At 42.3% G+C, this 60,948-nt stretch overlaps 2 protein-coding genes across 7 annotated transcripts in view; both read right to left on the bottom strand.

Annotated features, from left to right (window-relative positions):
• Positions 1–243: 243 nt before the first annotated feature.
• TEAD4 (TEA domain transcription factor 4) lies at positions 244–51,891 on the bottom strand. 2 transcript variants are annotated; one of them, XM_026079984.1, is made up of 12 exons: positions 51,819–51,891; positions 40,867–41,121; positions 22,272–22,336; positions 21,263–21,325; positions 17,296–17,430; positions 16,413–16,456; positions 13,713–13,768; positions 12,855–12,985; positions 11,367–11,540; positions 4,883–5,023; positions 3,238–3,390; positions 244–484 (listed from the first exon to the last, which is right to left on the bottom strand). In XM_026079984.1, exons 1-12 carry the CDS (start codon positions 51,856–51,858, stop codon positions 371–373), a joined length of 1,371 nt encoding a protein of 456 aa, XP_025935769.1. In that variant the 5' UTR covers positions 51,859–51,891; the 3' UTR covers positions 244–370. The 2 variants fall into 2 exon arrangements, with proteins under 2 accessions (XP_025935769.1, XP_025935770.1); XM_026079985.1 differs by lacking the exons at positions 21,263–21,325; positions 22,272–22,336; positions 40,867–41,121; positions 51,819–51,891 and adding an exon at positions 20,282–20,434.
• Positions 51,892–60,435: 8,544 nt separating this feature from the next.
• TULP3 (tubby like protein 3) overlaps positions 60,436–60,948 on the bottom strand; it is a 35,272-nt gene continuing 34,759 nt past the window's right edge. For all 5 annotated transcript variants that reach the window (XR_003255808.1, XM_026079982.1, XM_026079979.1 and 2 more), the window contains one exon: positions 60,436–60,948. This exon is cut by the window's right edge. The gene's annotated coding sequence lies outside the window, so the exon portion shown is untranslated.

Raw genomic sequence — 60,948 nt, 5'->3', positions numbered from 1 at the left:
ACCACTGCCATAGCTGCATGCTCAGGTGCATACCAGTCTTTTTATCTGCATGATCACACCCAGTGCCTGCTCTGAGGCCTGGTTTCCCAGTGTGGGGGATACATCCCAGAGAATGCTGTTTGTAGTTAAACTCCTTTGCAATTATTTGCCTGTTTCTTCGACTCCAAGTCTTTTCCCCACTTGCACAAACCTGGAGATACAAACTTATTATTTGGCCCTCTCAACTATAAAACAGCTCAGAGGTGCTTTTCTGAAAATACACAATATCTGCAGTTTATTTTTCGAGTTGACAGTGGGGTATGGGGGGGTGCTCAAGCATGGGCATTTTCTTCAGACATATATCCCATGGATGACTTGGGGTAGAGAGTCTCTAGTCCTTCACCAGCCGGTAGATGTGATGCTGGGCACCGTGGTCACTAGTTGACACCTCAAAAACATATGCTATGCACAGCAAGATCTCCTGTGTGTCCCTGTTTGTCACAACCTAGACAGAAATGGAGAGGAAGCTGAGATGGCAACTGCTATTGTGCTGCTTACAAATTGCAATACATTTAACATAGAGCAAAAAGTCAATAATAGGCAAAGAACAGAGAATCACAGGAATGGTACACAGTTCAGCCGCCATAACTCTCAATTCACGTGCCCACACAACCAGCAAAGGAAACCCTTTAAGCCCTTTCCAAGCATCAAGACTACAGTGCAGTGAAAAGACAGGGAGGTGAGCAGAGTCCACTGTGGAGGAAAGAAAATTGAAATCAAGCAGTGACAGGGAAGTGGGTTTATTGGGCCCAGGAGCAAGCATGTGGTTCCCTTGCTTGAAGAGACAGCAAGTTACCCTGCTCCCCACCCCTTTGTGTTGCAGATTTCAGGAGAGAGAAGGTGCTTTGTGGAAAACCTCTCTTTGCTCTGTTCTTTGGGTTTTGAGACGTCATTTGCTGTGGCACATCTGCTCCTGCTCATGTGATGATATACCACAGCCATGAACAGTTCCTTCCCTCCATCTGTTCCTGCTTGTCAGTGGTAGACATAGACTGTGAGGATCACAGAGTATTTCTCATTATACAGGAGACATAGAAGTCTGACTTCTTTACACCTCCCATTCCATACGCTGTAGATGTCAGGAGAATAATGACTATTATACTCATGTATTCTTACAGAAGCTTGCTTCTCTTTTTGTGCTTCTTTCTCTGTGGTACCTTTGGAACCTCTGCAACCTAGTCCAGTGTCACTGAACTGCAATGCAGTCTGGTGATGGAGCAGTGCTGTCTAAGCTTCAGAAGCACTCACTGCCTACACTACATAGCAGGGACAGGTGAAATGTTGCACTCAGAGCTTCTAGCTCAGCTTTCCGTTCTCCCGTATGTCTGACACCACAGGCCTTTGCACACTCTCATAATTCAGGTTTGTGCCACAGCTTAAGATTCAAGCAGTTCTTTCCTGCTGGAGGAGCAACATTTTGATCAGGAGTAGCACTGACTCATCTGCAGAAGAAAAGGATACCAGCTGGAGGCTTGTACTGTACCAAAGCCCAGCCACCCTTGTGAAAACAGAAAGAAAACAGATGCTTTCAGACTTGCTTATTAATTTTAGCAGCTTGATTTTAGTCTATTTTTTTTTCTTTCCTTACTTTATGATTGGTTTTGCAGCTGAACTAACACTTCTCCTTCCCTCTGTAGAGTTGTGAATTATCTGCATCTGGGAATGGTAAGGCACCAGAGCCCCTTTGGAAGATCTACACCAAAATGGGCTCTGAAATCTCAGTGCTAGATACAGAGCAATGTACAAAGCAAGATAAACTATGATTGTGAAAGTAGGGGTATCTAAACTCATAAAAGGGTCTAGAAAAAGTATAATTAGACTTGCCTCAGAACTTGGCAGTGGGAACTGAGGTCTAGCAGCATGCCTTGCATTAAGAATGACCATTTTTCACCTCTCTGTTGGGGGGGTGGAAAATTCTCAGCCTGCCACTCAGAGAGCAGGACTGCAAAATTACAACGGAAATATGTGAAAGGCCATGCCAGCACCCACATGAAATATGCTTCTCTGTGACTGCAGGTGAGAGAAGGCCATGAGATTATTCAGAACATAAAGTCCCAGAGGACATATATCTATATGACAGCTTCGTTCATAAATCTAGAGCAAGCCCAGGGCTGGCTGAGGAATGATGCGTGCAGAAAGCAGTTACAGCATTCCTCCATATGAATTGCAGCACACAGGCCTTTCATCTCTCTGGCTCTGCCCATTTCATACCTTTGCTCACCTGAAAAAAAACCCATAGCATTTACATTCATCTTTTCTTCCAGGCACTAAGAGCTTGGTACAAACATGAAAGAGCAAAGCCTTCTAAAGCCCTGTGGGGTATACGGATGCTATCAGCCTTGTTTTATAGTTGAAGTACCTGAGCCACAGGGCAGTGAAATGAATTGCCTGAAGTCCCACAGGATCTTCAGCAGATGGAATGAAGACCACTTGATTTCCATTCTTTCATATAGCTTCTACCGTTTCTTCCACTTACCCAACCTCAGGTTCTCTGGGGGAAGATCTGTGGCACACCTTGTGGAGGTGAGGACAGAACTCACAGCCCGTTAAGAAAATATACCTTTTAAGCTATCTTTGCCTTCTTCCCCCAATTTAGGCTTTTCAGAGCCTGGAAAGGCTACACAGACAATAATGGAAATCTAGTTACTGTAGCCTTATAGTACTGCCCTACCTAGAGGCTGCAGCACTTCATGAAGGTGTCACAGTGCTTCCCACAACATGCTCCTTCCTCTACATTCTTTCCAGGTTCAGGATGGACCTGAGGAAGCAACCTTTTTCTTCTGCCTGCTCAGGATGGAAAATTCTCTCCATGCCAAAACAGTATGGCCACTTGATAGTATTCTTGCTTTTTTACCTTGCAAAAGGGGCCTCAATGTCTGTCTAATAATGGAACAAGCATTTTTATTATTGCAACTTTTGCATCCTCGTTCTTCCTGTATCTCTCTGTCTCAGCAGTTCTCCTTTCATCTTTCCTTTTTCTTGCTCTTACTCAGGGCTCTCATTTTTTTCTGCTGCTTCTCTGTATGAGCTATGCTCTCTAGAGATCCATAAATTGTCCTGAGGTGCAATCTGCATGATATAACTAACTGCAGTTAGATACTGAGCTGTAAAAGGAAATCTGCTTTGACTCATAACTGTGAACCCCTACATGGGGCTTTTATGTTTCTAAACTTCAGCAAAAACAGTTCAATGTCCCACCTGTAAAATAGTAAAGTTCTCCAGCACACTGTTCATCATATACTTCTCAGGGAGGTGCTTGAGTTTATGGATGAAGTTAATCATATATTCACAGAGAGGGGAGCGGTGGATGCGATAGGAATAGTGTCCATTTTCATAGTGTGCATACTCTGTCTGCAACGTAAAACAGAAGAGGGGCATGTGGGGTGCGGGGTTAACGTTATCACATTAATCACATAAAGGGACTCTGAACAGGAAAAATTACCACAACATTTTCAAGTCATTTTGCTAATGTTAATGAGCTGATTAATCATTCCTCTACAGTACTCCACAGCAAGGCCAGTCTGCTTGAGTCCTCTGATTTCTTCAACTTTTTTTTTTGTTTGTTTTGTTTTGTTTTTTTTTTAAGAACAATGGGTTCCAGCTTACAAGTGTAAAACTGCCAAGGAGCTGTGAAAGGTAACTAAGAGGAGCAAACCAATTGTCAGCTATATTAGGGTCTGCATTTCTACTGGAAAAGCATTAGGTGTCAGTAAACTAAAAAAGTTAAAAATGACTGCTCTTAGCAAGAATAGGAAGCTCCTAGTAATGATGGTAATCATACGCTCAGGGAGCTTCACAGCTGGGGAGGACTAGAGCCTTCTGTGCTACCCTTCAGAAGAGGGGATGGCACATACAGGGCCTTGGGTCTGGCTACTGTTACACAGAGGGATTTTTCCTCACATTCACATCTTAGCTCCTGTATATTTCATCTTCCTTTGAACAGAAGCTGACACTGGATTTTATCATTTCACAGCGAACCCTTAAATGCCTTTTACCTCCTTTCATTCTACAAGATTGATGTCCTCTCTCATGCACCATGATACCCTTCCTTGGCTTATGTATCCCATCATATGACCACACAGAAATTCATAACCAGACTTCAGGCATGCTATCATGTGGCTGGAGATGGGTCCTGGGGAAGAATGTAGCTTAGAGCTGATTACTGACACTAGAATGCACAGTTTTGTGAACAGAACTGTCCTTCGGCACCTAAAAGCTTCTTGAGAAAGAAGGCAACAGGGAGTCAGAGCAGCTGTCTTAGCAAGTGAATCTGGCATCAGAAAGAAGAATTTCTTCAATACCAGATATATATAAAATTAAGCAGCCCCACTGTTGCTAGAGCTGTAAGTATACAAGCACTAACAAAAGCCTCAAAATCATAAACCTATAGTCTATAAATGATTACAATCTATTAATTTGTGACTATACCCTATAAATGATCTGTTTAAAATCACTGATGAGAATGAGGTGTTGTCTACTTGCTTTCAGCTTTCTGGACTACAAAGACATGGGCCCAGGTTTCCCAGCTTCTCTCTGCTCCCAAGAAGCTGAGTCTCATGTATTCACATGTTTTCAGAAGCTGAGACTCAAGGAAAAAGCAGCAAACAGTACCAGACCTTCAATGAAGTCTTGAGAAAGGGCCACGTTGCAGGCTGGAGCATTCTTACACTTGCATGTCTCAGAAATAACAATCTATGGCATGAATGTCAGTGCTTCTCCAGTCCACCTCCCTAACAAAAAGCATGGGATACATTTTGCCTTGAGATATATGCAGCATGCAAGTACTTGCAGCAACAGAACAGCAGCCCTGAGAGAGCCTTGCACCCAGGTGACTGCTGCATACCTCCACTTTCTCCACCACCTGCTTTCCAAAGGAGCATACTTTAGTGGAACAGGTAATGACCATGTTTTCAGGGCTCTCATATTGGCTGGAAACACCATAGAAAGATCTGGATTCATCTTCAATTTTGGTGTTCAAATCAGCCTGCAAAAGAAGAAGAAGAAAAAGAAAAAAGGCAAGAAGAATAGATGGTTATCAAGTGTGGTGGTCTTTACCATGACCTAAAGGAGTTTTGCTTGGCCAAGATCGGAAGGTATTGGAGTGCCCAAAGATCCTTAATCAGATTAATGAGCATCAAACAAGTAGAGGAAAGGTAAAAAACATGCACTAAAATCCAGTTCCCAGTTTGGAAAATGGTGGTGGGAATTTGCATATACTTTGAGGAAATCTAGTGGAATATACTCTGATCTTTAAAAACATACAACACAGTCTGTTGCCTTAGCTGATATTTACCATAATGGGACAGTGCCAGGATGACATGCAGGTACTCAAGAAGCACATGGAGGGCAGACAGGAGGACATTGTAGAGACAGGGCAATGTGACAGATAGGCTAGACTAGGCTGCCTCCCTGAGGAGGAAAGTTAAGGGTACAGCAATTGCAAAAAAGCTTTTTTTTCCTTTCTGGAGATGCAGTGAGGGGAAAGAGAGCAAGGAGAAGGAAAATGGGAATGAAGGAAGAGCATTAGATATGGTGATCCTGACTATGGTATGAAGAATATAAGTAGACAGGATGCAACATGAGGAAGGTAGCTTGATGATGGATCCAACCCAGTTCCACCTAAGCCCAAACCCAGCTGGCCAGTTTTCAAATGCAGGTCCCTACCATCGGTCAGCTGAAGCCTCATGTTGAGATGTGACTCCTTAACTCCCAACATATGGCTCCCTCAAACTTCCACCAGGGGTCAATCTAACCCTGCTTACGAAAAGAAGAGCAGCAAGGTTTACTTGCACCCTGGAAATAAAAAGCAGGTGGGAATGCCCAGCTCGGCTTCCTCCCTTTCAAAACTAAGAGGGTAGAGCTTGTCTGTACTCAGTAAGCTCAGGTGCTAACTTACACTACCCGAAAACCAATGACCAGTTCCCCTGGGTTATTTCAGTCTATTCTATTCTTCCTGCTGAGTTGAGGGAAACAGGAAACAAGAAATAGTGTTTCTGCTATAATGCATTCTATTGCCCTGTCCACAGTGCAAAAAGGACTCTGTATTAAATGCAATTCTAGCATGTTTTTCCTATCTAGTGTCAGTGGCGACTTTTTTATCCAAAATCTAGAGTAGCCTCTAAGACAGGCAATGTTAGCCTGGGAACTGAAGCACCTCAATAATGAAACTCCCTTTTCTTTGCCATACACAATACCTGTCCTTTCTACCATGAGACAATACTGTTAGCTTATTTCTCTAAACTGGCAATTTCACAAGAGGTTTAAGTCAATCTACATCTGTGTTGCTAGTAGAAAGCAGCAATGCAGCTGTCTGCCCATACACAGCCACACACGCCTGCTGCTGTCCTTGTGCCACCACTAGCAATTGTGCAACTCTGCAATTAGACCAGAGAGCTGATCCCAGCTGAAACACTTTCTTGTTTTGTTGTGGTTTTGGTGGGTTAGTCAGACAAAAAAGCTCACCTGAATCTCCACGTGGATGCAGGGGAAGAAAGAGGTGAGAACACACACACAAAAGTTGAGGGTGCAAGGCTGTCTATTTCGATAGAAGCACAGGCTCAGCATGGCTCGAGCGTTTTGGGAAACCACACCTCAAAGCTGTAGTTTGATGAACATGAAGGTGGTCCTGCCACCAAAAGCAGTCTCACTGTCCCACAGCAGTTTGTGCCTCCCCATCCCTCTTGTACTGGCAGAAACTTTTGTGTAGCTGTAGCACAAAACCAACCGAGGAACTGCTCAGTTAGTTCTCAGTGGGATCAGTTCCCAGACGTGGTTCAGAAATGCTAGTATGCATTCACACAAAGAGCATCTGTTGAGAGGATGAGCAGCAATGGGGAAAATAGAGTGCAGGACTGCTTCTTACAGCAAATGAGTTTGAGTACTTAACTATAGCAGAATACCTGCAAGAAGCCAGAAAGTCACTACATTGCCATTCCTTTCAAGTCAAAAGTTTGGCTCTGAAAGTCAGGCTGGGTGATCTAGGATCTCTGTACCATACCACTCACCAGCAGCTCCCACGTCACAGACTTATGGCCACAGAAGAATTTATCGCTTTGCCAAGAGCGATACCAAGACCATTAGAAGTGCTGTGTAATAATATCCAGTATTTCTCCTCACTCCAGTTCCCCTGGCAGTTAACTTGCTATGTCGGGCACATGGAGGATGAAGATGAGTGGAAAAGGAATAAAATAAATCATTTCCCCATTTATTTCACCAAATCAAGTTCCATTTTCCACTTAGCACAATACTCGGACGCTGATGCCACTCTGCCTTTATGCATGCGTATTTCCACCTGGAAAAAAACTACCATCTGCCTTAGATAAATGATGCCACAGAAAGGCCAAGCCAACAAGGCAAGAAAACTCAATTATCACTTTTTTTTTTTTTTTAACTGTACAAACTGAGGAGCAAGTGAAAGATCTAGGATAGGTTTTTAATGAAGTACAGTGGGCAGTGCATCTCCAGGAATACCTCCTAGACTAGCAGTTATAGCATTCAGTTAATTCTAGCTGGATAAAGATTCAGTCCAGGCAAGATGAAAGAATGGTTGAATGTTTCAGGATCAACACTGGCTGGCAGTACTAGGAATGAATATACAGGTTTCTCTCTGCCCTTAATGGAGAGCATAACAGCACAGTATTTAACTACATGATCAAAAACCACTCTTCAAAATGACATACTGTTGTTTCCTACAGTTTCCACCGAAACTCTCAATAGATGTAGCATCTTTGCCACAGATTATGGATGAAAGAAATCCACTTGTCTTCTTTTCTGTGATTCCAACTCTGAAGTAGAATCTCTTCCTCTGAAGTAGTGACAAATATTTAACTATTGTAAATCAGCTTGGTTCTACTCACATAACAGGATTATACCAGTTTACAGCAGCTGTGGACCCATCCCTTTTATGTCTTCCTAAATTTGTCAGCTCCTACATACTACATATTAAAGAGCACCCTTTGATTTATCAGGGGAGAGTAGTACAAAGCTGACGATTATTTTTTTTCCTCACATCTGCTTCTCCTTAGGAGGTAGTTTCACTAAACAATTTATCCAGCTGAATATGTTCCCATCTTCTCTTGCCACTTTATCCCTTCTTGGCCCCACAATTTTCTGTCTCCTCCCTGTGCTGAAAACAGATTTGGGGCCCACAAGTCAAACCACATCAGTAAAACAATTTGGGTTTAACATTTTTTTAAATCATTTTACGTCATTTGGATTGGCACCACTGAGGCAGTGATAATGTCTCCACAAGGTTTGGAAACAAGTGGTTGGAAGAAGACTGGAAATCTTCACACTGGCATGACCATCAGAAAGATTAATGCAGTGTTGTTTTCCCATGGCTTGTCTACACTGAGGTCTGGAGCATATGTGGGCAAATCCAGGCTAGATTTAACTCGGTAGCACAGGTGTTAATAGGAACAAGGAAGGCATAGGCATTACACAGACTTCTTCATAATTCAGGCTGCCTAGTGAATTTTTATGGCCCCTGCTGAAGTCCTCGCTATCGAATGTCCCCTACTACAGTTTATCCAGCTTCTTTACTCCCACCACAAAAATGTATACTGTATATTAGAGAGTAGCAAAGCTACTCTGTCCTGGTTTAGGTTTTATCAGGTTACTGTAATACTCTTTTTACATAACAATGCAGCTCACTGGACTGTTTACTTGACCCACACTTTAGCTGTCTGAATAAAGATTAATTCTTCCCCTTCTCCAAAGAGGAACCAGACTGGGAGTACTTTACAATATTGTTAAGCCGTTTCCTTGGGCGTTAGGTGATACGCATGGACCCAATCCTGCTTTCTAAATAAATTGTCCCACTGAGTCAAAAGAACAAAGGGTCAAGGCTACAGAGTGCAAGGGATAGCTTGGTCTGACCACAGCTACATAAACATAGAGGAGGTCCCCACTGCAGAACCAGACAAAGGTTTTTAGGTTCTCACCAGTAAAGTTAAGGTCACATTCCCATGAACTCTTAAATATGGTAAATTCAAAAACAGGTACAGTCAATACGAGGTAAAGCAGAAGTCCACTTCATGAGAAGCTTGACAGAAGTGTAAAAAGCCACTGCAGGTGCCTTCACAAGTTGGCAAGCCTCCCACCAAAAGATCAGACTGTAGAATTTCACACCTAATTAACACCTAATTAATCACCATTAAACTATTTGTCAGGAAGCAAAATTATGGTAATATTGTTTGAATTAAGTAGTCATCACCATTCACTAACATCATTTCCAAACACTTTCCTGGGAGCCCTGTCCCAATGAAGCAATGGGATCATGTTTGAACCACCTGATGTTTACATTGCACCCTTTATTCCAAATCACTTAAAATATTATGCACTAGGTTTTTCAGTTGTCTTAGGGAGTCAGTCAGCAAAAGTGGGGCACCCATCTCTTTCTGTCACCTCTGAATATATCAGCACATAAACACATATACATGGAATTTCAGTAACTCCAGAAAATAATAGTAGCAGCCAGCCAAGGGTTCTGATTAGTGTTTGCAGGAAAATGGAGCTGTAGCACCTCAGACAGATAGATACTGCCCCAAGCTGCTGGCTTCTGCCCTCTCATGGAAGTTACTGCTCCTGTTCCAGGGACGATTTAGCACACATATCTGCACTTGAATTATTTACAGCCTGGTTTATTCATGTAAACTGAAAATGGTAGTGACATATATGAATACAATGAACAAAGAACTGCAGGAGCTCAGGAGTGGATCTCCAATCTGTTCAGCTTTTCCTGCTATGGAGATGATTACTTCCTGGTGGGAGGGAAGGCAAAGGACTGAAAGAAGTAACATCGTTATTTGCCATAGCCAAATCAACCTGTAAATGTGAACTGGAGACTCAGGTAAGTCCCAAACAGATATGGTTAAACTTCCCAGTATTACACCAGAACAAAATCTTACAGCATCTCATGGGGTCTTTAATGGACAAAAGAGCTACTGCTTTGAAGGTAACGTCTACAAATGCTACAGCCTCCATGCCCAGATTCCTATGAGCTCCTCACAACACCTAGGCCAGCAGGACTGAAAGCTGCCTTGCTGCTTTGAGGAAAGGACTCCTCCTTTCTCTGCACTTCCAAAGTTTCTTTCTCTACAGAAAAGTTTGTTCCAAATCATACCCAGTCCTGTGCCTGCTCACAGATCTCCCTGCCCAGTCTGTACCAGGCACAACGCTGAGCAGAGAAACGTCTACTCTACTCTGTCCAGTGCATTCCATTCCTTCAAGATGCAAGGGAATAATAATATTATTAATATTATTAATGATAATATTAATAATATTATTGACTATGATTTGAAGTGAATTAATCTTCCCAGCAATTCAGCAAGTAGGAAGGTCAAAACATAACTCTACATGTGATTCAGACTTGGGAGACTAGAACCTAGGTTTCTCAGTTCCTCATCAGCTAATGCTCTAGTTGTTCACCAAACAAGCAAAATAACTCTTGAGCATGTACCTTATCCCAGCCTAGGCAGCCAAAGGAGAAACAGCCAGGACTTAGGAAAGCCCCCAGGCACTGTGCTGAGTTGAATTGTAAGTGGTAAACTTAAGGTGAAAGGCTCCATATCCCATTACACATTCCCTCAGCCATCTAGACTGCCATTGCCCCAAGCTGCTATTATTTTTAATTGCGTAATACCTATGATAACATCTAAAACCAGAAGTATTTTGCTTGTACCCTGAAGCATAATGGCACATGTTTTGCAAATATCTGCTAGGTCATGAAAATATTATCCAGGCCAATTGATTGAATAGATTTTTGCCAGGCTGATTTCTTCCAATTTACCAGAAGTAATTTCAGCAATATATTATCAGAATAAGCCAATTTTGTGATATGTGTCTGTCCTTGTGCCTGCAGTAAATGCACATTTGTAAATTATTGGTACTTGGATAACACAACATGCACCTAATTAGATAGGAAAAGAGATGGAAAAATGCTGCCTCTGACTAAGTTACTCAACACTGAGGAAAGTGAACACATATGCAAAGGAGAATGCAAAGGAGAATAATTTCCTCTGAATTCACCTGTTACACATAAATAAAAATTTCAAAGGGCCCAAGTCACCATTGGTAAATAAACTCTCCAAGCACTAGTCAAGAAGAACTGTACAGAAGACATGAAGGATTTGTCTTGCTCCAGGCCAGAATGTGGGCCTTTTGCAATCAAGTAAAGATACCAGCTGACAGTTGTGGCTGTATGAACAGTTTCCTGCACAGCAAAAATTTGTTAGATCTTTGTTAGTCTTTAACAGCTACTGAGGCCACCACTTTTACAGTGAGAACTTGACAGTAAATGGGTACCCTGCAAAGGGTCCTTCCCTTACCCAGAATTTGACAAGGAAGAAGGCATTAGCTGGCCCCCTTTCAAAGAGCTCCTTCAAGCCCCCTTTCTTCTCAGGGAACTTGTCATAGATCTGCCGGATATCCACTGCCTCGAGGTAGGGGTCATTGTAGCTGGGGCTTGACTGCCCAATGTGCACAAACAGGTGTTTGTTATACTGCAAGGAGAGGAAAAACATGGAATTAGGAAATCGTTCAGTACATACTGAACACTCACAGTTCTTCAGAGAAGAAAAGCTGAGACTTTTCAGCAAACTGGTTGAGTCCATCTCAGCACAGAAATCCAAAGAGCTCTGGACAGGGTCAGACCATTAAAAAAGAACTTCAAGCCCAGGAAGTGTGCAGTTCACTTACCAATTCATGCGGGGAGTGTGAACAGTAAACAAAAGGGTGTGCTGCAGAAAATGGTAGGAGTGATTAGACTGAAAGCTTTGTGCCCCCCTACCAAGCAAGGACTGAACTAACACTCCAGAACTGTGACAATAGATGCTCTGTCATCTTTATCTAGAAGTGAGGGGTAAGGCCTGACTACTTGATGTCAATGAAGATTTGATATCACTTTCTAAGAGAGCAGAGGTATTAGCACAAATATCTCGGCTAACACCAGCTCAAACAGTTATTTCTTTCCTATTGATACACCCATACTTCTTGCTTTGTCTGAAACATTGTTTTTTTTCCTATATTTACTCCTAAACCATCGCCTCATGCTGCTGTTCTATAGTCAGAAATACCCTGAGATGCAGAATGTTACCTGTCTCAGGTCACTCAGCCAACAAGCATCACAGCTTCCTGTCCTGTGAAGTGCTGTCTGAAATCCCACAGCAGTGCGCCAGCCAAATATTGGCACCAAATACATTTCTGAACAGCAGTTTTCCTGTCTCAGAGACAGGAAACATAATTGGCCCAGCACCAATGTATGTCTCAAGATGCAGATTCACAAGGCTTTCAAGAGACATGCAGATCTTACTTCCATTTTATAGGTGGCACCATGGAAATACAATGATGCAAATTCGTCCCAGTTGCCCCCAAATAAATTTCAGTTCTTCTCAACACACCAGAGAGATGACATGTGGCTTCAGGTGATCTTACCATCCTCTGATTCTGGGTCTGTCCTCAAAGGCAAAGAATAGCTTTTGTTGTATTTGTACAGATTGTACAGAGGCTGTACAATTGGTTTATGACCTCAGCGCCTTGAACTCTGGTACACATATAGAAACAACAATGATACTGGAAGGGGAGACCAGAAACAGATGACAGAGCTTGCTATATTGCTTTTAAGCAATTCTGTCCTCTAAGTGGAGAATCTGTTTTAACTGGGTTCTGTGTTTCCCAAAGATGCCTTTCTATTCTCAGTAGATCAATGAAGCAAGTATTTCCACACATATATAGTAGTGCATAACACATCCATGATGAACAGAAGCTACCTGGAGACCAAAAATAAATGAGGGGTGGCAGTCAGGTGTGTATCTTACTGTGTCTTGGTCTTGTTGTTGTTCCAAGAACGCAGAGAATTCTAACATCCAAAGTTTGGAGCTAGCCACCCTTCGTCCTTGCCAAGCTGGTGCTGATGGGGAAGGTGAGAGACCAGTAGGAGGCTCAAACCCTAAGCAAACAGGATTTATATAACAAAATTTAGAAAGAGACAAGTTGGTAACAGCTTTCAAGTAAAGCACCTGTTGTTGGAGCTGACTAATTAGATTTGATTCTGACTTCAGTCTTCATGCAGAAATAACATTCACAGGCTCCTCGCTCCACCTGTGCTCTAAACAGCTTGTCAGTTATCCTCAGCTAAGACAGTGTTGGTATGATGTAAAAGCCAATCTAGCTGATTCTGAAACCTCACCAACTTTAAAATGAGCCTGATTGAGCCCTGAGGTATCACAGAGAATGAGCATCACCATTAACATCACCATTAGCCTCTCACAATAGGGGAATTCAGAAGGAAAAGCTCCACTTAACCAGGCACTGAAAAGGCAATAGTGGCATGATGGGAAACAATGCATTCCAGCAAATGCAGCATGGTGGAAGGACAGTAGAGATATGTAAACTCGTATTTTCTGTTGAGCCAGGGAGAAAAGAAACCTAAAACCAACCAAAAAAACAGGGAAAAATATTTTTCAAAATACGGCAAAATTAAAAATTTTCAGCTCTCAGTAAAACGATGGGAGCCAGTGGTAAGGGGAAATCATATACAAATTTTGAGCTCACTGAAATATTTCTATAGGCCCAATCTTTTTTTTTAATTAGCCGTTTTTAACCTTTTTTAAAGCATTGGCTACTTTGAAGGTAGAATATAATTTCAGCACAAGGAACTGTATTTCCTTACCTACCTGGTAAGGGAAGCGGAGGTTGTACAGCATAGGGTTGTTGAGGAAAAGGTTTCACGCTACAGAAACACACAAGAGAGACGGTTAATAGTAACAAAAAACAAAAGGAAAGTAAAAGAATCTTGGCCAACCGTGCAAATTAGATTAAGTATTTCTCCTGATGGACTTATTGGCGTAAGTGGCTTTGCAAAGTACATTTGTGCAGGCAAGAGAGGGTCAAGAGAAAAACTCAAGAAACAAAAACAGCCTGGGTTCGACTGAGTAAGTCTTCCCTGCAGATATACAACAAGATCCCCAGATTTATTTTATTTGGAAATCTTTATTCAGCTTGTCAACATAGGCACTAGGACCCATTTATTTACTTTTTCCTTTCACCTTTGGATGGATTTAAATACATGCAAGTCGGTATATTTCTAGGCTGGGCTCCTCCCAGACTTTTAGGCCCAGATTTTCAGAGCTGTTCAACATCCACAATTGAACCTAGTTTCTCAAGACTGCTCAGCCCCATTTTAACACCACTGTAGGAAAAAACTGCACCTAGAGATAACATTTGACCTCAGGGGCAGCAGATATTTTGAGCTTGTAAAAGAACCTTTCACACTGACCCTTCCCGATTCACTTTCAAGCTAAAGGCATAAAATATACCTTTCATTCCTCTCAGAACTGCTCCAGTCCATTTACTAACCATTTTCCCCCTCAAGATCGCTTAACAGGATCTGTTCCCTGATCTACCCCACAAACATTAGCAATAGCACAAGAAGACAGCAGGAACACAGGGCTAGGGGTGAAGAACTAGCCTCCCTCTAAGCAGCTTGTATTTAAGTTGGCTTGCAGTGCTCACAGAACCATTTCCTGTTAGGTTATGTGATAAATAGCTCATCTCCACACACACAAAGGAGCACAGAGGAACAACGGCAGGTGGGAACTACTCCCAGGCCCATCACAGAAGAGCCATCAGCCCAGAAAAGGCTCATCACCACAAACACAAAGGAGCACGGAGAGAACCCAAACAACCCCCTCAGAGACACGGGCCCTGCCCCGGCCCCTCCCGGGGCTGTCCCAGGAGGGCCATCAGCCCCAGGGTCCACGGGTGAAACCCACCAGATCAGTCAACAGGAGCAGCTCTCCTGGTCATCCGAGACACCCACGGGGTTACTGCCTAGGGCCGTGGGATACATTATGGGATGCAGGGCAAGAGCATTTCGGGATTGCATCAGGCTTATTATGGGTGGCTTAGGGGAGGAACCAAAGGTGGGAAAAGGGAAGGATCGAGGTGGTCTGGGGAGGAACAAATGTGGGAAAATAGAGGCATAATGGCATAAAAGGGGCCAGTCGCATTTAAACAGGTTGCTGGGCCTGAGCAGTGCAGTCTGTCCCACCTTCTTATTAAACTGAGTGGAGACCACAGGTCACAGGGCCCATGTTTCTGTGGTGCCAGCAACTGGAGTGAGTGAGGGTATGTGTGTCAGTCTGTCATCACTATCAAACAGCAAGCTGGACTAGTCAGCAAGTAGGTCAAGTGGCTTGGGAGCCAGCACCTGGAGGAGTTGGCTACTGGAGAGACCGAAGGGGTCCAGGTCAACTGCTGGAGATCGTGGGGCCTAGGAGTTGGCTGAGAGGGGCTTGAGCGCGTGCGCGTGTGTGTGTGTGTGTGTCTGTCTGTCTGTATGAAAGGCAACTGGGAAGAACAAGGATCCAGAGCCAGCTACTGGATGGACTGTGTGTCTAAGCCCAATTACTGGAAGAATCCACAATGCATGTGCGTGTATGTGTGTGTGAGTGAGAAGGTTGCTACCAGCAACTGGAGTGGGGCTGCAGGTCTGGGGGATCGCATACTCAAGTGCCACCAACTGGGGAAATGGGGGATCCAGGACCAGCTACTGGATGGACTGTGCGACAAAGGCCAGCTACTGGGGAATCCATACTGTGTGTTTATGTGTGTGTGGGCTACACGTGTTTGTGTGTCCGTTAGTGAGGGGGACAGAATCAGCTACTGGAGTGGGGCTGCGGGCCTCAGGGACTTGCATTCCCAGGTGTCAGCAACTGGGGAGACCAGGGATCCAGGGGTCAGCTATGGGATAGACAGAGGGTCTAAGAAGCCCAGCTACTAGAGGGATCCACATCGCATATATGTATATATTTCCCTTATGGGCCTTCATCCTCATCAGCCAGAGAGAACAGGATGAAGCCATTGGTGCTGTTTCTGTTTGCGTGTCTGGGGAGAGTTTCTGTCTGTGTTGATCTGTGTGGCTGACTGTATGTGTGTGTATGTGTATTGTATACATATGTTTGTGTGTCTGCCTATTGGGAATACATGTTCAGCCTTGCTACTGGTTGGACCTGGGGGCATAGAGCTGTGGCAGCCTCACCTCTACCAGGCTGCCAGATTCAGCAGCTCCCTAACATAATCCACACTAGGCTGCTTGAGTCATGGGACATCTTAAAGGGGTGTAATCCATGTTGAAGGAACTGTAGGAAAGCATAGGTTTTTATCTATTTAAGGCTCTCTTATGACTCTCAGTTCATCTTCAACCAGAGGCCTTGAGCCTCAGATCCATGGTCAGGGAATCTGTCTGTCTGAGAACAAGGACTACTTTATCTTAGCATTTCCTAAATCTTGAATAAGCTAACAGTATTCCTCAGGAAGCATACAGGGAGTAGCAGAAACACCTGCTTCAAATGCTCAGGGGAAGGAATACTCACTCTTGGGAAGATCTGACTTGGCCTGGCAAAGCTCCTTGCCAAAACTGCAAGAGAACAACATACAGACAAAAGTCACCACCCTCAGGCTAGAGATGAAAGCAAGGCTTACTTCTGTTTGAGGAAAACTGCAAGCTCCCAGGCTTTGAAAAGAGCAGATTAGCTATATCTTCCCTTTCTGTCTTCCTGGTTTCATCCCTGTGGGGGTGCTGACTGGTCTCAGCTTTCTTTCTATACACTAATAGTAGTGACACGCAAGTGACTGACCCAATAGCAGTTTTAATGTTAAATACTGTGCATGCATCCTGTACCTAAGTCTCCAGAACCTTTATGATGCTTCCCCTCTTGGAGGGAGCATTTTCCCCAGGAGAACCTCACAGGAGTAGTTTGGCAGAAATCAATGTTCAGCAAAGCTGACTAGGCCCAGCTTCAAGGTTAGGGCATGCTGACAGGCCTTCCTCTCTTAAAGGTTTTATACAACGGCCATCAATTTGTGATCTACATACTCAGGAGCATACTGTTCCAATGGTGAACTTGGGAAAGGGTCAGGATGGCCCAAACAGTTTTATCCAGCAAGATTGTGGACTGAGAGAGGGATACAGAGATCTAAAAATATTTCAGACAGTTGAAAACCCAAAGGATCTCATTCTTCTCTCACTTGTGTCATTTTAGAAAAAGCATACAGTGAAAATCTATTGTTTTACATGTGAGCAGAGAATCAGATGCAAACTATTGCAGCCACATGACAAATTTGCTCTACAAAGATAGTGTCTTTTGGCCTCATTCTTTTTGATATGTCCCCAGGATGTTCCTAAACAGGTCCCAATACCCTTTCAAATATTCGAGTCTCCTCTGCCCAACACCTCCCAGTCTCTGATTCACTCACCCCAGAAACAGCAGGGTAGGCTGGTCGTGGGAGACCGGGCAAGGCCATTTTACTATGGAAGGCCGTTGCGGAGATAATCTGGGCAGATGACATTGTAGCCATACTTTGCATGGCTTTATCTTTAGCTGCCTGATCCTATGGGCAAGAGGAGAAAGAGAAAAAACAGAATGATTATAATGATAAATACATTTCCTGGTCTAATAACCAGGATTTCTCACCCCCTTCTTTGTAGGAGACAAGCATTTCTGAAAACCAGGACAGCAGATTTACAACAATCCTAAGAATTCTTCAAAGCTAAAGTCTCTTGCCCATTCCTGCAGCTTCAGATATGACTGATCTTCCTTTCTGAAATGCTGGGACCATTCCTGTGTTTATTCCTGTGTTTTAATCACTGGTAAGAACATTCAATGGGAAAGATGCTTGATCATCAAAAAGACACTAAAAACAACCTCATTATTAAAACAGAAGGAGTTTGTCATCATGACTGCAAAAATACAACCTCAGTTTGGGATTGCACTAGTCTCAGAGTTGATCATTTTAGTCCCATCCCTGGGGAGACAGGCAATCTCCCAGGGCACACATATTAGGACATTCTTTTTTGTATTTTAACATGGCTGTGGAATTGCACACGTTTTTTAGAAGCAATGACACAGTGCAACAACTAGGGGGTCTAATGTATGTTTAAAACTAAAAGCATTCTTCATTTCTTCTACCAAGAAAAGGGCAAGCAGAAGAACTTCCCCACGTACTGCCTTTCTTCCTACTCCTAAAACTAATCTTTATCCTTCAGAGACTCTACTTTTAACTGTGACATTGTAATTATAATTGTAATGGCAATGCCACAGGTGAGTTCCCTGGCTTAGAGAAGTTGTTGAAAGAGGTAAGCTCTTTTCTTTTTCAGCAACTCTCATCTCCTGCTTGCATTCATTTAGCCTGCTGATTTTAGTAACTGCAGTAAGTTCTCACTGTTAGGTCTCCATTCGCTTTACCACCCCCACTTTCTCTGAGGTTTTCTAAGTTTAAATCCTAGGGATTCTGTTGCATGTAAGAGAAAAACATTTAGAGGAAGTATAAAAAAAGCTCAATAATAAATGATAATTTATAAGTGGAATGATCTATAGAAATGGCCACAACTTGGATATCATCTTCTTTACATCCGTGACTCCTGTTAGTACCATTCAAGTGTATGGAAGGGAAACATTTTAATTGCTGAGAACATTCCTAAGCCTCTCCAAAGCTAAGGGAAAGTTTTTCAGAATCCAGTTTAAATGATGCTGTGGGGAATACTTTAAAGCTTACCTGCAACATTTTTAAAGGATAAGCATTCTTTTCACTTTTTTTTTTTCATGACACATATAAGGACCATTTCCCAGCTGCCAGTACTGAAAAAGGTTTTTTTTCTCTCCTTACTTTCTTACTAGAAAATAATGTTTTGTCTACCTGAGTTTATGGAGCAGAGAAAAGATTTTAACTATCATCTCCTGTTCTGTTTTTCTGTTTCGCTTAAATGCCTGACAGGCTGCTGGAAAAAAAACACGTCTTCATCAAAGACATCTCCTTTCTCTTTCAGCTAATAGTTCTGTATTCATTTGTCTTTTGCATTTCTAGTACAAAAAACCCATGCAATTGATGCTTAAATAATAAACCGAAAATGAAGCAACAAAAAGTCTTATTAAAATATTTGCATTTTTTGTTTACTGTTTTGTCCTTCTCAAAACACACTGGAAGAACCCCCTCCCCCCCAAATTCCCTCTTTTTCCCTTAGTACAGGTGACATCTATTAACCACATAGGACATTGAAAACTACTGACATCTGGGGACATATTTTTCTTCAAGCTTTACCCTACTTCCCTATCTCTGTTATAGGCAATATGCACACTTATGGAAGACACCCCAGTTCATGTTGAGAAAATAGTACTACATTAATTGCTCTAATAAGTCATAACGTGGCAGCTCTTATCTCTAGGATGTAAACATGAAAATGTATACTTGGCATGGAAAATGAACAGTGATAGAAGAACACACAGCTCTCAGCAAGAACTTGGAAGAAGGGCAGCAGCTTTTGTGATTTCATTTCCTTGCTCTATGAAAATGACTAGGGAAAGCAAAGAAGTAAATGAGTTGAATCAGTGCTACAGACTTGCCTCTGCAGGCAGAAAGGAACAGTCTGGTACTGAGGAATGGTTCACTGCAGGCAGCTGAGTAGAGCTCACAGCATGGCCCGAAGTAGTGTAAAAGGAGAACAACCGATGGCTCCATGGAGCTCCCTGAAACACCTTCATTCCCTGAGAACAAAAAAGGCTTGCTCCTGTGTGCTAAGTGGAAACTGGCTCGGCTGGCTGGCTTTTCAATCATGCCAAATCCCACAGCTGTGACACACAAGGAATGGAATCAAGGTTACAGATATAAGCAGCACCAAGTCTTTTAATGCCCTGGGCAGTTGTTGTTTCCTACTTGCTCGAACTTGTCACTCAAGCAGGCCTCCACCTGAATTGACCACTTAACGGCACCACAGGCTTCAGGCTTAGGCAGCCCTACCTAGAAGCACTGAATTAGACAGTTGTAATTTGTAACTTCTTTCCCTTATCAGAGCAGCTGGAAACACAACAGGCTAATTACAGACACAGCACTGTTTTCTAAAATGGAGCCAGGAATGGGATGGGGGGATACAGTCATGACTCTTGGAGATAATCACTGCTCACAACAGAGATGCATGCAATTCAGCACTGGTCAGGATTGAGTGCCAACAGTTCACTCACAGACAGTCCACTCCTCATGAGGCCAACAGAGAAACGGCCCAGATAGCCAAGAAGAAGCACCTTCTAGAAACTGTCCACTTAACAGTCAGGGCTGGACTGGTCTGTCAAGACTATCATTATCATCCAAAGCATAAAAGATCAGGGAGAATGTGCTTCATACAGGGAAGGAAACACGATTCCCTCCTGATCACTTATTGGCATATCAAATAGGGAAGGTCAGTGTGTACCTTACTTCCCTGTCTGTCTTGATGGCACAGAACAAGGATTGGACCTCTCTTCTTGCTCAACAGGCCCTTTCTGGACAGCTCACATTCTAGCAGGGAGAACCCTCTTGTGCAATTGTCACCCATAAGCTTGACCTTCTTGACATTTACATCAATTCAGTCTGAGCATATAAACCATTTTCCTGCTTCAAATCTGAGTGAAAATAAATGTCAAGAGCTATCAGTTCATTAGCTTGTTCTCCGAGCTCTTCCTGTGGAAAGAAAAACACTGAGGTTTACTTAAGCAAGTGGGCAGAACTCAGCCATGTTTCTTCTGATCAACCCAGGCCTCTTCAAATCAAGTCTGAATTAATCAAAGGGCAAAGTCAACTCAGCTGGCACCATTTTCCCTGAGAAGATGCCAGACAGCTTTGTTACTTCCTCGCAGTGGTTATGCCAACTCAGGACACTATTTCTTGCAGACAAGTCCACAGCACTACCAGTAGTAGAGGTGGAACTAGTGCTGCAGTAACTGTAAGACTACACTTTCCCAAGGCTACCACAACGTAAGGGACTGAAGTACTGGCCAGCATTTGTAACCATAACCCCCTCCTTCTCAAGTAACAATACTAATGAGGATACCCAGCCGCTGGGTCATTCACCAACATTCCATAACCCCCCTCCTTTTCAAGTAAACACTTCTCCCTTATTCCCCAGGGACTCTCAGACCTGGACGACAGCAGCATAAACTAGAGGCAAAATATAAGACACATCAAAACTAAAGGTATTGTTTCTTTATTCTTTAAACAGAATTGCCTCAGACGTCACAGAGCCTCAACAATACAAATGTTTGCACAACACTTCCTGAGAAGTACCTTTTCCTTCCCAGCTTACTAGAGTTTGTGGCTGATCTCACCCTTTATCGAGGCCATTCAAGGAGGGAAAGGATGAGGGAATGTCTGACTGGGGGGGCTTGAAAGATATGTTAAAGGATACACATCATACCTTGAGCTTAGCTTGGATCTCTCGAGCTTTTCGCCTTGCCAGGACCTGGATATGACTAGATACCTGCATTGAAAGACAAAATCCATCTTTATTCCAGAGAAGTAGTTGGTAGCACTTGCAGAAGTAAACAACATACTTTGGGCACCTTGAGCAATAGGTAATTATTTAGGATTTTCTCCTTCTTTTTTAGTTTGTTTGAGATAGCAGTGAGATGCTTCTCTGAACATAAATTAACTGTCATGAAGTGAGATGGGGGAGAAGCAGAAATGGACCATTTAAGGCCTCTTTCATTCAAATGGCTTTATCAATCCAGAGACCTCTCTAAAACTGCAGAACCCACCCTTAATTCTGGGGGTTAAGAGTTCTGATCTCTTTGCTCCTCAATTTAGCCTCCTCTTAGGAGAAGGGAAACACATGTTCTGCATCCCTAGCCATTATACAGTGACCCTCAGAACTTCTCTATATCTAGTCTGGGCTGAAATGCATCACAGAATCATAGAATAATTTAAGTAGAAGGACCTATGGAGGCCATACAGTCAACCTCCTACTCAAAGCAGGTCCAGGTTACTCAGGAATTTCCCAGCATTGTCTTGACTGTCATTCCCAAATCACATAGAAATTCCTTTATGCCAAGTGTTTTGAAAATCACCATTGCTGTCCATCCATCTGGGCTGAAGAAAGAACCTTGATATAGAAGGCCATACTTACACACTGATGGTCACAGAAATGCTCATTTGTAGACCAGACAAATAAAATTGCACACTGCTTAGCAGCAGAAAACATTGTGTGTCGTGATGTGATTGGGAGGGATGAGCGTCACAGTCCAATTGTAGAATTTGTGAGCTGACTCTGCCCACCACTCTTATTAGCCAGCTCAGCACAACAATCTCTTTCGAAGAAAGCCAGAAGCTAATAGCAAGTGAGCAGCAAAGGAATTTGTTCTCACAAGCCCTCTCCATGTGGAATGGCACAAAGCAGCTAATGTTCACAGAGGAAACTTTACACTTACCTGTTTCCTTGTGCGTGTTTTCCCTGTTCTCAGCTTAATATAGCGGGCAATCAGCTCGTTTCGGCCTGGAACAGAGAAATAATGCAAACACAAGTTCAGAGAGCTATGACCACAGGCAAAAGATGCATAATGGAACTTTATATCATAGAGGTCAGCAGAGAGATAACATGCTCTCACACTATCTTCTATCTCAGGAAGATCCTCATTCAGTTCACGTTGTAGAGGCCACAGTTTTAGAAGCAGAACTTTGGGCTGCAAGTTGTATTTCCCAACTTGCATCTGTATAGCTTAAAATGATCAGTAAAAAGGGGAATTAAATGCTTTGTTTAATACTTGTATTACCATGGTGTATAGAAGCTGTAAGCACGGATCAAGACCATCAGTACAGAGAACAAAAAAGAAAGCTCCTTGTCCTAAAGCACTCAGAATCTAACTACAGGAAAATAAACAACAAAAAACAATGCAGAAGTACATGGAAATAGTTAGATGGTATTTATCAGTGTGACATAACACCATGAATGAAGTGTTTTCAGGCTCTTGTAGCCATTACAGAAAAGGAGCATTCTTCAAAGAGATATAGAGAAGGAAGCTTAGCTTTGTGGAAGTTAATGGGGAGCTCCCATATTATGGGGAGCTCCCATAAACAGGAAAGTGGGGCACAGGCTGGGAAAGATGAAGGAATGCTTGTTTGAACAGAAAACAAGTGGTCACTGAAGGTTTTACATCTCGATTGTAAGAGATGCCAGAGTGAGATTAGGCCGTTCAGGGCCCAGGGAAATGAAGACAAGCAGCTCTATGTGCGGCTTGTCAGTGTGAGAGAGAAGAAAAGGCCAGTGAAGAGATGCAAACAAAAGATGGTCATGGTGACAGATGAGGGAAATTGCAGTAACAGAACCATGAATGAAATGAATAATGAAACGTAAAGCTAGGAGGTCACTGGTACAGAATTTGAAATTGCTTGGAACAAGAGCAGAAGACCGGAGAAGACCGAGGTCCAGAAATTAAAATCAGAAAGAAAAGCAGACAAGAGAAGGCTGAGCTACCGACAACTTCAGCAGCGAACAGGAGAATAAAGCCTAGACTCTGATTCACAGCTAGCACTATAAAACTACTTGAGAGTGTATACCAAGACATGAGGCAGACTATGCAGGTTCCATAAACTCCCATGTGCCAAGTCTGACCAGACATCCAGATTCTCTTCCCTTCTTTTGAACAGCAAGAGCGTGATGGAGGAATAAAGAGCAGAAATAGAAAAGCAGCAGTTGCGCATCTGATGTCTAGGCTGATTCAAGGCAGGAAATGTGAGAGAAAGACCAAGCTTTGCAAAAAATACATCTGTGTTGACCACACTAGTGGTGACACGGTACCTTCAGAAGAAGTCGGAGTGGGAAGTGCAAGGCTGTGAGAAATCTTATATGTCTGCAACTGTTTAAGGAATAGAGAAGGAATAGACTGGGAAACAAAGCCGCAACTCTTGTAAAGCTTATTTATAACAAAGGTCTGATTTTTCTCCTTTTCTTTAAAAGGAAATGTTAAAAAAAACCACATTATTTTCTATGAAATACTTAAGGAGTGAATGGAGAACTTGTACATGAAAACATCACAGAAATCAAGAAAGCAAGCACTGAAGAAAGGGGCGATTTTTATTCAGATGGTTTAATATTCCATGAAAGAGTTGTCACTAGTTTTTATTTTAAACCCTTATTTAACTCAACCTCTGAATAAACTGAATGCAAAGAAGGACTCAGTGCTAGAGATTGACCACCCAAGCCTTTATGGAAGGTCTAGCAAAACCCCTAATTCCATCTGTTTCAGAAACAGAATGTAAACATTCATGATTGCATTTATGCCATGTTCATGAAATGTAACCAAAGCACAGTTAAGGATGGGAAAGCATTTTACACTCACAGATCTTAATCTTTTCCTAATGATGTCATTACAGAAGCTCTCCTTGCTCCCCTGGGAGAAGAATCAGTTTCACAGCTGAAAAGAGAGGACAACTCCAACTCCTCTATACACAAATTAAGAACTATTTCTGTGCCAGAAACACAATGCCCAGCATGTAGCACTCTGACCTCTTCAGTTCCCACAGTTCCAGCATAGCACCGTCACGTGCCCAGGACAGTAAGATGGGACCAGATGCTGTTATGCTACCTTCCACCTGGCTGTTTTGACAACTAATGTAACCATTTTTACAAAGCTGAGACCAATTGCTTATGAGACACATCTGCACCACTTTCTTCTAGTGCCCAGAATAGTATTTATGGCTTTCCAAAGCCTCCATCTGTTGGACATGGATCAGATTCACAAGGTAAGAAACAACAGAAGTGATGGGGAAAATGCATGGCTACCATAGATGCTGGCATAATCCAGAGTTTCAGAAGGACACAGTTTGACACACATCAGAGGTGGGAAATGAGGAAGACAAAATAAGGTGCTCAAACCCTATTATCTATAAAGAAGGAATGTGTATCTGCACCAAGAGAAACTTCCTTTGGGGGAGACAGAACGAGTCAATGAAAAACTAGCCCTGAGAAGAACTGGATGAGTAAAATTTCAGACAGACAAACTTTAATAGGTGGTAAATCGGGCTATACCAACAATCTGAACGCGTGGAAGCTTTTCAGACACTGGCTGAGGATGGATCATCCTTGCATCAGAACTAAATTTTAATAGATTCTCAACTAAATATTTTAAGTGTTATGAGACAGGTTTAGCTTTGTTGTGATTCCAAGAAAGTCAGGGAATTATACAGAGAGAGCACAATCCCTCGCAACTGTCTGAACTGGGCATAAATATCAGGGTTTTGGTAGCAGAGGGCTGCAGGGATGATCTGTGTGGGAAGAGGCCATGAACTGTCCTGTGCCAGCTACAGCTAGTTCAAAAACAGATTAAAAACAACCCATTGTATGCCAAAACTTCAACCACTCAGGAGTACATGTCACGTCTGCTCAAACATATTTAGGAAAGGGTAGTAGCCACTAGGGACAGAAGACACAGCTGGACACACAGAAGGACATATGTGAGGACTCACATGAAGAGACACAAAAGGAGACACATGAGGACACACAAAAGGGGACGCAAAAAGGAAAAACATGAGAAGACACAGGAAGATATACAAAAGGCAGGGAGGAACATGGGAGGAAATATATAGAGAGATGTGTTTGGAGAAAAGGAAGGAGAAATGGGGAAGACACATGGAAGGAGACAATAGGGGAGACATAGCTGGAGACACACTCTTGAAAGGAGGCACTCCATACCAGAGGAGGTAGGCCCCTGAGCGGACTATTGCCTGTGGACAACCCATGCCACAGCAGGTACACCTCTGAAGGGATTGTAGCCTGTGGAGAACCCACGCTGGGGCAGGAACACCCCCAAAGGTACTGTGGCCCATGAAGGAACTCATGCCCAAGCAGGCACACCCTTGAAGGGACTGCAGCCCATGGATAAGCCACGCAGGAGTGAGTTCACCCTGAAAGGACTGCGGCCTGTAGAGGACCTATGCTGCAGCAGGTACACACCCAAAGTGACTGCAGCCTGTGGAGAAACCGCACCAGAGCATAGGAGCAGTAAGAAACAAGGAGCAGTGGAAGAAAAAAGTAAGAAGCAAGGAGCAGCAGAAAGAAATCATCTTACGAGCTGACCCAACCTCCTGTGCAGTGCATTGCCTCAGCTAAAGGAATTGGGAGGGACTGAGTGTAATACATGGCAAAAACAAGGGAAGCTGAGACTAGGAAGGGGGGAGGGAGAGAGATGGTGGACTGAAACTGAAGCTGGGGAAGGGGGAGGAAAGGTGTTTCCCCAAGGGTTTAATTGTTTTTCTTCTTGTTTTTCTCAGTACCTAAATCAGGAAATAAAAGTTTATGTTAATTGGCAACAAATTCAATAGAGTGAAATTCCTCAAATTAAGACCATTTTGCCCATAACAGTATCAGCAAAAATTACAAAGCTCTTTCATGTCATGTTCTTCACTGGAGAAGACTGAGGAGAAGGGGAATAAAGATACTGGTAGCAAAAACAGGTCACCTCACAAAGACATTATCATCACAGTTACCAAAGACAGAACTATGCAAATCGCCAAGCCTAGCAATCTCCCAGCAGGAAGGTATTAAATTACAAAAATTCAAAACTGCAAAAGAAGCAAGTCCTGTATGTCTTTTGTTTTCCTTATTAGAAGTTAGATGTATGCAGACATTAGACTGCTGGCAGTCTGTTGGTTCACAGACTATGGAAAGCACTTCCTTTGTTTCATAACCCTGGTTACAGGGTAAGCAAAAGCTAGCACTCCTCTCTCAGCTGGAACAGACAGAGCTGTCATAAGCTGTCAGATGGTTCATTTTTTAGGACCATGTAAAGCGTCCCTCAGTAATCTGATCATATGTTGTGTTCTTAGAATAACTCCTCTTGAGGCCTGCCATGGTCGCCAGAACCTGCCAACAGTTGTGATTCTTCTGTTGAAACTGAGCATTAGGTTTCATGAAGCTTTAGCCAACATACCAACTGCAGCCCAACACCCAAAAGCCCTTTATCCTCCCTGAAGCCTTCCCCTTGGAGGCACGTTATGAAAAAAAAAAGGAGGAAAGCGAGAGATCTCATGTTCTTTACTCATACTCCTAACAGACAAACTTTTAAGGGCATCAATTCCACTCCCACCCCCTCTCACACTGAATTGCAAAATTTTGCATTCAGCAGTTATCAGAAAAGTGTTGTTCACAGAGGTGCAGAGGCTTTTAGATTCTGCATTCTACACCTGTGCTTATTCCTATGTAACAGGAGAGAAGTATCTCCCTCCAAGGGGGGCGGAGGGGGAGCAGGAGAAATTGAGGAAATTCCCAGAGCCATAGAAGACATTTCCAAATCCTACTTCACAGCTTCGTGTTGGCTCTCTGCTAGTAATGGTATAATACTGCTTGTACAAGAGGCAGATAAAGCTTCTTTTTAAGCCTGGGAATTGTCTTATCCTAGCACATCTGTTGACAGAGATGGATGGAAGAACCAAAAGCCTCTCTTCTAGATGGATAAGAACTAAGAACTCATAGTGATTTCTGCAAAATCTTTCCAGTGGGAAACTGTGTGAAAGTATTGCTTCTTGATAGAGATAACTGCTGTCTTCCCAAAGGAAATGTATGCACCTACCTATGAAGTGCAGCAAAGATAAGAGATCTATAGAAGCAAAAATCCAGCTGTACCCAGTGAAAGGTTAACTGAAGCAAGGTCCATGGAGCTATCTTAACCATTATTTCAATCTGTTTGTATCACTTAATGATAGCTCCCGGGACATCACTGTCTCCTGAACTTGCTATGCATACAGTTAACTGTTTGCTACAATCAACATATACATAACATAACGGACTGCATGCAGTGGACACAGCATGACAAATAAATCTAGACACAAAAGGGAAGTTAAGGATATCCAGCTGTCCACCAAATGTTAATGCTTCTCTATGCACACAAATCAAAATTAACTGCAGAGCAAGTCTTAGATTCCCCTAGAATGACACTTAAGACAAAAGCAGTGTGTGTTATGTTCATGAGTGCATGCACAATATGAGCTAAACTGTCACAGGGTCTGCCCATACTTAGCTGCGCAACTTTACTTTTCATCAGTCTCATTCCACTGCTTCCTCCTCCCAACTACACTAATGCCCTCCTGAGCATCACCTTTTCCACAAACAGGGAATTTGTCAAAAACTTTTTGTCCTTCTGCTGGCTAATCCTGTCTTCTCAGCAAGATACCCAGACACTTGGCTCTTACTGATATTTTCCTTCCTTCCTTTAATGCCATCTTTATTAGACTTTCCCTCCCTCACAAACCATCTTCCTTTTCTTACCAAAACCTTGGTGAGGAGCTTCTGTTAGCCTCCCTATTTCCCATCCCAGCTTTTTCCAGGCAAGAAGATATGCCATCAACACCCTTTCCTTCTCTGGCTTGGGTTCCCTTCGTCCCTTCTTATCTTCCTTGGCTTTTGGCTATCACTAATGTCACATCTTTCTTGATTACTTAGCATGCTTGTTTTCACCCTTAAAATCTCTTTTTTAGGGAACTTGTCTATGGAGCTTTAAAATTTGGCTTCTCTCTCTCCTATAGCTCCTTCTCTTTCTGAAATTTGTCTTGGTATACCATGTATATCATACAGTGCTGATGTTCAGCACTCAAGATTCTTCCACAGGCTTAATCCTTCCCTCCCTCTCTGTTTCAGTGCCTACTTTTACTATTAATTCCATTACCACAGCTGAAACTATCCCGGAAGCCAACAGAAATTCTACAATAACCATTTTCCTATTCATTCCTATCTCTCAACCTTTCCACTTCCCTCCACCCTTGCTCCTCCACCATTATTCTCTGAACGCTGCAGTTTGCTCTTTACCAGCAGTCTTCAATTTTTGTTGGTACGCACAAACTAAGTATACTGAGCAAGAAATGGTGTCTTATTTTTCCCATTTATCTGGACTGCAACAATGGCAAATCCATCTGGCCAGTGGCCCTGACAACAATGGACATTCTCAAGAGCAGCATGTTGACTGTGTGTCAGGCACTAAAGACAACTCTCTAAACGATATTAATAATGACAAAGTTCACTCTGATCAGGTTCCTTTCAGGCTTCTTAACAACCTAATTTCTCCTTAAATGGCCAATGCTGAATCCAGAGAAACGTATTCAGAAGACAATATAAGAACTTAAATACATCACTATGATCATCATCCTGGGATCACTTTGCATGAAACAGACCATAGAAAATCACATGCAAACATGGGCCGTTGGCCAATCATATCTGGACATCTCTTCCCAGCCACAGCAGAACCACAGTGCTGAATAGTCAGGTTTGAGTTCCCATAGTACAGTTACACATGCCAGAGAATTTCATATTCAATTGTGAGAAGAAAGTTTCATCACTCTGATCATTTACTCCATGCTCAAATTTGCTCAGTTTTAACTTTTAACCTTCCATGAAAAGATTCCCTGTGCTCATGGAGTCCCTAAAAAAAGATTTTGCGATGAAGACTCAAAGTGAGCTGAGCCAGTACTTCTGAAAAATTATAAAAACAATTAGATCCCTAAAAAATATGACAATGAAGCGATCAGCATCACCACATCTTCAGTTCTGCTCTGACATACCCATTTTGACTGTGCAAGTGCTGAGCTCCTTCCTACTCTGAAATGACACAGAAGTTGAGGCCTTGTCACTACGCAGATTGCACTAGTTAAACTGAACCAGGACCATTTCACAGGACACACACCCTTTTAGAAAGAACGTGCTACACTTTTCAATTAAAAATCTAAATGTGCTTTACAGAGATGACCAAGTTAGATTTCTCCCCATACTATATATGGGGAAACAGTGGTTTGGGGATCAATCTGTCTGAGGTTCCAGTTACTTAGCTGTTCCAGTTACTAATTGGCATAAATACTGGAACCCTGTCTTGCATAAATGGCCTTCTGCTGGGAAGGGTCAGATTTATTTCTCTCATTTCCACCATATAGCTTAAATCCACACCTAGAAATACAAGAACTGCTATCCCCATTCAGAAACTGATCTTTCTTGGTGTCCAGTTTAAGATTCTTCATGCAAAGTGCATGAATGAGGGATAATGATCACAGAATCACAGAATGGCTGAGGTTGGAAGGAACCTCTGGAGATCAACTAGTCCAACACCCCTGCTCAAGCAGGGTCACCTAGAGCACATTGCACAGGACCCTGTCCAGACAGCTTTTAAATATCTCCAGAGAAGGAGACTCCACAACCTCTCTGGGCAACTTCTTCCAGTGCTCTATCACCCTCACAGTCAAGAAGTTTTTCCTCATGTTCAGACGGACCTTCCTGTGTTTCAATTTGTGCCAATTGCCTCTCATCCTATCGCTGGGCACCACTGAGAAGAGTCTGGCCCCATCCTCTTTACACCCTCCCTTCAGGTACTTACACACGTTGATAAGATCTCCCCTAAGTCTTCTCTTCTCCAGGCTGAACAGGCCCAGCTCTCTCAGCCTTTCCTCATAKGAGAGATRCTCCAGTCCMTTAATCATCTTMGTAGCCCTTTGCTGGACTCACTCCAGTAGCTCCATGTCTCTCTTGTATTGGGGAGCCCAAAACTGGACACAATACTCCAGATGCAGCCTCATGAGGGCTGAGTAGAGGAGGAGGATTACCTCCCTTGATATAATAATAATAATAGTAATTACAGAACCTGTAGGCTTTGGGAAGCTTCTTACTGGTTCCAAACAATGAGTGGAGATAGATGGAAAGTTAGTCACCACAGGTGTAGTTACACCAACATATTCTTCATCAGCAAAGCTACTTGAAGATGTTCCCCTTTCCTCAGGTGGTCATTCCTGCCCAGTGCAATACTCCATCATCTCCTGCCTGCAGCTGTACCAATTAAATTGCTGGAAGAAGGTGCAGGGGGAGAGGGCACATTTTGTAAATTAGATTACCAAAATTAAAAAAAAAAAAAACAAAAATAAAAGTCTCTCCTCCCCCTAAAAGAAAAAATTGGATTTTTTTTGGTTATATTTCTTTTCAGTCTGTTTGTTTTTAATTGGATTGCTGATCCAGTTCCCATTGTGGCCACATTAACCACAGCACTGGCACAACAGAGAGAACAAAGTAAGAACCAGGGTGAAACTTCTTAAACCATCTTTGCCATCAGAGAAGCTGTAGCCTGGAACTCTATTCCACCTAGCCCTCATGCACAGACTGGTATGAGACAGGGCAAGGTCTTCCTGTCCTTGCATCATTTGCCTAATGGCTAGGCAAAATTAAAGTGCCTCCTAATTACTGCCCAAAAGGCATGTGGGGTTGCTCCTTGGAAAGATGAACTTTTACTAAGGTGCAGCAACATATGCATGCAGCAATCCCTTACCATCAGTCTACTGAAAAGCTCCAGGCTACACAGCTCTGCATCACTTCTCAGCCTTGAGTGCAGTTTTTTGGTGCATAAATTGAATGTCCTAATCAGCTGCGTTTTCCCACATTATCACCTCAGCCCATAGAATTGCAAGATAATCCTTCCAATAAAGCACTCTTTCATATATACATTAAGGGCTGCAGCAGAAACAGATCAGGGACCTGTTCTGGTGCTTCCTAGAGTAAGACTGATGAGAATCTTACAGGCACTGTCTAGATTCATTTTGGCTGGGAAACCCCACAATTATACCAAGGCAGCTGTTTCTAATAACATGAATCTTTCATATGCCAGAGAGTGTAGCAGATACTACCTGAAACAGCCAATGAGAATCTGCATGGAAAGTTGTGTCAGACTGACAGCTTTCAGTCTCTTAGGTCACCTATAAACAAAACTATACATGCACAAGCATATTTTTACTCAGTAAGGCCCAAGTTCAGAAAAACATGATTATTCAGGGTGGCACTGCAACCTATGCTCAACTCCAACAACACCCTATAGTTCCCATGTGTCCAAGTCCTACATTAGGGACCTAGACACCTGCCAAACTCTTCCTTAGGTCAGTGAAAGTCTTTCTGCTTGTTTCAATAGCTTCCAATGGCTAAGGTGATATTTGAAAGCAACTCTCAATAGTGCTTCACTGATATTACTTCAAAGGAAAGCAAAAGCTTCAGCACCTTCCCTCCTTTTGACCTGCCATCAGCTACCTCTGTTGGCACCAATAGCGTACTGTTTCTTGCACGCTTTGCCCAAGTACTAATCTGTTTTGTGCACATAACTAGATGGCAGGTTGACCAAGTACAAAAAACTCCAACTATCATAGAAATCAGGACTGGAAGGGGGAAGGGGTCTGTGAGATTCAGACCCTTGCTGTGTGACCAGCAGAAAACCGTGCAGTTCTCAGTGCATGTGGCCTAGTCTGGCTTAGTTCTATGATGAGCTGGGACTGCTTTGCTTGCCTTCTAAGACAAGGACCCAGTCCAGCCCAGCTAACTGGAAAATATGCAGCAGCTTCAGGGAGAGCAAAAGCACACAGAGACTGTTCTTTAATTATACGAAGAAATGAATACTGATTTTGTATGAGGAATGGCTCCAACTCAGCGTTTCCTAAGGAAATATACCCTTGGCCTCAACACAACAGCCCTTCAGCACGGAGCTGTATACCATCCCAATACAAGCAACAATGGTTGTTAAGGAAGCCATATTTTTTAATAGGTGAAAATAAAATATTCATCATTGCTGGTTATAGAAGAACATGGACAATTCTGCAAAAAATGAGGTTTTGTAGGTACTGTCTGGATCACTTCCTGGGTAACTGAAATCTGTCAAGCTCATAAAATTTCCTTGCAGTAGCTTGTGATTATTTTCCCCCTATCTTTCTGTTCTTAACACTGGCACAGTTCTGTTCTACGTTCTTTAAACACCTGTTCCCCAACTGAGTTTACAGCACTGCCTGACAGAGAGCTGGGCAACTGTAATTCGGGGAGTGACATGAGGGCAGGAACAAGAGGCTTACAAGAACTATCTAAGCTGCCAGTGCTACCTAAAAAACGCACACAGATTCAAAGGAAACTTGCAAGTATCTAGGTGCTTCAACTTCCTTCTAGCTGAAAGCTGCTGTATCTAGAATGTCAAATCACCCTCCTCCAATTGCAAGCATAAAAGATCAGGCTAGACATGAATAGCTTAAGTAGACCTGTGCCTCTGGGCACAGGAATGGACTACATGATGTTTGAAGGTCCCTTCCAGGCCTGTTTTATATGATTCTGCAACTAAAGATGATGATGCAGTCTCCAGTCAAGGCTCAAGGCAACGTCATGCTAAATCCCACACATGCACATGTGTTTCACTGTCATGCTTAGAAACAGGCCTGTGTCTACAGCACTTGCAATCAACAGCTTGGGTCATTCCTATTGGGTTATCTCATAAAGCACTGGTCATGCTCCCTGTGTTCAGTCCACAGACTCACATCTGAGCTCCTGAACAGGGATTTTCAATTCCTGCACACATTGCGCTCTAGGGGAAAGAAGAGTGATTCTAAAGTCATTTCAGATGGAAGAGTTTCAATGAAAATGGTATAATTTCCTGTTCAAGAAGCTATGGACGGAGCAAGACAGAGTCTGCATGCGTGTGTGTGTGCTGAGCTGCCGAAAGTTTGAGGGAGCACCCAGAAGATGGGTCAGAAGTCCAAGGTGACAATTAACAAGGAGCAGCTGCTGGTTACGCACCCTTCAGCAGCAGGTGGGTCCGGGCCGCAGAGGTTTAGGTCAGCTCTGCCAGTGACCAACAGACTTGCAAGACCATCTGTCCGGGTGCAAACTGCACACAGCCTTCCTAGTTTTGTTGCCCAGATCTTCATTATACAGGGACAATACAGGGTTTGTTATGGAGTAGCTAATGAACAGCTGATTAAAACCAATAACAGTTCTAGTTCTCCTGTACTCCTTTTCTGGATCCTATATGAATGAGAGTACTGTCTCTTCTTTTAGCTGTAATATTGTCTTTCTCTCATCAAGTGGCTTTTCTTTCCTTTCGGGCCAAAACTCTTAAGGCAATGGAACCTGGGAAGGTTATGTTATCTTGCCTTGTTTTTGCCTAAAAAATGTGCACAGATATTTTAATATGCAATAAAGTTTTGCTAAGCTATATTTCACACATGCCTGGCCACTCTAAGGCATACATTTAAAAGAAAATTGATTCATGTGATAGACTTCACCTGCTTGCACTGTTGAAGCAAGAAAGCTCCTATTTTCCTATGGCCAGGTCTCTGTACAATCTGTGTATTCAGACTCATCCACTACCTCTATGTATGTAGATCCCCCTGCTTGAGAAATGCTATTACCCTCCTCTACCCAATGTCTGACTAAAGAACAGAATTAAGATAAATTCTGAGAAATTAAAGGGCTTGTGAGTCCACTGGTCTAACAGACTTATTCACATCACAGAAACACAGACAGTATAAAACATAATACTAACAAATTTGAAAAATCTGCAGCTATTCACAGTGAAAAGTAATATTTGGTCACCAGCTAATGCCTACTGTCCTCTGTTTCTTGTGTAAAATCATAGTATGTTTAATCTAAAATCCATCTCTCATTGATACAAAGCACCATCCCACCAGGCTATCCTTTGGGACTAGTTTCACAGATATATTCCTTATAGTTTTCTCTAATATAGTTTTAAAAGTCCCAAATAACAGTGGAAGAGAAATCTCTTCCTTGTGGAAGAGAAATCCCCCAGCACAGGACATTATGCCGCCACAAAGCTGCTTCTGATATCTATCCTATATTTCTTCTTTCTCTCCCATTAATCCTAGTCATGCTCATATGTTCCACAGAAAATAATCCCTGTCCCTCCTAAATGTTAACACCCTTCAGATATTTTTAGACTGTTAGTATGTGTCCTCCCCCCTTTCAGTCATTGCTTAGCCAAGCTATGTATATTTAGCTACTTTAATCTTTCCTCCTAAATCAGTCCCTTCAACTCCCAGATCAATATTAAGTCTGGTATTCTTGCTGCTCTTCTCAGAACTTACTCTATGTTTTTGATATCTTTCTGGCAACGCATTTGTAAAAACCTGGCCAGAAGAGAGACTCATATGTGTTTGTTTTCAGAGAAAAGAAACCCAAACCAGTGGACATCTATTTTCATTTTCCATATTTGATGTTACCAGGAACCGAATTCAATCTGAAGCTGTAAATGAATGTCTTGTATATATAAGAACACATTAGCAATTGGAAATATTTGGATCCAATTGTGAAGGAACTCTGTGTTTTTAAAAATGGAAAATAACACTAGGGCATTTTACTAAATCTTTCAGAAAATAACTGGAAATGTGTAAAGCACAGCAGAAGCAAAACAATGACTGCAAGAAGTGAAAACATTGACTAATGAAATTGAAACAGGTACTCTCAGATGTAAGGTAGAAGAGTGGATGCAGCTACAAACCATAAGGCTGGCTTAGCAAACAGGAAATCTGATATACTGGCAGTGTAATTTACAAAATAAAAAAGAAGAACGAGTACCTTGCAGAGAAATATACTCCTCCCAATCAACTCAGTCTTGCAGCATTACTAAATATTTGAAATTTAGAAATAAAGCCAGAGGAAGAGCAAAAAAGGTCATGGAGATTTGTTAATGAAGGCAGTTACTTGAACATGAGGAAAGCTCTGTGACTGCAGACATATATACAGGGAAAAACTTAAGCCTACATAGCACTGCTGGCTTTAGGCCTGATAAAAAAAAAAGGGAATACAGAGCTGCTAAAAATTATGAAGGGACTAGAGAAGATTTGTGCCATTTTTTTAAACAACAAAATAAAGAAAAAAAAGTAGTCATAATTTAGAGAACATCTAGGGCACAATAAAACCATTAATTTATTTTTGTTCATTTCACTACTAGGCATGTTAAAGAAAGAAGCCACAATAGTTTGATATTAACTGTTTGGGGTTTTTTTTCTGCTGCAAATACCAGCAGTTTCCTGGCTAGTGGGCATTTCAAAAGAGGTAAATTCCTCAATTCTCAGGAAATGGTTGGAACTTGTGGAAAAATATTTCTTTATATTTTTGCATGGAACACACAGAAGATATCAGTTAAACGGAAATGCAGTTTAACATGAAGAGCCCTAAAGTCAGCTTACAAAGAAGATGGAAGGAAAAACTTCACAAACTCCAGCAAAAGCTTAATCTGTTGCAAAAATCTCCAGAAATCTGGATTTATATAGTTAAAAACAAAGAACTAGAACCACATAAGGGCAAAATTGAAAGCTTACTTAGTGAAATAAAGTCTTGTTAATTAAGCAATGTTGCTGATCTCAATACAAAAGTCACACCTACACCAGAAAAGAAGAAGGGAGGAGAAAAGCCTGCATCCTGACTGATTGTCCATAGATTTAAGTTTCAACTGTCTTGTAGTGTTAAACTCCCTTAAAACAGGAGATTCAATTTTGTTACCAAAACTGCAGGATAAAGGGCTGTTCTATGGTTCTTTAGGTCACAGTGATGGAAGGGATAGGAACTGCAAACGTATCTCCCTGAGGAATGTCACAGCTGAAATCCAAATTCTGCAACTGCCTGGGCCAGGCAGTTCAATCTCAACTAAGCACGTCTTCAGCATGTTCTGATCACTTGCACTGAGACAGCATAAGGTGAGATGCTAAACCAGACAGAGAAAAATACTGACACCTTGAAGGTTTTCATGTGTATAATAGCTGCCATGCTCCTCCCCTTAAGGACAAAAAGGGTTTAAGAACAGGGACAGGCAGCATATATTTTGTTTCTTCAGATTTGTTTGCTTTTCAGTTTTGCTGTTAGCTGGATATTAGAGGTTGGGGAAAACATTAACTAGTAATGTATTACTTTGAGATGAAGACAATATTCTTTTCATTTGCCTTGTCACTTCAGAAGGGGGGGGTGGGATGAACTACCTATGACATGGTAGTTTTCAGCATCAGACTGACCTTTTATAGCAGCTTATTTCATGTTGCAGACTCAAGTCTTTGCAGTTCACTGCAAAGGTTCAGGTTTTAACTGCAAAAGCTTCAGGTTTTAACCAGTAACATGGTTAAGTATGCTTCTCCTGGCATTCAACTTCTAAGTTTTGAAAATTGTTAAGAAGACAATTTCTATCAGTCATAAGAGGGCTTTTACTCACAAAGAGAGGGCACCAGCTGCAGAGATGACTGCCTCCAGCTGTCTGCCCCACAGAAACAGCTGTGCTGTTTGGAAACCAGCTGCTAAACTACCGCGACCTACAGAAGAGCATTCTAACACAAAAACCCCCACTAATTCCAGCTTGCCTTACAAAACAGTGCTCTAAACGTTGGTTCAGAAACAGCTAGATGTTTGTGCAATGGAACACTGGACAGCTAGGGTAGTCACTCTATCAGCAATCCCAAGCTTTACTTCCTTGCGTGTAAATCAACGCCCCAGCTGTGTTTTGTCAAACTAAATCTCACTGTGCTATTTTCTATTTTTTATTTCTCTGTCCTCACTGGTGTTAGCAGCCCCTCTCTATTTAGCATCTCCATGCAAATCACACTGAGGTAGTAAGGCTTTTCCCTTGTCTTTCTCCAGACCAGATGCCAGGAGATCCTGACTCTAACACCAAGCTCTGTGATTACCTTTCTGGTACAAATGCTACTGATATCATTTCTCCCATGGAAAAATACAGTTGGAAAAGGTAAAAGTCAGGTTCATAATACCACGTTCCCATGGTATTCAAGTAGGCAACACTATTATGAAAATAATACCACAGCACCTTAGTGGTTATCAAAAGACACCTGATCGGTAAGTTAATACGCCCTGGACTCACTGCTTTTAACGTCAACAGAATGATCAGGAGAAAAGATAGGATCCCATAGCAAATAAGATAGCTTTTTATGCTTCAAGCATGTGGTAGGCAGAGACTGCTGGAGAAGACAGCGAAGGCTTGTACCTGAGCAGTGATATGGTCTAAGCTTATTTGGTCAGATTGCTGCCTATGGTAATGGAATATGACCAGAAGGAAAAAAAGAAAAGAAAGAGGAAGAGGAGAAAAAAGTCAAAGGCCCCAAGACACAGATGGTCACTCTACAGAGAGGAACTTAGCTGACCTACAGATGTAGTAGGAATCATGTCCACTCAGCAAACTCCACACAGTAATGAGCAGTGTAATCTGAAGAGCTGTGAGCAGCAAGACAACCCTGAGGAGGCTAGGGAACATGAGCATGAGGCCCTGTGTATAGACTGAAACGATTTTAACAAAAGGTGCAGTTTTAAACCTATTTAAACAAAACAGTGCAAGTTCTTCATATTCACTTGGTTCTCAAGTTTAGCTTGTTCAACAAGTAAAAGCTATGGAACTACAACTAACTTTAAACTGATTACTGGTTGCCCCCCAACAGGTGAAAGCTGTATAAATTCCACAGGCAAGAGATCCTATGACGTGAAATATCATGCCCAAAAGAATGTATGTTCCATGCAAGCCATCACCAAGTGGGAAACAATAGCAAGGTTCTCCTTTTGTCAAGGGAAAGAGCTCCTGCAGTTCTCTGTAACGCTTCTACGCCATGGTTCAGTGAGTTGTTTGCAAATCAGTCAGGGGACAGCTAAACAATCTTCCCTTGGATGCAGGGCCTGCTCCACGTACAGCTTGTCCTGTTCTGTGAATTGGCTCATAAGCAGTGAGGATGAAATCAGGGACTATATTTATTCTCCCTGCTTGGTCATATCTTTCTACGGATCACAGGCTGGGCCCCTCTTCCTTGGCATGGATGCTAAAGACTAGTATGCAAAGGAGGGCATAAATCAGAGTCTAGAGCTCTGTCAGGAGTACATTGAACTAACTGTCCACACTGGGAACAGGTGCAGTGAAGGCAAGCAGGGACACTGTCCCATTTTGGGGGTGGGGATGGATTTTGCAGAAAATCTATTCATTTCTTCTCCCAGAGCCTAGTCTAGACTTTTCACCCTGCACATAGATTATTTACCTTCTGTACCTTACAGGTTAAGTTAACTAGAGACTTTCCACCAAAACTCAGTGCATGCTGGGTCAGATCCCAGTTAAGTCTCTTCTGTTTCTGCAGCTCACTCTACTTTGGTTTTGCTTTTGCTCCCACAATTCTCTTATTTCTTTTCCAGTCCATTTCACTCCCAGCCCCAAAGCTGAAGTATTTCAGAGACAAGGGCTATGCAGAATGATTAGCAAATGAAGACAGTCTTAAAACACATCTGTTTCATTAGTAATTTTAAGGATCAGCTGTCACAAACTAGCATGGACTTACAATGGCGAGGAGCACGTTACTACTCTATCCTTTGTAAACCTGACGAGCCACAGGGTAGATTTTCAAGTCAAATTTTAATTGTTCAACATTTCAAGCAAGCATTGCTTCTGAAAGAAGCAGTCCTACCCTCACCTCAACCACGGCTGCTCATTCCCATCTCCATCATCCCTTCCCTAAGTGCAAGCACAAGCAGTTGTGCAGCAAGGCAGTGAAACAGATCATGGATCCAAATTAAAGTTCCCTCCTTCTCCATTTTTGGCCATGTTAGTTTTAAGCTGGATCAGTTCCCTGGTCTGTTCCATGTCATGGTCATAAAAATATTTGTACCAGCACAGAGCAGGAATTGATGTCTACATCAGAATGCTGCCTAGTCTTAGGGTGATCACACTCAACATGGAAGTGTAGTTCTGCAATCAATTTTCTGCCACAGCAAAGCAGGTTCAAGATATTGCTGCCTTCTCCCTTCCTTGTTTCCCATGGTGCAACATGCCATTTCTCCCACTGTGTCAGCCAAACTGTTTTTACAGTTATGATTAAACCTGATCATAAGATGGAAGTGGAATTTGGCTTCAAGTTTACAGCTATAGGCGTGGCAGCTAGCCCAGTCCAAAACTATCACAAAATCTAGATCAGCAGTTGTGCTTGTGTGGATGAGAAAAGCTAGAAAGAGAACCTAACTAAACTCTGCACTGAAGATGACATCTCTCTCTCTATATATAATTATGAGTATGCACACACTTAAGCCATCCAGTGTAGATAAGACCTTGTAAACAAGACTCCATCCAAGCCACCATAGCAGTCTATTCCCTAGCTGCAGGAACAATGACCTGATGGATTGGACAGAAACCTGCAAAATAACGTGTGAAATGCTGCATATGAAGCTTCAGGGTATGGTGCTCCCACGGTGGGGCCTGCAGAGCCACACAGATTCAATAAACTGTAAAGGAAGAAAAAACTCTGAGTATCCGGGGCAGCAGAGGGCTGTTTTCCACAAGATTATTGCAAGTGCAATGAGAAATAGTTTTAACCTTGGACTTTTACCAAAAGATTGTGCACTCTCAGCCTCTGCTTTGCTTTTGAGTCACAGAAGTACCAGATGCCTCCTTCCAAACTAAACAATCCAGCCCAGACCTGCTTTCTGTGGACAACAGCAAGAGAGAATTTTTAACAGCTGTGGAATGGGTGAAAAATCACTTCTATCACCTAGAAGTTGGCTTCTGCTGCAGCTGCAGGCCAGTACTTCTCTGCTTTCAGGACTGAGTAGCATGCTAGCTGAGAACAACTCACAGGTGACAGACATTCATGCTAGTGCTGTAAGAAGACAAACTAGAGTGAAAGAGAGCAGCCAGAGGGGTCTGGTTTCTGCTCAGACTTTTCCCTTTAAGTATAGGTAGCTAAAGAACTGTATACTGTATGCTTGTACAACACCAGCAGGGCCATTCAGGGGTTCAGGAGCTCAATTCGTGACCTTCAGCACCAGAGACACAGACCTTTACCAGTTAGAATAACAAGAAGGTTAGAGAGGGCAATAGAAGATACCTTAAAAGATGGATTTATTCACATCCATGGAGCCATTATATTATACTTATCCAAAACTTAGCTCAGCAGCATGCCCAGCTCTGGGATCTACCTTCTTGGTTCTCCCCTGAAACAGACACCCTTTAACTTGCAATGTTTTTGATTTGGGGAGTGTGTGTGTGTTTCTGTTTGTGTGGGGGGCTGGGAGGGGGGGAGGAACAGGGAAGTTTAAAATCTTACGCTAATTAAAATCTTCACTGACTTTCCTAAATATAACTTGAAGTGACCAACTGCTTCCATTTGGGATAGCCCAAGAGGAAGGAAATAGTTCAGAACATCATTTGATACAAGGCAAGTGGCTTGCACAGGGCAAGTTGTCTGAGGTGCTGTGATGGGCCCTTTCTTTCTCCTTACCATACATCTTGCCTTCGTCTGACAAGATAATCTTCCGCCGTCCACATGGTGGGTAGATGGCTAGCGCTTCCTGGAAGCTCTGCTCAATGTCTGGACTCCATACACCCTCAGCATCATTGTCAATTGGTTTGTCCAAGGCCTCACTGCCCCCCGAGTCGTTGCTCCCCTCAGGGGAGGTGGGAGAGCTCCACTCGTTGGAGGTAATGGTGCCAGCTAGAAACTCCAAGGTGCCAAGTGGAGATGCAGACTCAGAACCTGCAATGACAAACACATCCCATCTTTCAGTTAGAAATCCTCCTCTCTAGGAAAACAGAGGAGATACTAAAGAAAAAAACCTAACAAATACTCAATGAGGAACCCATGTGTGCATGAATTGGCCTTCCCAAGAGTGGAGCACTTCAGTTAACAGCAGAGTTCTACCAAATGCAGAGTTCTGTCTCAACAGGCTCTATCCCTCTGCTCTATCTTGAGATTCAAGCACACAACTGAATAACCAAAACGGAAGGGGTCTACCAGCTTGGCATAGCAACTAACTATATGTGCTCCTAACTCATAACTCATGTGAGTTTTAAGTTCTTCCACCAAGGCTTAAGCAAACACATTTTACTTCAATTTTACCTTAAATGGTAACTCAACCACGTGGTTGATATCATTACCATTGAGATAAAAGCCTTTTCTTCTGCAGACCCTTCTGCTAGAAGAGCCTGCTCTGGATCTTTTTGGCTCACTAGCTCTATATCACTTTCCAATTTCCTTCAAAAGCCTTTGTCTCTTAGTTTCCTTTCCCCTCTGCTGTCATTATCTTTGTAATGTCATTTAACTTTCTGAAGCATGCATACAGGGATTCAGTCTGGGTGAATGACATGACACAAAATAAAGCTGTGATGAATTATCTAGTCATCACTGAGCACTGGGATTGGAATTTTCTTAGATACTGTTTCACTGGACTGGAGTTAGTGGTTGGTGTCATTTTTAAACACTGACATTTCTGCTTCTTAATGATCAGCTGCACTTTTAAAAAGCAGTTCCTGGAGCCAGGCAGTTTAATGGAATGTCTCCCAAATCTCAGCATTATACGCTGACAGGGGCAGAAGGCACCATGAGTTAAAGGATAAAGGCCTTGGGTTGCAGGTCAAGAATCTTGGGTGCTTAGCTTGTTTCTACCACTCATCTTCAGAATGACCTTGGGCAAATCCCTTACAGTTCTCTGCGGCTCTCTGCCCCTTTATCCTTTACAGATCTTGGGCTATTAGATTGCCAGTGGACAGGAGTAGAAACTGGTTTCTCCTTGAACCTAAGTAGGCAGCTACTAGCTCTTGAAAACTACAATAAGTTATAGTCTACTTATAAACCCCTGCAATAAGACAGAAGTCATTAACTGGAGCTGCTAAAACTGTGGTTCAGAAAACACTTCTGGACCATATGGATGCTTCCAGCCAAACACACAGACAAATGTCTTCTACAGACCTCAACCATTCCCCTGCTTCAATTCCAAAACTGTTTACCTTTTTAATAGCTTTATTATCTGAGCCACAAAGAAGGCTCACAAACCACCAGCTAACCTCGTGAAACAAAATAAGAGAGCTCAAAACTTTCTTGTGTATCACCACACTGAGCTGAGTAGCAATGAAATCACAATATGACTTTTTTGCAAGAGCAACAGAATCATCAAGAGCTCAGACATTCCAAGACAGACTGGCTCAGAAATATCACAGTGATGATGATAAGCAGGACAGAGGAGAAGACTGGGCATGGTCTAAATGGAAAAGTATCTAGAATAAAATTAGTGTAGTTTTGCCAAACCCTAGCTGGTAAAAAGATAAAGCAGACCCATTCAGTCAACTTCAAATTTTCAAAAATTCAGGGCTCAGGCATCCAGAAACTCTCATGACATTGACTTAAAAATGTGACATCATGGGCTCCTTTTTATTCTCTGTATTGTTTCTGACCTCTTTGAATTTCATGCTTTGCAAACTTTTCTCCAAGACCATGATTGGCTATATATATATATATTTTTTAATAAAAGCTGAAATTCTGATGAATTTTATCACTTCAAAAGCTGAAACTGTAAAAGGTTGTAAAATTGACAACACTGGTTCTCAGAAGGTTCTACTGCTCTTTAATGACTTTAGGCAGCAGCAAATATCTATTTTACATCTCCATAAGCTCAAGAAACAAGTAAGATAACACTGGGTGTTTGTATAATAAATTTTTGGATGCAGTATACTTCTCACATCATGATGCAGAGTATCAACAAGTGGTTGAGATGGAAATTCAGAAAATCTAGTACAAGACTTATTTCTCCTGTTAGGATGTTTGGAATATATGAACCACTAGTATGGCCTACCACCATCCATCAGTCCATTTCAATCCATACATTACATTATTTTAATCCTCTTGACCCATGCTATGCATTTTTAGCACTGTAATAAATGTGGGAAGAAATACAAATTGGGAGGGAGGGGGGGAAGGGAGCTCAGACTTTATCACTCGGACAGATATCTAAAGCAGACTGTGAATGGCACCAAAGCAGGCAGTGTGGCTTTTAGAGGCCCTGAAATAAATGATAACAGTTGCTTCCTTCAGTAAGCATCTATCACCAATGCTCTCCCTTTCATTGGCAGATGCTCAACAAAAAATTATGTGGGTATTTGAGAGACTCTGCTGCTGGGGAAGCAGAGAGTAGAGGAGTAAGTTTCCACATGGAGACTCAGACACAGGAAGAGAAACAGAAGCTACCTGTTTCAGCTGTTCTTTTGAGGTTTCCCCAGGCATCCCTCATCCCTGGTGGCTATCCACACTCTGCATATTTAATGAACATTAAAATCTCCACAGACACAAGGCAAAGACTAGTTTTAACTTAGGCTGACAGACTGAGAAATGGAGGCGTGCATAAAGAAGCCTAAGGTTTGATGTAGGAAATGTATTCATACTGCAAACAGCACAGGGAGCTGCAATTGTCAAAATAGTCAACAGGCTCTCCACCAAGTAAAAACATACTCTTACTGCTCAGCAGTAGGACTTCCAAAGCCACTGGGAAGCTACAGCCACTGCTCTCAAGAGCCGAATCCCCCAGCAATGTGTGTGAGCAGACAAAATCATGTCCTAGGCAATGTATGGCCATCAAACATAGAAAGAATCAGTTCTGAACCAAGTTACTTTAATCTCAATGCCCCTGCAGACATGGATGAACACCTAGCAGCCAATTTGAGCAAGATGCGCTCTATGCTGGAAACTGAACAAACACATCCGAGACATAACTTTTCTTTTTGCCTCTGCATCCACACTCTAGAAGTTGCTGCCTGATCATTTCATGTTTATGAGGCTTCAGTTCTGTGCCAACCATCTTTAGTGATGGAGGAAGCTCTAGGTCCTTTCTGGTCCAAGCTCCAAAATAAGTAGAGGAGGAAACACATGCTGTATGCAGCACACTGTCAACTCCCAGGACTCTTTTCTCCAAATACAAAAGAAAAGCTGCACTGACTTCAGCTAAAGTTGTTTCAATATTCAGGAGAATCCACAGAACAAGAAACAGAATATCTGAACCTTATCTCACACTGGTCTAAATCAAGGGAGATGGGGAACATTGAAGCAATGAGAGAAGAAATGGGATTAATCTTGAAGTGACTAGATGCATTTAAAAAAATTTAAAAAAAAATAAAAGGTTTCTTCTCATTTTTCATCCTAGATCAGCAATGTTAGTCCTAGCCCAAGCTACACCTAAGTCAGTAGGCAATGACAAGCACTATCATGGCCAATCCTAACTTTTCTATACCTTGGAGCCTGATTCTCCTCTGCCTTCTTGTCACTAAAGCTATTCCTGACTGATGGTGAGGGAAGTGGAATTGGGTGGATTGTAAAATTAAGCAGAATGTTTGGTGATCTCTGCCTGAAAAATCAAAAATCACCAGTACACTAATACTAATCAGTCTTCTTTCTGACAGCTTAAGAAGAAATGCCACAGACTGAAATGACCATGAAAATCTCTCATTCAGTAATGTGCTGGGGGCTTTAAGGGACTGCTTCATGTTAAGAACTTAAAGGGCCTGTGCAGTTTTCTTAAATAATTTTGCTCAAATAGTATGCTCCATGTGCAATACCACCCAGATCAGAGAAAAGAAACACTAGTATGGCTAAATTTGGACAGATGCTACCTGGGTCTGTAGCTCTCTTCAGCTGAACACTTCAGGCCTTCAGTGTCCTAGGCTGTTGAACAGAACTTTGAACTGGCTGAAGTAGCCATTTATTAAACCAAGCAAAGCAAACTATAGAGAAAGTGGGGGCCAAACTCTATGGTAAAAGGTTTGGTAGTATGGCAAGACAAAAAACTGTCAGTGGAATCACTTTCCATCAGAAAAGGAGTCTGATCAGAATTAGAACATTTATGTTGAATATATTGTTAATAGGAAAGGTTTAAATAATATTCATTAATGTCTAACTACTTTGCTTTTCAGCATCTAGATTTCAATTTGCTTCTATTTTCCTATTCAATAATAACTATATACATACAGTAACTTTAATGGTGTTTTGTTTTATTGAGTGTTCTAGTATCCTAAGGTATTTTAGTATTTGTAATTTTTTTTTTTTTTTAATTTCTGCTTGTGGCAGAGTCTGTAACCACAAAGTCGTCTTCTGATGTGGGAGGAATCTGATTCTGAAAGGGAGTTTCCTCACTAAACAGACAGACTTGCCCAAATCTGAATGCCCTCACTAGCCACAGTTCTTTCGGACAACAACCTCCGACTCTGCTGATCCTCTCTCATAATGGCAAACTTTGCTAGAGCTTCCAGGCTAGATTCCCTCTTTAGATTCCCTCAGTTTTAACCTTCCACTCCTTTTCTTAGCTTTTGCATTTCTGGTCTTGTACCTTACAGTGATTCTTATTCTGATCCCATTCTTTATTATTTTGCTGAGAGATGATTAACTATCTTTCTTTGCGGACTCCAGTCATGCCCTCTCTACAAGGATCAAAGACACTAGCCCCTCACAACACCTCCACCTCATCACCACATCTCCATTTCCTTGTTACGTTGCCCTCTGTTCAAACATTCTCAGTCCCTGTATTTCTTTCTGCCATGGCCCATCTCTAATTCACAGCACTCACAGAGGCAGCCTTTTGGGTCAGAGGAAAGGAAAACCATGGAGAACAGCACAAAAATCTTTCAGCTCCAGCAGCTTCGGTTTAATTGTTCTGCTACTGATAATTTCAATGCTAGCTCTCTTCCCTCTCACACATGGCATCTCATTGAGATTCAGAGATCCTGCAGGGCTAGACAGCTGCCAAGAGCCCTTCAGCAGAGGACTCACTGACAGGGAGTGCATCTTTAATAGACTCTACAGTCTGACACATCTGCTTTCTAATATCAGTCCCACACTTAACTGCTGTTGGTAACAGCTCCCTCCTAAGTGTTTGTAGCAGCTGCTCAACACAAAATCATACTTTCCTGAGGATCTGAAAAACTGTAGCCAGCTGTCTCCAGTTGTTCAGTTTTCTTAGAGCTGCTCTGTCCAAAAGACTCTCCCCCCCTCCCCCCCCATGTCCACCCCCTTTCCCTCCTGGAATCAGTATCAAGCATGATACACTAAGCAAAGACGCCCCTATTTACTCCTCTCGGGCAGGAATGCTTGCCAGTACAGCCTTGGGGAGTCTGACAACATGGTTCTAGTCTCGGTTCTGAGCAGGCTTCACTCTGAGCAAGTCACTTCACTTTACTGTGGACCCCTCTTCCTCACCTCATCCTTTGCCTCATTTAATGGAATTGCAAGCTCTTGGGGCAGGCACTGCTTCTCATTACAGGTATTCCTTGGTGTTATTGTAATGCAAATAAAAATGCACAATTCTGGCACTTGCTGGCTTGGTAACATGAGCCAAATACTGCTACTACAGAGGATCCGAACCACAGCATTTTCATGTCTGATCACCAACAGACGCAGTCAAATAGATAATTTCAAAAAAGAATGAGTCCAGCCAGAAGAGATGTCCTACTGGTCAAACTATAGCTTTAGAGAAGTAGTTTATAGCAATAAGAAAACCTGGAAACAGCAAGAACCTGTTACTTCCATGCAGAATATACTAACAAGTGTGTTTCCACAATGTAGTGTAGTAATACAAGGAGATTTGGTTTTAGAAAACTAACAGTTTGGAACATGAGGAAAGCTACTGAGTAAGGCACAGTGGCACACAGTGCTGAAACTTACCAGCAGAAGACAGTAGGGAAATTCTACAGGACACTACAGGCATACCTCGGAGATATTGTGGGTTCAGTTGCAGAGCACCGCCATAAAGTGAATATCGCAATAAAGCAAGACACATGAATTTTTTGGTTTCCCAGTGCATATAAAAGTTATGTTTACACTATACTGTAGTCTATTAAGTGTGCAATAGCATTATGTCTAAAAAGACAATGTACAAAATGTGACACAGAGACACAAAGTGAGCACATGCTGTTGGAAAAATGGCACCAATAGACTTGCTTGACACAGGGTTGCCACAAACCTTCAATTTGTTTAAAAAAAAAAAAAAAGCAATATCTGCAAAGCGCAATAAAGCAAAGAGCAATGAAATGACATATGCCTGTACAATAATGGCTCAGTTCCTCTGAAAGAGAAGAATGAGTGCAATCAGTAGATGAGTAGCTCCAAGGGGGAACAACTCAAAGATTGCAAGAGAAGAAAAAAAAAAAAAAGTACTGGAAAGGGCAAAGGTGGGGAAGCACCTATGCATTAGTAATTACCTTGCAACCAGTCACTCAGGCTCCCCAGAAACTGTACTCTAGTCATTAAATCAGTCTAAAGCCAGAGACACTCTGGTTCTGTCAGAAGCTCCAGTGACATCGGAGACAAGCAGGAACAGTTCACAGATACTTTTCAGAGGGCTTCACTCCTTCTGTAACAACTTATCCAAGTGTTGAGACTGTTTACAATCTCAGCTTTCGCCCTGGGCCTCCTGCAATCCCTGTGCAATGCTGACTATTACCTGTGAATACCCCTGTCCATCCAGGACACCAAAGAATCACTGCTGAATCCTGTGAGTAAAACCAGTCCGGGTAGGTGTTACATTGTGTAGGTGAAGCAAAAACTCTTTAACAGGCAGCAGCACAAGGCCAGGCCAGGAAGAAAGGAGAACTGAGATTTCCCTATGTGCATCAGGCAAGGTGATGCAATCACTACATTTCATCTAGAGATTGTGCTCTGAGATTTTTGTCTCTTTCTAAGCACTGAATAAGACTAGTCTACAAAGGAAGGAGTACTACTAGTCTCAGATCACATCTGACATGCGCTTGGGCTCCAGCAGAATGCTTATCACACTGCCTAGCACAAGATCAGGCTCGGTTTACTTGGTACACTGAAACTGCCTGCAGCAGCTGCTGTTCAAAAGGCACCCGACTTCCTGAGCAAAGCAAAACAACACTCAAATTATTGCAGTAGTTGAGCTCTGGCTGAAACAGAGAGAGGATGTAGTGTCCAGCACAGTGATATAAATCAAAACAAGGAGACGAGAACTTCTATCAGTACAGCCCTGGATAATGCAGTCAAACAGGATGTGATAAGATAAGACTGTGTGTGGCCTTGCACACCATCCACTCAGTTACATTTGTGATAAATGAAACAGAACACAAAGTCTTGCTGCCCTAAGGAGAAGAAGAAAGAAAAAAGAAAAAAAGAAAGAAAAGGCAAATGCCCACTGAGAAGCTGGTTCTGTTCCCACTAGTCCAGGGTGGCCAATTTGGGGATTAATTGTGAGCCACAAACAGCTCACATATAGCTCCCCTGTATGGGCTATGTTACAAGGTCACTAGCCAGGGACTGTGCTGACAAAATGACTACTGGGTAATCTACATCTCAACTGGAAGAGAAAATGAGCCAGAAAGGGCAGCTGAGACTGACACTGCCAGGTTGCCCTGGGATCCAACAACACACTGGGCTGGCCCCAGCCCTCAAAGGAACAGTGCAGTTCCTGGGGAGTCACTGTTATCTCGCACGTGGGAGCTCTTCCCAGAGTTCCCATTCTCCCTGATGTCCCGAGACATGTGGCATGTGTCTCGCAGCTTTCCAAACAGATGAAGGTTGTGGTAGGGTGGAAAGGGTTAGCCAGGCTTGTGCTAGTAGCAGTTATATTCCCAACAAGCATGGAGCTGGTTAGGAAGGAATTACCCAGGAAGAAGTACAATAATCATGTTCCTTTACTATCACAGAATCATCTGTAGTGTTAACTAACATGTTTAAAGCATGACTGACTCTTCAAGTACAGGCAAGTGTAGAGACTGATTAAAATGACTTAGGTCTTACCAAATCAAACTTAAGGCAGAAATAAATCATGCTTAGCATTTTACCAAAGAGTATTCTTTACCTTAGTATTAAAGGTTAGGGAACTTTTAACAGGAACCTAAAAAAGTCTTGCTCCTAAATTCACTGAAAGGCAGTTCTCTGAAAATCTCATTGTCAGACTCAGAGAGCCCCCCTTTGACGTATGAAAAAACTATAGCACAAAGAGGCAAAAATCAGACTGAGGGTAAAATACAGTCAAGAATTTCAAGACAAGAAAAGATGACCTTTAAAAGCAATTTGTAATCGCAGGTGCTTTAACTTCAAAGGGGCTCATTTTTCTTTGGATTGAAGTTTAATACTTTCTGGAAATCGCGCATCTTTTGAGTCTATCAAGTATTCCAAAATTGAGGGACTCATAATTTGGATATTACAAAACATGAGGGCATTAAGTGGTTGTTTCCCATTCCTGACTTCTGTTCATGATGCCTCTCATCTTCTTGTCTAGGACTCAAGGGTAGATGTCCTAAAAAACCTCACGACTGTGACATACTTAGGTTCCCATGACACCAATGGCATAATTTCACATGAATTCAGACAGGAGACAGATGTTGATCCTCTCTAAAATCTCATCCAAAGCAGTGAAAATATTCAGCTCCAAAACAATAACGAGCCTACAACAAAAGCAATAGCTGAACGCGGGCTAACAGTCTTTCCACAGAATAGATGCAAGCACTGACCACAGCTCATGAGCGCAGCCAGATTTCCACATTTGTAGTGTTTTCAGGTAGTCTGTGCTGTGGAACAATCTGTGCATCGCCCTGTCCAGCCAGGGCTAAGAAGGTCCATTATTAAAGCCCCAAGACAAAAACAAACCACACACAGGCAGACTGTGCATATAAAATGGGACCTCAGTTCAGTCAACCAACTAAGCATATGCCCTGACTGTAGTAGGAGTTAAGCAGGAGCTAAAAGGTATTTGGTAATTTTGATAAACCAGTGCCTAAAAGTAAGGAACAACCATGAAGCATATATGCCCCATGGATGAGCTCTACTCACTACTGCCTACCAAGCAGCATGTTCTCTGGGGACTCAGAACCCACCTCAGCTCAGAGTTGGAGTACACACACTCCATCTGAAACATGCAGCAAGTGAACACTCACTGTTTACAGCTCAAAAAACTCAAAAGATCATTTCTTAAGGACTGACACTCAGAAAAGGCCACCAGATTTGTTCTTCCATAATGCCTGAATCTTGCTAGCAGACAAGCAGATGCCAGACATTTTAGCCAGTTCTCCCACCAGCTGACAGTGGAGCTGTCCTCAACTCAGAGTAGTGTAATTTTGTGGTCAGAACCCTTCCCTTCGGAAATAAGAGCGTGTTTACTGCCACAATTTAAACTGCTATATACGGATTTCACAGAAAGCAAGCAAAAACCGTGAGCACCTCTAACTACGACCCCCAACTCTCAAACTGGAAGCACTAAGCAGAGAAAGAGGAAAAAGAAAAAGCAAAAATTGAAAAACACAAGTTAAACTTACCCCTAGATATTACAGGAAAGCACAAACCTTCTAATTTATCTCTTTGCCCTTCCAGCCCCTTCTCCCCAGGAAGGTCAGCAGGTTGTACACCTTCTGCTGGATTAATCTACAGGGGAACAAGGGCAGCCAGCCAAGCAAAACTAGATTCTTAAAGGGACACAGCCAACATAGACTTGACTCCATTTTTTTTAGAACATGTTCTTACAAATAAAAGCTGTGACCAAAAACAAACAGTGGAAAAAGATGTTTCTTCTTTAATTTTCAGTTAGCTTACTAGATGGATACAATACAGCCATTTTCATTGTTTGTCCTGCAGAGTCATTTTCTTCTATTTGTGTAGATGTTTCACACATGAATGAGGGAGGGAAAAGAATTTTTTTTTTTAAGTTAGTGAGATAAAGTAAAAAGTGGTAAGTAAGGAGAAAGTCCTCTTATGCAAACCTATTTCAGACCTCTCTTTCTCCCCCCCGCCAAGCTGACAAGATTTTCAAACCAAGAGAACCTCTCTAAATCCTGCTACTCTGATATCAATGAGTTTTATTTCAATGACCTGTTCAGGAGATGCATGGTCAGGCAAGATGAACTTACATACATCTGTAAATCATCCTTTCTTTTGCATTTTCCTATCTCAGTTAACACATGTTCAATGCTCTCCTGACTTTTCCTTCAGTTAAAGCAGTTCTGGTTACAATAGATTAGACTTTGTCTGGACATCTGTCATTAATGGTTACCATACTGTTCGAAAGGAAGCACTCTGAGGACTATGGTAATTTATTTTCTCTTTGGCAATAGCAAAGCAGAATTTTCAAAGGCTTGTATCCAGGCTTTGAAAGCCACTCACAGTCATGTCTCAGAAGCACAGCAAAGTAAAACATCTAGCTATTAGCAATCATATTCTAAGATATGAACAAGGTAACTATAAAACTACAACGGAACAGAAAAACAGAGCCAATGACTCAGCCAGTGGCACCAGGAACTGGAAAACCTGCCCCTCCCTATCAGGAAAATATCTAATTCATATGGTGTTAAAAACAAAGTGGATTGACTGATCATCTCCAGAAAAAGGAGGACCTCAGGGGCAGGAACAAAACAAAACAAAAATCAAAAAAAAAAAAAAAAAAAAAATTCCCCCACCAATCCTCTCACCATGTAGTCTCAGATCTTGTAGTGCGCTCCATGCAGGCATACCGCTGATTTTTTGTAAGGCTCTTTCCCAGATCATGGCTGTAGAAAGTAACGTGTTAGGTATTTATTTAACATGGCGATGAGCATATTGCAGAAACCGCGGGAATGAGAGGGGAGTGTATTATGAACAATAAGTAGCATGAGTTTATAAATGCTACTGTAAATCTTGATAAACTTGATTGCTTTTCAAAGGAGGAGAGAATTACTATGAAGTTAGAAAATGAAAAGAATACAGTGGATGATGTAACAGGTTTACATTTAGAATTGCATTTGCTACTTTCTAAGGAAATCATAGCTGAAAATTAATTTAAATTGCTTGGATAGTATTGCTTATATGATCAGTAAATTAACTAACAGCTTCAAAACTAAAAATAATGATATATACTCATGTAACCAACAGTCACAGGGATGTCTATTGGTTTGTTGCAGGGATCTGTGCTAGTCCAGTTTTACTAATTAATGATCTAGAAGACTGGAACAGGCATGTTAATGAAATTTGCAGATGATATAGAATGAAATTTACAAACACCAGTGTGCAGAGACAATTCAAAGGGATTCAGACAGCTCAAAAAACAAGACAACAAGGGTGGAAAAATATCCCAAAATAAGACTCTCTGGAAAAATGTAAGGCCAAGAAATTGAAGAAACACCAACAGAAAACCAGAGATAAATCAAGTGAAGAAAAAGCCCTGTTAGAAGCAGGAGCTCAAAACATGCAAGAGTGAGAATGAGAGAGCAGCTTGAAAAGCAAATACTTCTACAAAATAATGGATGTAACTTTTGTTTGTCTGTGCTCAGCTATCACTTCATGCAACAAAGAGATATGAATCACCTCCAACATGTGGAATATCACATCTCATTCTGCAAAAGGACAATGGACAAATTGAAGAAAGCTCAGAGAAGAGTATCACAACAATCATTAGGCCTGGAAGGACAGACATTGAAAAATATTAAAAACTGAGTCTGTTTAATAGTCTGTAACAACTTAGAAGGTGCAAATGCCAAAAAAGAGAAAAAACAATCATTTCAAAGAAGTGCACCAAGGCAAAAACTGTTGCAGTAGAATACGACGAATTAGTCTGAATGTCAGGTAAACTTTCCTGATGACACTGGGCTATGGAAAAGCTGCCTATGAAAATTAATGGAAGATCCACTGCGTGGTATTTAGAAAAAAAGAATGGACAAAGGACAAATATGAGCTATAGGGATGGTATGATAGATCTTTACAAAGAAGTTAACACTGAATTGTTGCTTTCCTAAGATACAGTCCAGTGGCCAGGTAAGACAGAAAATCATGTGACTACCACAGAAGTGACTACAGGCCTAGTCCAAGGAACACTGGTCCCAAAGAGCTGGCATAAGATGACAATACTGCCAACAGAAACAGCCCCAATCTTCCCCACCACTCAACTCTAGTCATTGTGCCTCATCAACCACACACACCAGCATTTATGTGACCATATGGTTAACCGGACTGGGGAACAGATCTGGCTGAAAACTAACTCGCTAAAAGATAGGGTTATTTTTCATCTGGATCAGCTCCCTGGCATGGGAGCTCCCTGGGTCAACAACTGGCAGTGCAAATACCCACACCAGCGACAAAGGAAAGTACCACCACCAGTAGAGAAACGCACGATTGGAGGCTGTGTGGACAGCTTCTTTCTTCAGCAGTACCAGTCTAAAATATTTGTTGACCCACCCCTTGAACTCTGTTGAGATGGAACAAAGAGCTCAAAGATACGGTCAGAAAAAAAAAAAACAAAAAAATCCCACGTTACTAAGAAAGGAAAGCTGTGAGGATGAGTACAGCATCATTCCAAACAGGAATAATTTCAGGCAGGAACTACTGGAGACTCTGTACTTTTCAACAGCCTTCTCAAAACTCTACTTATTGTACGAGTTCTGTAAAACAAACATCTGACTGAAAGAACAACAACTGTGACTTTATTTTAAACACAAGCAAGATTCTGTGCCATGGAGCCCTTCTTCTCTTCAGAGCTTGGTAGTACTGTACTCATGCAGTTTTTCACAGAATTTCCATGATATATGAACATTAAAACATGTACCACAGTAATAACTTAAAATACTTTAAAACTGACAGTAAAATTAATTCAAAATCCAAAAGATGTACCAGGAAGCCAAGAGAGTGGGGAAATTCCTAACATCTACCACCAACAGGAATTCTCATGTACACTGATTCCTCCAGAAATCACCTCTGAGAGGCCACGACCAATGAGCGGATACTCCTGTTCAGACATAACAGACGTGTCACACTCTTGAGTTTGATCGAAAAGTCCAGACCAGGATTTTGGAAAAACCCGTAAGGTGACTCTGCAACCCTGGTTGGCTGCCTTTAAACTCGCCTGTGAAATAAACTTCCAAAGAGAACCACTGAGTCCCTCAGCATCCAACAGCTTTCATAAAGAAATCCCTCTGTATTCACTACAGCACAGCCCGGGCTTTTCTCTGTCGTAAGAAAAAGCTATCACGACCAAAAGTTTTTAACTTTACTGCTGATCGTAGAGCAGCTTTAACCAGGCCCTAACCCTTGTTATACCATCAGTCTCTGTTTTGCCCCTTGTTCTGTCCCTCTCCCTCCTCTCCCTTGCTCTATGCCCTATCCTACTGCCTATTTCTCTCTGTAGAGGCATAAACAACAAAGTTTCCAACATCTACACAGACGGACAGACAGGTGAATAAATGCTCCATCCAGTCTGTACACAGGCAGTGGGATCAAGTCTAGGGGAAGCCAATCTGTTCTGAGTGGTAGGAGACAAGAAAGAAAGAAAAAAAATTTCTTTTTCCCCTCTCTCCCACCTATCCCCCTGTGTCTGAAAAGTATTGGGTCATTTATCTGTCGAGTGCTCAGAGAGCTCATATCTTAAGGTTAGAAGTGCAGCTTCAGGTTCAAAGAAAGCAAGACAAAGGTAGATTGTTTTTTTACTTTTTTTACATATAAAACATCATAAAGAACTTTACCAAAATCCTTTTTTGCCTTTTTGAGTTACACTCCCCCCCCTCCCCCGCTTCTACAAAAAAGCACTGTCTTCAGCATCATATGCAAGGAGTTAAGTGGAATTATCTACATGAGACAAAAGATAAGTTAGGGAAGCTTTTTTGTTTGCTTTGTTTTTAAAAATCCCTTCCCGAGGCATGCCACCAAATTTCAACTGCTCTAACTTCTGAATAACTTATGTATGAAAACAGTATTATTTCATCTTTTGATTGCCATATAAAAAACCTCACATGCTTTTTCATGGACGGGCTTTTTTTCCCCAAAAACATCTTCCAGAATTTATAGTAAAAATCATACCCTTACTACAGAACGTCCTAATCCTCCTCTCCACCCTCCCCTCAAAACATCTCTATAAAAAGGTACAGAAATCTATTTTTTCTCCATTAGAATTACTAGCAGTTTTCTCTTGCTACAACAAGCTGCCGAGTTCCCAAAATCCCAGCGCATAAACGGAATGGGGGAAGCGGCCAGCAGCCTCCATTGAGAATTTCCTGATCACTTCCTTTGTACATTTGTGCCTTTTCTGTCACACACGACCAGCTTCAAACCCTTCCTTTTACCTTTTCTCCAGCAGGCACCCATTCCCCTTTGCTCCGCGCGAAAGCGAGTGTGAAATTGCGTGTTCTGACCTGAGCAAGCGGAGAGCGGCTGTTGTTCTGCAAAGGCAACGGGGACCGGCTTCAAATCCTTCTTCTGCTCCAGGACTTTCTGCCAAAAGAGCAGATGAGGATTATTACTATGTGCCTGCCTCTCTCTCTCTCTCTCGCCCGATTCCCACCCCCGAGTCTTCAGGGGTGGGAGAAAGGGTTGGGCCGGGAGAGCAGGCAGAGCAGTTTCTCACTGAACACCGCCAAAGCAGCGAGAGAAAAAAGTTGTCAGGGAGCCGCGTCTGCCCCCAGCACGGCTGTATCTGGGCTTTGGGGCTCCCCCCTCGCGGGTCCCGCCGCCGCAGCGCAAACAATGCCGGCAGGGCATGCCCGATGGCCGAGCTGGCCGGGGAGCGGGGAGGCAAGTAGAGGCAGTAAACGTGAGTGGGAGAAGGGACGTAAAGCACCCCCCAGGGCAGGGGAAGGCAACTCACCTGAGGAGCGCGAGAAGGCAGCGGGACGACAAACGCAAGCAGCAGCGGGAAAGGGAGGAGGCGGCCGGGCAGCAGTTTGGGAGGAAAAGGAAAGGTTTTTATTTCCCCTGGAGTTTGAAAGGAGGAAGTGAGGAATGCGAGGAATGAGAGCTGGTATGAAATGAACGCGGCCGAGGGAGGGGACTCCTGTCTAACGTTGAGGCTGGAACAGGGCTGGGGAGGGAACTGCCCCCGGGGGGGAGGTGAAAGAAAGGCTGAGGCGGAGTTCGGAACAAAACCCAGCGGGGATCGGCGCTCGCTGGCCCAGGGCGTGTGTGACCACGGAGGAGGGAACACGGGCAATAGCCGGAAGAAAGGGGCGGGGGAGGCGCGGGAAGGCGCTGCCCCACGAACAAGGAAGCACAGGAAGGAAACTCCAGGCATCCGCAAAGGAAGGGGGGGGAGGGGAGGGGAAGGGGGAGCCTGGCGGCAGGAGCCCCAGCAAGTGTCGGGAGCGGCGGCCAGACGGCCCAGGAAGCCTCCAGAAATCAGTGCGGCGCAGCGGGCGGCGGCGGCACCAGAGGAGGGGGCGCCTGGGCCGGGCAGAGAAGTTGGAGTCCGTGTTTGGGCTGGGTCGTCCTCCTCTCGGTGGAAGAACCGTGAAAACACTCCTGCTTGCCTGCTGCTTTCCTAAACTTGGGGACACAGACGGGAGCCAAACACCCCCAACAGACGGCAGGGGCTGCTGGAAGATCCACCGCGCCAAGACGGTGCCGCCCGCGGCTGCGCAGCCCCTCCCGGCCCCGGCAGGGGCTTACTGTCTCTTATTCAGCGGTCACAGTCACTTACACCTTTGGTCAGTCTATGACAGCTTCTGCTGCCCTCCTGTTAAATTTTCATCAGCATTCTTTCTCCTTTGTTGTTGTCATACTCGGAAATAGATCACCATAAACATCTGAAAAAGCAAAACCACAGTCAAAAATAAGCCAAGGGACTTTAGCCATTTCTGTCTGGAGCACTGTAACTGTGGGCACTTTTCACTGCCTGTGTGCCTATCCCCCTTTTCATTTTAATGTGCACAAAAATCATCTTACTGATTATGAAATCCTAACTTCAAAATCCCTTTTGCATATCATGATAGCTAAAGAAAACTTTACCTTTAGGCTGTTATGTTAAAATGTAGCACATCATCCTGATTCAGCATTGCCCCACTCTTTCCTTATACATCCTTGCCTTCCTGCCTCTTTTGTCTTTTTTCCTACATTCATTTAGAAAATTTTGGGGGATGGTTGATTGTTTTGTGCCATGTAGCACAAGGGGTCCCAACCCAAGTAATACCAGGCCAGTAATAACGCTGAATTGAAAAAAGAAGTATATTGGTAAAAAGCCTATTACACTGTTAAGTGCATGCATACTAGAGAGTTTTAACCAGTTGATCAGCAAAAACCATATAAAGTAGCAAAAATGATCTATTTTTCAAGTTACATGTATACTAGAAACACTTGACCAGCATAGGAGTGCTGCACTAGAAAATGCTGATACAATGAAGTTCAGAGCTGCACTAGAGTTGAAAAGACACATCCCTAAGAACAAAAGCAGACAGTCCTAGCAAAATTGCAAATTTAATAAATATAAATACATCCTATTAGGGGCTTTGGACAGTGCAGCTACAACAACAAAACAATCAAACTTCTTCATGTCTCCAGCAGGTGACATTGTCACAGATGTTTGTAGCGTGCATATAACTACCTGTGCTAGAGTTACAACAAAGTTGGTTTTGTCTGAAACTTCAATCTATTCAGGAAATGGTCTGAGAAAAATCTCAGCTTTTGGTAAGGAAAACCCAAAGCTAAGAAGTTCATAACTCTTTCAGTTGCATAGGAAAGCCTGAAAACAGGACCTAAATGCATTCTAAAGCCTCAGAAACCAGATGGCAAAAAGCACCACTTTCAAAAAAATTAGTCTTGTGATTTGGAAAGCAATTTTTTTTTTCTGAGGTTGGCAGTGCTGAAGATAACTATTGCTGGTAATCTTTTTAAATACAATTATTTTTCTTTGTAATGCAATGCCGTAATCATTTTATGAATACTTAAGGAAAAATTTTTCTGATGCAACTGTAGGAATCAGAAGTATATACAATATAAATAAGAGGAAGTTACTAAATTCAATTAAATTATTCAGCCTTTTTTAATATAAAGCCCTATAATGATCTCATCCAGCTACTGCTTCTATTAAGTCCTATGAAAAATATGTAATTTTATGAAAAATGAGCATATATAAAAGGTAGGTCATTTCTCTTCGCATCTGCTCCCTCTGCGAACTCTAGGCCAGGTCTGATGATAATGTGACTAATGAACAGTTTTGCTCCCATTCTCCTGCAGAATCAACATAGCTCAAAAAGAAGGAATTGAATCCTATTCCTTCCTGTGAATCATCACATAAATTGTTTGCAGGACTCCAGTCAAATCCACTCAGAAGAATGGAGTATTTCCCCCCCCCCCCCCAGTGGTGATGGTGAAGCAAACCATTCTGCTTAGAACGGGAAGCAGAGGGAGCTGGGCAAGCTGAACAGACCTAACTCCCTGACCCTTTACTCTGTTTAGCTGAATGATTTTGATATGCAACTTTTAAAATAAAGACACTGTTCACAGTAAAATATGCCCCTTAATAAATAGAGGGCTCAACTCAATTAAGCATTAAGAAAAATCAATCCTATGTTTTCTTCTGCATTTTAAGCTGTTTTGTTGTAGAGAGTGCAGTGGTCCCCCTTGTCTGGTCATTTACTTAAAGTAATATTTCCACCAATTCCATCCTCTAGAATATATTCATCTATGTATATAATCTCTAAATTAAATGTTAAAATACCAGAGTAGGTTACAGTTATAATAGCCTTTACCTTAACACATTTTGGTGAAGTCTGGTTTGCTTCTGGATTTGTTTCCTCCCATCTTGGGACCAAAGAAGTGACTTCCAACTTCCAGCAGGGAAAGAGTAACTCCACATAGAACATGTTAAGGGACAGAATGAGAAGACAAAAACTCTAGAATGTGCAGTTCAAGAGATGTAACAGTAACAGCTGGTACAGGGTCTCTGCCTTCTTTAATTGCAGGGCTTCTGATTCTTACTACCTCACAGTTGTAGAGGTTCTTCCCCTGTTAGTAAGGAAACCCTCACACCACAGTTGTCTGTGCACTGGTCTAGGTAGCAACAAATTGCTCAGCTATAGATATCTTAGTTTCTTTCTAAGTTCTGGGATTCAGCTGTAGTGACTCCAAACTACAGTTAAGGACAACAATTTGACACTATAGCTGAGAGGTTGGAACTGACTATCAAATAAGAAGCCAGTCCATAATTCTGTTTCACAGGACTTTGCACAAACTCTCAGCTCTTGGCCTATAAACCATGAGGAAGGCTTGCTTGCCTTCTGTAACAGGGACAGGAAATCTAATTCAATTACAACTGAGAGGTTTATAGAACTATTAATACCAGCAAGTGGAAGAGTACTCTAAGTACTGTCTGCATAATAATTCTATTATACTTTAGCAAAAACTCTGCTATTGCTAATACCAAATTCAGCAGCAAAACTTCAATGAGAGTGGGACTCATCCCTAAAAAGAACAAGAAATTATTCATTGCCTTTGATGTTTGTGAGCCTATGAGCTGTTGTAGTCTGCTATGCCTGCCTTTAGGATTCATACTTAACAGTTTAATATGATGCTTTCCTTGTTCTAAGCTCTTCTTGGGATTTCCTGGATGTTACATTTGTATGCAAAGGTAAATAAGTGGCAACTAATATTACTTTACTGAGCAAATCACAGTTTTCCCTCCCAACTATACCTAATTTGGCTGAGATGGAAAGAGTTGGAAGAAGAGATAGTGAGCAGCTTGCATCAAAGAATAGGGCCTACACAGACAGCCGTGTCAGTATTTGATTGTTGGAACCACTGTATCTCCGCTTAGTGAGGTTCATACGTCTTCCAGTGAAAATAAGAAACATAATCATTTCAACTTTGTGTTCCTCTTTGCCTTACATTATTTCAGTTCTTGATTCAGAAATATATTGTGTTGTACTTGGCATGTACAAAGGCTTCAGATGGAGGGTAGGAAAATGCATAAAGAACCATCCCAAAAGCCCTAGCTGGAGGCTGGGAGAAGCACTAAGAATATGGGGAAGAGAAGTGTAACTAGCTTGAACAAAGAATCAAACAGGAATCAAGAACAGCACAGGAAGACTTCCTGGTGGTGGAAAAACAGGCAGTAGCCCTTACATTCATTCTCATACTTTTAAATGTATGTAAAAACCACCACAAAGGAAGAGAGAATTGAGAATTATAAAGGAAAAAGGGGAGTAAGAAGAGAGATGAAGTATGAGAAGACAGGAAGAATGTGAGGTAGCAGGTAGTACAGGAGGAACAAAAAACCACCCACACATAACAGCAAAATCCTACAAAAATAATTTGGAATTAAAGAGTTTTTAAATTTATAAATTAGTTTATTTTCATTAAGATATAAAAGTTGTAAATACAATTCATGTAATACAGTAGCTGATCAAAGAGCACTGAAGCAGTTCATCTGTCTGCATAATTTGACAGAAAGACCTAGAGGTCAGGGTGACTCTGCTAGGATCATTTTGAAGCCAACAAATAGCTTGAAAAGCCATTGCTGACTGACCTAAGTGAAAGGATGAGTAAAGGGATGCTACCATGGTCTTCTCAGTACAGAGAAAATTGTCTTGAGCTGGAAATTAGTGTCCTATCTTCAGGTCACCACAAACTAACAGAAGGCAGTCATACAGTCCAAGTCAAAAGACAAACAAACAAACAACCCCCCCCCCAAAAAAAAAAAAAACAAAACCAAAAACGATCAAGACAGATTTTGAACCGATTTCTTAGTTTTTCTGGAAGGGTAAAGGGAGTGCAGAGCCATCAGGCGAGAACTCATCAGAGCACAGCTGGAAAACACTGCCAGGTCTTGTTCCGAGGCTGAAGAGCATGAAGTACACAAGCACAGAAGAC

This window comes from Apteryx rowi, unplaced genomic scaffold (genome assembly GCF_003343035.1).
Source record: "Apteryx rowi isolate R43461 unplaced genomic scaffold, aptRow1 scaffold_506, whole genome shotgun sequence".
Classification (NCBI taxonomy): Eukaryota; Metazoa; Chordata; class Aves; order Apterygiformes; family Apterygidae; genus Apteryx; species Apteryx rowi.
Note: the sequence above shows the minus strand (reverse complement) of the source record. Positions and strands in the feature narration are given on the sequence as shown.

Excerpts from the sequence above, each read along its gene's own strand:
- TEAD4 (XM_026079984.1), bottom strand. The coding sequence starts at position 51,858 with ATGCCTGCATGGAGCGCACTACAAGATCTGAGACTACATG. Across the intron at positions 17,431-21,262 it reads AGATCCAAGCTAAGCTCAAG|GATCAGGCAGCTAAAGATAA; the intron begins GTATGATGTGTA and ends TCTTGCCCATAG. Across the intron at positions 485-3,237 it reads AGAACTTTACTATTTTACAG|GTTGTGACAAACAGGGACAC; the intron begins GTGGGACATTGA and ends ATTTCTGTCTAG.